The sequence below is a fragment of the Odocoileus virginianus genome, chromosome 4 (genome assembly GCF_023699985.2).
Source record: "Odocoileus virginianus isolate 20LAN1187 ecotype Illinois chromosome 4, Ovbor_1.2, whole genome shotgun sequence".
In the NCBI taxonomy this organism is placed as follows: domain Eukaryota; kingdom Metazoa; phylum Chordata; class Mammalia; order Artiodactyla; family Cervidae; genus Odocoileus; species Odocoileus virginianus.
Genome location: NC_069677.1, coordinates 93765751 through 93837839, shown reverse-complemented (window position 1 = coordinate 93837839; position 72089 = coordinate 93765751). Strand labels below are relative to the sequence as shown.

The 72089-nt window shown below is 43.1% G+C and overlaps 1 protein-coding gene and 1 long non-coding RNA gene across 14 annotated transcripts; one reads left to right on the top strand and one right to left on the bottom strand.

Annotated features, from left to right (window-relative positions):
• Positions 1-18631: 18631 nt before the first annotated feature.
• Positions 18632-45121, bottom strand: LOC110152168 (uncharacterized). Its single transcript, XR_002318283.2, has 2 exons — positions 44985-45121; positions 18632-19740 (listed from the first exon to the last, which is right to left on the bottom strand). It is a non-coding gene; the product is annotated as an uncharacterized lncRNA (long non-coding RNA).
• On the top strand, positions 44995-58929 carry ZNF596 (zinc finger protein 596). 13 transcript variants are annotated; one of them, XM_070467071.1, is made up of 10 exons: positions 44995-45019; positions 45837-45918; positions 48025-48109; positions 50083-50252; positions 50667-50801; positions 51971-52053; positions 53981-54107; positions 55013-55108; positions 55885-55976; positions 56449-58929. In XM_070467071.1, the coding sequence occupies exons 6-10, from the start codon at positions 52042-52044 to the stop codon at positions 57694-57696; spliced, it is 1575 nt and encodes a 524-aa protein (XP_070323172.1). In that variant the 5' UTR covers positions 44995-45019; positions 45837-45918; positions 48025-48109; positions 50083-50252; positions 50667-50801; positions 51971-52041; the 3' UTR covers positions 57697-58929. The 13 variants fall into 13 exon arrangements, with proteins under 13 accessions (XP_070323172.1, XP_070323180.1, XP_070323178.1 ...); XM_070467070.1 differs by lacking the exon at positions 44995-45019 and adding an exon at positions 45254-45431; XM_070467076.1 differs by lacking the exon at positions 44995-45019 and adding an exon at positions 45254-45636 and having other exon boundaries at positions 56452-58929.
• The last annotated feature ends 13160 nt before the right edge of the window (positions 58930-72089 follow it).

Genomic DNA, 72089 nt, shown 5'->3' with positions numbered 1-72089 from the left:
ATTTGCTTGGGAATCTGAGGTGTTTCTTTTATCTATGATTAGCAGCTTACTAACATGTATGAAATGCCTTGCTAAAAAATCAGCAAGGAGGCAATCTTTCTGTCCCCTTCTGATGTCTGTCAGAAACTTTCTCTATCCCTTTTGCACTTTAATTAAACTTTGCTACACAAAAGCTCTGAGTGATCAAGCTAATCTCTGTCTCCAAATCGAAATCCTCTCCTCAGGAGGTCACAAATACCGGATCTGTTCACAGCTTACTGCCCAAAGCTTTCACTACTCTTTACCACCTCATGGACTGTAGCCCACCAGGCTCCTCTCTCAATGGGATTTTCCAGGCAAGAATACTGGAATGGGTTGCCATTTCCTTCAGGGAATCTTCCCGACCCAGGGTTGAAGCTCCATCTCCTGCACTGGCAGGCGTGTTCTTTGCCACTGAACCGCCCGGGAAGTGGAAGAGAAAGTGTCTTAGAGAAAAGCAACTCAAAAAGTTGACCGAGGTATCGCCTCACACCGGTCAGAATGGCCATCTCAAAAAATCAGAAGCAATATATGCCGAGGGGTGTTGGAAGAAGTGAACCCTCCACTGTGGTGGGAATGTAAATTGGCACATTTGCTATGGAGAAGAGTAGGGAGGTTCCTTTAAAAACTAAACATAGAAGTATCAAATGACTCAGCAATCCCATGCCTGGGCATAGATTGGGAAGCAACCAGAATTTGAAGAGACAGCTGCTCCGCGATGATCATGACAGCACGGACTGACAGGGACAGAGTGGACAAAATAGTTGCTTAAATAGTTAATCCCACTAAAGGATTATAAGTGAAAAAAATATGGAAAACTCCTTTAAGTTAATGATTACTCAAGAAACCAGGCTTGTTTAGCAACAAAACCTTGCAACAGGAGCATGGGAGATGCCCCCAAACAATAAAATGATGGTGGCATGAGACCCGCATCCTGCCCAGTGAGCTCAGTAAATTAATGACCCCAAGAGAGGCACTGTGTACTCACACACACAAAAAATCAGTTATGGGAAGGTGAATTTTCAAAATGAAAAACCCTCCTTATACTGAGACCTGAAAATATTTTTCCATCTCATCCTCTGTCGTCCCCTTCTCCTCCTGCCCTCAATCTTTCCCAGCATCAGGGTCTTTTCCAGTGAGTCAGCTCTTCACATCACGAGCCAAAGTATTGGAGTTTCAGCTTCAGCATCAGTCCTTCCAGTGAACACCCAGGACTGATCTCCTTTAGGATGGACTGGTTGGATCTCCTTGCAGTCCAAGGGACTCTCAAGAGTCTTCTCCAACACCACAGTTCAAAAGCATCCATTCTTCAGCGCCCAGGCTTCTTGACCATATATGGAAGGATGAGTAAACTTCCTGCCCTATTTGGGGGAGGAACTGCGATGGGAATGTGACATCTACTCAAGAAAGACAAAGAAGGTCTTCTTCCCCTGCCCACTTTTCCTTTGATTATAAACTATAGCCTAGTTAAGTTCTCAGGGGGCAGTATTTCTCACCTGCCTGCTTGTAAAGCTTGCAAACGTCCTAGTTTAATAAATCACTTCCTATCTGCCACTTTGCTCTTGCTGAATTGTTCTCTATGTGAATATAAAGGACTATAGCACCAGAGCTCTTTGGAGCTCCCCTGAAATGACAGCTGTTTCATGGGTACATTCACTAAGACATGGTAGCAACCTAAGTGTAGAAGCACAGATGAATGGATAAAGAGGAAGGGGTACATATATACAAGGCAGTATCACGCAGCAATGATGAAATAATGCCGTGTCCAGCCACGAGGGAGAAAGTAGGGATGATCATATTAAGTGAAGGGAGAAGAGTATCATATGATATCACTTCTGGTTAAATCTAAAAATTGATACAAATGAACTTCTTTACAAAAGAGAAATGGTCTCACAGACTTGGGAAAGAAACTTAGGGTTACCAAAAGAAAGGTAGGGGCAGGGAGTACTTAGCTGCTTCGAATTAACATACACACCTTAAAACCGGTGCCAGAGGGCTCTTAGTAGTCCCAAGGTCTGTAGGGCTCTGAATGATACTAGCCCTGAAGAAATGCCCTGGGGTGTAATCCCTGGACAAGGTTTCAAAACAGGACTGACTTGCAAGAAGCCAGATTCAAGAGGTGAATTGTACTCACACTGAATAAAATATAACCACATGGAAAGATACTCAACATCACTAATTATTTTTTAATATAAATTTATTTAATTGGAGGCTAATTACTTTTCAATATTGTAGTGGTTTTGCCATACATTGACATGAATCCACCACAGGTGTACATGTGTTCCCCATCCTGAACCCCCCTCCCACCTCCCGCCCCATCCCATCCCTCTGGGTCATCCAGTGCACCAGCCCTGAGCACCCTGTCTCATGCATCCAACCTGGACTGGTGATTCGTTTCACATATGATAATATACATGTTTCAATGCCATTCTCCCAAATCATCCCACCCTCGCTCTCTCTAATTATTTTTTATAAGGTTTCCTTGGTGGCTCAGACAGTAAAGTGTCTCCTGAAATGCAGGAGACCCAGGTTCGATCCCTGGGTCAGGAAGATACCATGGAGAAAGAAATGGCAACCCATGCCAGTATTCTTGCCTGGGAAATTCCATGGATGGAGGAGCCTGGTAGGCTACAGTCCATGGGGTCGCAAAGAGTTGGACACGACTGAGTGACTTCACTAATTACTTTAAAATGCTGATAAAAATTACAGTGAAGTATCCTTTCCACTGATCAGAACTCCCATTGTCAAAAAAAATCTACAAAGAATACGTACTGGAAAGTGAGTGGAAGAAAGGGAATCCTCCTCACTGAGGTGCCACCACCATGGAGAACAGTATAGAGGTTTTTAAAAATCTAAGCATAGAGCTATGCTGTGATCAGACAATGCCAATCCTAGGGTTAGATCTGATGAACATTAAAATTTAAAACAACGTGCCCACTCTGATTTTCATGGCAGCACTCTTTACAATAGCCAAGACAGAGAATCCACCAAAATGTCCATCAGCAGAAAAATGTAGACTCTAAGGTATAAATATACCGAGAGATATTCTTCAGCCGGGAAAAAAAAAACTAATTCCATTTGCAGTAACATGGACAGACAGATTATGACAGAAAGTGAAGACAGAGAAGAAAGACAAACTCCGTAAGAGATCACTTGCAGGTGGGATCTACTGATTCATACAGATGAGAGTCTGACAGATTTAGAAAACATAGGCATGAATATTAAAAAGGAAACAGTGGGGAGGGACATATTACAAAGTTTGGATTAGCATATACAAACTAATATATGTCAAATATATTATCAAAAAGGAAGGACCTACTGAATCGCATAGGGAACACTACTGAATACACTCTAACACACGCTAATAAATCTATTCAGGAAAAGAATCCGAAAAAGAAGATACACCTTTATGAACAACTGAATCAATGTCTTGTACATCTAAAACAAACACAACACTGGAAATCAATTCTACTTTAATATAAAATAAAAATCATATTTAAAGATAAAAAAGGTGCCATGATAAATGCTGCCACCTTGTGGCTCTATCCACTAAAAGAAAATGTAAAACCTGTGCTTATGGGCAACTAACATTTACAAGGCCTGTGGGGCCATCAAGACAAAGCACCTGCTTTCAAGATATGTCCTGGGATATGTTATCAAAAAAGAATTCAAAACAGAGCAGACATTCAAGAAGCAAATCTCAAGAGCTAAGTTTTACTCACTCTGTTTAAAAAAAAAATGAAAATATGTCAACATTGCTAAATATTAGAGAAATACAAATCAAACTACGATGAAGTATTTCCTCACACCGTTAACTATGGCCATTGTCCAAAAGTCAACAAACAATAAATCCAGAAGAGGGTGTAGTCGAAAGGAAACTCTCCCTCACTGTTGGTGGGAATGTAAATTGGTAACAGCCTCTGTGGAGGACAGTGTGGAGGCGCCTTAATGAAAATGAGAAAGAGACTAGAATACTCCCTAACATCATTCGCAGAAATAAGGCCCAGATAGTACAAATATCAAAATGTAAGGATGGACACTATGAATTTCTTGAGGAAAATATAGGAAGGACATGCTTTGACATAGATCATAGAAAGATCTTTTGGATCCACCTCTTAGAATAATGACAAATAAAATAAAAATAAACAAATGGGACCTAATTCAACTTAAAAGCATTGGCACAGCAGAGGAAACCATAAATACAACAAAAAGAGATACCCCAGAATGAAACTAATATTTGTGAACAGAGACACCCCTGAGGAATTCAATTCTGAAACATACAAACAGCCCATAAACCTCGTAAAAAACAAACAACCCAATCAAATAGGGGCAAAAGATTTAAATGAACGTTTCCCCAAAGAAGACAAAGAGGTGGCCATGAAGGACATGAAAAGATGCTCACCAGCTTAATTATTGCTGTTGCTGTTAACAATAAACTTATTTATTTATTTATTTTTAATTAAATTAAAAAAAATAATAAAAGACAGCTGCACCCTAATGTTCAGGGCAACACTATGTACAGTGGCCAAGACATGGAAGCAATCTAAGTGGACAAGGACAGATGAATGGGTAAACAAGATGGGGTACATACACACGGAGAAATACTACTCAGCTATAAAAAGGACAGCATCATGTCATGTCCAGATACAAGAAAGAAAGTAAAGATGATCATACTAAGTGAAGTTAAGTGAGACAAGGAAAGACAAATATCATAGGATATCACTTACAGGTGGACTCTAAAAAAAGATACAAGCAAACTTCTTTAGCAAATAGAAATGGCTTCGCAGACATAGGAAAAGCACCTTATGGTTACTAAAAGGGAAAGATGGTAGGCAGTGAGAAACGAGCAGGTGGATATGAACATTTACACACTACTCTTTAGGAAATAATCAACCCACTGCAGGACAAAGACTCCTACTCAATGCTGTGTAATAAATTATATGGGAAGATAACCTGAAAAAGAACACATACACTGATGCAATGGACATGAACTTGGACAAACTTTGGGAGATGGTGAAGGACAGGGAGGGCTGGAGTGCTACAGTCACTGGGGTTGCAAAGAGTCGGAAATGACTGAGTGACTGAACAACACCATACATTTATGCATAAGTGAATCACGTTGCTGAACACTTCAAAAAAGAGAAACAAACAAACGTGCTGTACAACATCGTTGGTCACCTCTGTGCTGTGCTGTGCTTAGTTGCTCAGTCATGTCCAACTCTTTGTGACCCATGGCCCCCCAGGCTCCTCTGTCCATGGGGGTTCTCCAGGCAAGAATACTGGAGTGGGTTGCTATGCCCTCTTCCAGGGGATGTTCCCAACCCAGGGATCGAACCCATATCTCCTGCATTGCAGGCAGATTCTTCACCAGCTGAGCTACCAGGGAAATCCAAGTCATCTCTACACTGATATAAAATAAAAATTTTAAAAAAGAAAATGCTGACTCTATTTCCCTCAGGCCATTGTGACCTGGAGCCTGGGCAAGCCTGGGTCCCACAGATGGACTGTCTTGGCCTGATGGAGCTGGGGAGGATGCGCCAGCCAACAAAACCTCCTTTGGATCCTGAAATGCCCATTCCCCTCTGCACAGACCCACAGCCTCCAGATGCAAGGGGGCCCTTCTGACGTAAGTGCAAGCCCACCTCCAGCGTCCTTCTTAGGGTCACCACACCTACAGCTGACAGCACCCTCTGCAGAGTGGTGTTTCAAGAACTGGGATTTGTCCAGGGGATAGGGGTAAGGAAGGAAGAAGGAACGGGACACAAACCCTGGGTGTTTCTTCTGGCACATTCCTCTCTAGTTGACAATCCAGGAACAGGACTTTCCCTAAGGTTCTGGTTGCTCCTCTACACATGGACATCACCAGATAGTCAACACCGAAATCAGATTGATTATGATTTTTGCAGCCAAAAATGGAGAAGCTCTACACAGTCAGCAAAAACATGACAGGGAGCTGATGGTGGCTCAGATCACGAACTCCTTATTGCAAGACTGAGACTAAAAATGAAGAAAGTATGGAAAACCACAAGTGAAACTCAAGCCCTTTCCTGTTTGCTCAGGTACTTTCCACTCTATTTCTCAGCCCGAGAAGCCAACTTGCCCTAAGGCTCTGGTTGACCCCAGGAACCCAAGGTGGGCAAGAAAAAGTGCTGCCGCCTGCTGGACATTTCCTGTAACTGCAACTTGCCCACCATAGCTTAGTGAAGTGAAGTTGCTAGTCTTGTCCGACTCTTTGCAACCCTGTGGACTGTAGCCTACCAGGTTCCTCCGTCTATGGGATTTTTCAGGCAAGAGTATTGGAGTGTGCTGCCATTTCCTTCTCCAGGGGATGTTCCCTGCCCAGGGATCGAACCCAGGTCTCCCGCGTTGTAGGCTGACGCTTTGCCATCTGAGCCACTATTCACAAGTCCTGGGAATCTGTTAATGACAGCTGCCCTCGGGAAGTGTCCTGGGGCAGGGATTGCTAAATAAATTCCAAACACAACTATCTAAAAGCCACTTGGCACTTGTGTATTTTCCTCACACTCATAAAAAAAAACAAAAAAACCTGATACCACCGCTGCAGGACAAGATGCACAGTATTCCTAATTCCTGCAGAAATGCCGATCAAAATGACAAGGAGAAATCCAATCCCACCAGTGAGAATGGCCGTCCTCACAAGTTCACAAACAACAAACACAGCAGAGCCTGAAGGAAAGGGAACACCTCTACACTGTCAGTGGGAATGTTCATTGGCAGCAGCCTCTGTACAGTCTCCGCATGCCAGGAAAAAAATCTGTCAAGAGAGCTAAACGGAAAATCTAACATGTCCACACCTGCGACTATAATCCCAAGGAAACCGTCATTCAAAATGACATATGCACCCCAACATGCACTGCCCCATTTCTTACAATAGACGAGATAGAACCAGCAAAATCTCCACCGACAGATAAAAGCTTCAAGATGTAGTAAACATATACAATGGATTATTATTCACCCCCCCAAAAAAACAATGAAATTATAAACTTATGTCACTGGTAGCCACAAAGATGGACCTTGAAGGATCGTACATAAAGGAAAATCAGCCAGTCAGCAGAAGACAAGAGCATATGATGTCCTTTCTAGATAAATTTTAAAGAGAAAATAAAATAAATAAAAAATAAAAAAGTGATGCAAAGGAAATACTTTACAGCACAAAGAGAGACTGAGAATTCAAACAGAAGCAAAGGGCTCCACATAATAAGAGCAGCACTAACTGAACTTGGAAGTTGGCACTGACATACGTATAGAAGTCTGTATCTGTAATAGATAATCCAGAAGGACTATCTTCTTCCTTCCATGTATTAAAATATGAATATATAACCATACACATATATTCAGATATAAAATAGAGAGAAAAGTCTATTTAATATGTGAAATGCACACCTCTATATGCATATATGCGATATAGAAAATGCATCTTCATATATGAAACATGCACCCATATTTTCACAAATGAAACAGAAAATCCTAATTTCATATATAAAATATGCATCAATATTTTCATATATGAGATACTGAATACTCTATTTCCATATTTGAAATAGGCACCCATATTTTCATATATGAAATATAGAAAATTCTCTTCTCACGTGTGAAATATTTACCTGTATTTTCATATATGAAATATGGCAAATTCAATTATTTTCATATATGAACTATGCTCCTATATTTTCCTTTATGAAATACATAAATTTCTATTTTCATATATGAATCTACTTAACCATATTTTTATATATGTAACATAAAAAGATTAAAATAATTCCATTTTCTGCAACATGAGCTTAGAAGTTATATTAGTAAGTGAGGTCAGGAAGACAAAGACAAATACAATATGATTTCGATTATACTGGAATCTAAAATATGACACCAGTGAATTTATCTATGCAACAGAAAGACTCACAGATTAAGAGAACTAATAGTTACCAGCGGGGAGTGGGAGGCGGAGGGGCAAGATAAGGGTAGGGGATTAGGAGACAAGAAACACTACGTATAAAATAAATAAGCTACAAGGACAGAGTATACAGTAGAGGGAAATAGAGCCGTTATTCCTGTAGAAGGGAATGTCAGTCCACTCCAGTATCCCCGCCTGGAGAATTTCATGGACAAAGGAGCCTGGTGGGCCTCAGTCCACAGGGTTGCAAGGTGTTGTACAAAACTGAGCAACTAGCACTTTCATCTGGTAGCACCTTTAAATGGAGTATAGTCCATAAAAACGTTGAGTTACTATCTTGTACATGCAAATCAAATATAGTAATGTACTTCAACTATGTGTGTGAAGTAGCTCAGTTGAGTCCGACTCTTTGCAACCCCATGGACTGTAGCCTACCAGGCTTCCCCGTCCATGGGATTTTCCAGGCAAGACTACTGGAGTGGGGTGCCATTTCCTTCTCCAGAGGATCTTCCCCACCCAAGGATCGAAGCCAGGTCTCCTGCATTGCAGGCAGACGCTTTGCCATCTGAGCCACCAGGGAAGTCACTTACTTCAACTACACTTCGTTCTAAAGACAGCAAGAGCTGATGGCTAGCCGTGAAACCATTCACCACAGATTGGGACTTGAACCCGCAGGGCTGGGACTCAAGAACCCAGCAAAAACTCACAATACCTGGTTTCAGGGCCTAATAAAGCTCAGGTTCTTGATGTCTCATCCCAGAAAGGATTCAGTGAGAGACAAAGTGATAGGTAAGGAATGGATTTATTCAGATTCAGAGAGAAACACATTCCACAGAGTTTGGGCCATCACAGAGGTTGAGTGTAGCCTTGAAATGTGGGCTGGTTAGTTTTTATAGGCTGGGTAATTTCATATGCTAATGAGTGGGAGGACTATTCCAACTATTTTGGGAAAAGTGAAAGTGAAAGTCACTCAGTTGTGTCCGACTCTTTGCGACCCCATGGACTATAGAGTCCATGGAATTCTCCAGGCCAGAATACTAGAGTGGGTAGCCTTTCCCTTCTCCAGCGGATCTTCCCAACCCAGGGATTGAACCCAGGTCTCCCACATTGCAGGCGTATCCTTTACCAGCTGAGCCACACAAGGGAAGCATGCTTTTGGAAAGGGGCAGATATTTCCAGGATTTGGGCCAGCGCCCACTCCTTGGTCTTAGGACAGTGCCCTGGAACTGCCATGGCATCTCTGGGTGTGTCATTTCACTTGCTGATTGAAGATCAAGGTCTAGTCTTGTCTGCCATCTTGGTCCCGTTTAATTCAAATCAGTTTATGTTGTGTCCTTGGGCTATATCATTTTTTCAAAAGTTGTGCCCTGCCCCTTTCCCCCCTGTTACATTCCCCCCTCAGAGATTTTACTCCCATATTCTTATGGGAAGCAGAAGGGCAAAGGTCCATCTTCTGTAATTGCGTCGAGGCTGAAAAGGGGCATGGACCCTGCCTATCAGGGAGTGTAGGTCTCTGGATGCCTGATTTAGGGCAGGGGCAGGGCAGCGCCTTGTTTTAGTCCGCATGGGCTGAAATCCATACACAGCTGTCATCCTGATGTGGAACTGTTGTAACTGGTTCCTGAGCCTTGCTGTGTGTCTTCTTGATAATGCAGCAATTTTTGTACCACTAACAGTGTACAGAAATATCTATAAATGACAAAAGACTCAAAAGGCATGGTCAAACATCTGATTACAGTATACAATAAAGTCTGGTTACAATAGTCAGAATTACAAACGATCACATTTAACATGACATACCAAACAACCCTAGTTCAATATTTCTCCTTGAGTTACCTCAAGAGCCCTCTAAAACATCCCAAAGTTAGCTTTTTGTCAGATAAGGTCATAAGTCACTGGGAGACAATACTTATTCCCTAACCTAAAGATTTTTTTCCCTAAAGATCTCAAAAGCAAATACAAGTCACTTACAGGAAACTCATCTCTATCTGTTTGTCAAAAGCAGCATTTCGAGAATAATTTGGAGAAATCAAACTCAGTCTTGTCTTAGCCCATTCCTAACAAAAGCCATTTACCCAACTAAATTTAATCAAACCTTAGAAAGTCCTAATCATGTGTAACTCTCTGCCTGTATTAATCACACCAAAAAGCTTAAACCACTTTTAATACCAGGTATCAGTTTGCCCTGAATATTTTTCAGCTAACATGAGGCTGAAATTCATTCTGGCCTGATTATTTTGTATTTTTGAGTATTTATATGGGTATTTAATTTCCTTTAATTCAATTAAATAGAGCTCTTTTATGAATTATTTTGGCAATATCACACATCTATAACACACATATAGACACGCACGAGCACACAGACACACAGAGCTCACAGCTCCTGTTCCAGGCTTTCAGCCATGATCTCGGGATCCCAAACCATTTTCCCAAAATAATTCCTAAATCTGGGAGAGGTTCACTATCATTTTGTATATATTGAGGTAAACAGAAAGGTGGGACTGTCTTTTTAATCAAGTTATTTGTTACACCTTTTCTGTCCATATGGAAAAAGTCTCTGCACATCCAGTGTATGTGTCTACCTTTACCAATAAATATTTGTATCCTCTGGTCTTAGTCATCTGAGTAAAATCGATTTGCCAGTTCTCCATGTTATTTCCTCAGTATTGAATGGGTCTAAATAATGGAGGAGGGGGTGGCACTGTTCTAGGATTATTTTGTAAACATACGTCACATGATTTGGTAATCTGGGCCACCACCACTTTCATTCCTTTACCCACAATCTTTGTAGCAATTTCCAAAGACCTTCATATCCATAGTGGGTAGTTTCATATAAGGCCTTGATTACTTTCCATTGCTGAGCTTGTGGAATCATAATCTTTGCATCTAACATATACCATCCACTATGACTTCAGTTCAGTTCAGTTGTTCAGTCGAGACCGACTCTTTGCAACCCCATGGACTGCAGCACGCCAGGCCTCCCTGTCCACCACCAACTCCCAGAGTTTACTCAAACTCATGTCCATTGAGTTGGTGATGCCATCCAACCATCTCATCCTCTGTCATCCCCCCTCTCCTTTCACCTTCAATCATTCCCAGCATCAGGGTCTTTTCAAATGAGTCAGTTCTTCACATCAGGTGGTCAAAGTATTGGAGTTTCAGCTTCAGCTTCAGTCCCTCCAATGAATATTTAGGACTGATTTCCTTTAGGATGGACTAGTTGGATCTCCTTGCTGTCCAAGGGACTCTCAAGAGTCTTTTCCAACACCACAGTTCAAAAGCATCAATTCTTCAGCACTAGGCTTTCTTTGTACTCCAACTCTCGCATCCATACATGACCACTGGAAAAACCAAAGCTTTGACTAGACAGACCTTTGTTGGCAAAGTAATACCTCTGCTTTTTTTTTCATTTATTTTTATTAGTTGGAGGCTAATTACTTCACAACATTTCAGTGGGTTTTGTCATACATTGACATGAATCAGCCATACCTCTGTTTTTTAATATGCTGCCTAGGTTGGTCATAACTTTTCTTCCGAGGAGCAGGTGTCTTTGAATTTCATTGATGCAGTCACCATCTGCAGTGATTTTGGAACCCCCCCAAAATAAAGCCTGTAGCTGTTTCCATTGCTTCCCCATCTATTTGCCATAAAGTGATGGGACCGGGTGCCATGATCTTAGTTTTCTGAATGTTGAGTTTTAAGCCAACTTTTTCACTTTCCTCTTTCACTTTCATCAAGAGGTTCTTTAGTTCTTCTTTGCTTTCTGCCATGTGTGGTGTCATCTGCATATCTGAGGCTATTGATATTTATCCTGGCGATCTTGATTCCAGCTTCTGCTTCATCCAGTCCACCATTTCTCATGATGTACTCTGCATATACATGTTCAAGCTGGTTTTAGAAAAGGCAGAGGAACCAGAGATCAAATTGCCAACATCAGCAGGATCATCAAAAAAGCAAGAGAGTTCCAGAAAAACATCTATTTCTGCTTTACTGACTATGCTAAAGCCTTTGACTGTGTGGATCACAATAAACTGTGGAAAATTCTGAAAGAGATGGGAATACCAGATCACCTGACCTCCCTCTTGAGAAACCTGTATGCAGGTCAGGAAGCAACAGTTAGAACTGGACATGGAACAACAGACTGGTTCCAAATAAGAAAAGGAGTACGTCAAGGCTACATATTGTCATCCTGCTTATTTAACTTATATGCAGAGTACATCATGAGAAACACTGGGATGGAGGAAGCACAAGCTGGAATCAAGATGGCTGGGAGAAATATCAATAACCTCAGATATGCAGATGACACCACACATGGCAGAAAGCAAAGAAGAAGAACCTCTTGATGAAAGTGAAAGAGGAGAGTGAAAAAGTTGGCTTAAAACTCAACATTCAGAAAACTAAGATCACGGCACCCGGTCCCATCACTTTATGGCAAATAGATGGGGAAGCAATGGAAACAGTGACAGACTTTATTTTGGGCGGTTCCAAAATCACTGCAGATGGTGACTGCATCAGTGAAATTCAAAGACACCTGCTCCTTGGAAGAAAAGTTATGACCAACCTAGGCAGCATATTAAAAAGCAGAGGTATTACTTTGCCAACAAAGGTCCATCTAGTCAAAGCTATGGTCTTTCCAGTAGTCATGTATGGATGTGAGAGTTGGACTATAAAGAAAGCTGAGTGCCGAAAAATTGATGCTTTTGAACTGTGGTGTTGGATAAGACTCTTGAGAGTCCCTTGGACTGCAAGGAGATCCAACCAGTCCATCCTAAAGGAAATCAGTCCTGGGTGTTCATTGGAGGGACTGATGTTGAAGCTGAAACTCCAATACTTTGGCCACCTGATGTGGAGAGCTGACTCATTTGAAATAACCATGATGCTGGGAAAGATTGAGGGGAGGAGGAGAAGGGAACAACAGAGGATGAGATGGTTGGATGGCATCACCGACACATTGGACACGGGTTTGGGTAAACTCCGGGAGTTGGTGATGGACAGAGAGGCCTGGTGTACTGTGGTTCATGGGCTCACAAAGAGTCAGACACAACTGAGCAACTGAAATGAACTGAACTGAACTCTGCATAGAAGTTAAATAATCACAGTGACAATATACAGCCTTGACATTCTCCTTTCCCAATTTGAAACCAGTCTGTAGTTCCATGTCCAGTTCTAACTGTTGCTTCCTGATCTGCATACAGATTTCTCAGGAGGCAGGTCAGGTGGTCTGGTATGCCCATCTCTTTCAGAATTTTCCACAGTTTGTGGTGATGTGCACAGTCAAAGGCTTTGGCATTGTTAACAAAGCAGAAGTAAATATTTTTCTGGATGTTTTTCTCTCTTACTCTTTCAATGATCCAACCGATGTTGGCAATTTGATCTCTGGTTCCTCTGTCTTTTCTAAATCCAGCTTGAACATCTGGAAGTTTTTGGTTCATGTTCTGTTGAAGCCTGGCTGGAGAATTTTGAGCATTACTTTGCTAGCATGTGAGATGAGTGCAATTGTGCAGTAGTTTGAATATTCTTTGACATTGCCTTTCTTTAGGATTGGAATGAAAACTGACCTATTCCAGTCCTGCGGCCACTGCTGAGTTTTCCAAATTCTCTGGCATATTGAAAGTTACTTTGACTTATTAACCCCTTATTTTTAGCCCAACTTTCTTCCTTTGTATAGCAAGATTGTTGCATTTCCTCTGTCAAACCTAGGACTTTTAAAACTGCATGTGTTTTATCTGTTGGTATGTAAGCACTTTCTTCACTTCTTGGTCAGCTCGGTGATTTCCCTTTCCAATTTCAGACCTTGGACTCTAAGACTGATGTCCCTGACAGTGAACAACAGCTATTTCTAGAGGATATTATGTAGTAACCACTGGCTGGACATCTTTGGCCTGACCTGAAACCTTGATATTCCACATTCCAGGGCCTATTCAGTCTTCTATTTCAACTTCAGGTTCAATCTGTCCCTTCCTGTTTTCTATTAAAACCATTTGGTGATGAGGGTGGTTTCTTTGCCCCTCCAGAGACAGAGTGGCCCCTAACTTAGTTAACAAATCTCTTCCCATTAAAGGGATGGGACAATCAGGCACAAACAGAAACAAATGCAAAAACAACCGACCATCAGCATTGCACAAATGTGCTCCAGAAAAGTGTGCCCCTGTTTCTTCTGTGACAACCCCATTACATATTCCTTATGATTGCTAAGATTTCCAATCCTCTGGGTTAAGACTGAGAAGGTTGCACCAGTGTCTATAAGAAATTCTACCAAGCAGCCAGCCAGAACGTCAATGACCACCCAAGGCTGGACATGAGTTATGTAGATGGTATCTCCAGGCAGAGACGCTTCTGGCCTCGGACCCCACTGGTCTTCTGATTGCAAAGCCATCGATGACTGAGGGCCCCCCGTCACTCTCTGGCCTCTGGGGCATTCCCTGTGCCAGCGCCCTGGCGGCTTGCCAAGGGCACATCAGCCACAGTCCTTCTGCCAGCGCCTTTTTTCTACACAGGATACACTGGCCTTGTATGGGTACCCATGGGCCTTGTGGTCTTCCAGGGCCAGACTGGCCCAGAAAGGGCAGCCTCCTGGTTGGTGGTCTTTGAGCACACAAAGCCATTGCAATCATTTGGGTCTCTTGTATATCTCTCTGGGTGAGTTCGGCCTTTTCAGCCTTATCCCTATTATTGAAAACTGAATAAGCCAATTGGAGTAAATCATTCACTGGAGTCAGAGGACCAACAGTTGCTTTCTGAATTTTGTGCCTGATGTCTGGGGCAGAATGGGCTATGAAATGCACAGCCAGAAGGGACCATCCCTCAGAGGAGGAGATACCCATGTTTGTATACATCCTAATCTCCTTTGGAAGACTGCAGGGCTTTCATCCTGTCCCTGCTGGGCCTTTTTCACCTTTTCATAATTAACAGGTTTTACTGTAAGTTTCATCATACCTTCTATTAACAGTTAATCATATGATCCCATTTGTCTCTCTCAATAGACTTCAGCTGGCAATCCCATTGCAGGTTTGCCTCAGGGACAGGTTCATCCCCACCTGGTGCATGGCACGGCCCTGTGGCCTCTGGGCTGCTGGCTGGTCTGCACAGGCTCCAGCTGCCAGCGTCACACCCTGCTTTTCCTCAGGGGTGCAGCAGTAAAATCTGTAAGTCCTCCCAGGTGAGATCAAAAGATCTCAGTAGTCAGGTAAATTCTTTTGTAAAACATTCAGAATCCTCATAAAAACTTCCCAAGTTGTCCTCTGCCATACTTAGATCAAACATTGAGAAAGGTACGTAGACTCTTACTGTTCCTCAGTTTCCATCAGGAACTTCTCTTAGAGGCAAAGCAGTTGGTTGCTAACTTAAATTATTGCCAGTGCTAACCAGGCTAAGGATGGGCCCCTTGGGTAACTCAGGGTACAAAGAAGAGGTTCCTGAATATGGGTGGGGCTTCTTTTCTTCCCCAGCTATGTCTTCCCCTGAAGCAATGGTTCCTCTCAGTAGGCCAGGAGTAGCTCTGGCTCCTCCTTGCAGAGGATTTAACCCTTGAATGGCCCCATAGGGGCCATAGATCAGTTAGTCTTTTGAGTCCTTACTAGAATTATCCCTCTGAGCTACACATACCTTAAATTCCTTTTGGGTCTCATTGTCTAAATATAAGGCCATGAAAATGTGAACGTATTGAAGCTTCACTCCATGTAGATTTCCTTCTGCAATATAAATCTAACTGCAATATAGTATCATAACTCAGGGACCCATTTAGTGGCCACTTTTCTTGGCTTCCTAGCTCATATTGTGGCCAAACATCATTACATAGCCTAATAAGTTTTTTTGTTGTTAATCCCAGTAGTCAGAATCTTTCTCAATCCTGGAGGATAAGACACAGGGGGGTGTTGGTTGGGATTGATGCTGCCTGACCCATTTTAGACCTAAACCAGAGATGATGTCTCTAACTCCTGTTCTATCAAAAATTTTACCCTTAGGTAAAAATCCATCACACAATTTGGTCAAGATTTGCACTTACAATTTTAGATGCTATCCCTTCCAAAGTAGTCTCCCAACCGGTTGTTAGTACCCAAAAGTTGTCACAAAGAAATGGCACAGAGATGTCCTCAATGGTGTTGGTCTAGTTGTAAGCTGGGAATAAAGGGTCAGCATTTGTAAGGGTTAGAGGGAGGGGAATAAAAGAAATCTTCTGGGGTGAACAGAAGAAATAGAGCAGAAATGAACAAGAACACAAGAAAGTAGGAGAAAAACCTCAGAGTCATAGAGAATCTGGCCTAGATACAATTCTGTCCTAGACCTACTGCTGGATGTGCATATACGGGATTGACCTGCCAGTCACAAATAAGCAGACAATAGCAGAGCATCCTCCCCAACATACCTGGCTCGTGGTGTTCCAGGGGCCTCTTTAAGACCAAGAACTGACTCTAAACCTTTTCTTACCTTATCACTGTCCCTTCGTGGTCACCAGCTGATACCATTTACCAGAGATTCGGACTTGAACCAAGCCAAAACCCTGCTTAGGATTTGAACTCATGTGGCTGGGACTTGAACACAGCCAAAACCCATGGTACCTGGTTTCAGGGCCTAATAAACCTCAGGTTCTGGATGTCTCATTGAGAAAGAATTCAGTGAGAGGAAAACTGATAGGTAAGAAATGGATTTATTCAGATTCAGAGAGAAATACACTCCACAGAAAGAGCTTGTCCCATTGCAGAGGGCGAGTGTGGCCTCAAAAGTGTGTGGTTAGTTTTTATCGGCTGGGTCATTTCATATGCTAATGAGTGGGCAGACTATTCCAACTGTTTTTGGGAAGGGGTGGAGATTTCCAGGATTTGGGTCGAGCCCACTCCTTGGTCTTTGAATGGAGCCTTGGAACTGCCATGGCGCCTCTGGGTGTGTATTTCACTTGTTGGTTGAAGATCAAGGTCTAGTTCTGTCTGCCTTCTTGGTCCCATTTGATCCTAATGGGTTTAGGTTGTGTCCTTGGGCCATGTCACTCTTTCAAAAGTTGTACCCTGCCCCTTTCCCTCCTGTTACAGCTCCAAACACAAGAAATAATCAACAGAAAAATAATTACCAAAATAAACATAGGAAATTTTTAAAAATAGATTCCATCAAGAAACGAACTTAGATAAGATTTTTTAAAACCACATAGAGTATATTTACTCTTAATTTTGCTTCACAAAAAACTAATAGTCAAGTTTATTAGTCTAACTACAGGATAAATTTGGTTTTTTAAAGGTTATGTTGCTTAAGTGTAAATAGGTCTATTATGTGCAAAAAATAATAATAAAGTTATGTTGCTTTTGTCTGTGTTCTCTGACAAAACACTTTATTTACTGTTATTTTTGATGCTTACATTTTTATTTCAGTTCACAATGCCCTAATACAGAAGTCACTTAGCAATCTTCTTGTTTCAAATTAAGACTTTTTATGTATTAAGATGTATTATCTTAACTCTTTAAAAGTGTTACCCAAATGGCACAACGATTTTCATCCTGGTGCCTGGACTGATGTGTGAAAATCTACTAAATCAGAAGCTCTGGAACTGCAGTCTGACAATTATAGTTAATAAACCATCCAGCTCTATACAGCCAGCAAAAACAAGATCGGGAGCTGGCTGTGGCTCAGATTGAAAGGTTTCTGCTGTGAGCCATGAATGACACTGGGATTCTTGGCCTCTGGAGGAGAGGAGTTCAATCTGGGGCCAGTGGCGCAGCTTGATCGCTCAGAGCTTTTGTGTAACAAGGATTTATTAGAGAATAACAGAGATAGAGAAAGCTGACATTGACATCAGAAGGGGGCAAAAAGAGTGTCCCCTTGCTAGTTTTTGGCAAGGAGTTATATGCCCATTAGCAAGCTGCTAATTAGAGAAAAGAAATGCCAAAAACCGAGACAGTGGCGCCAGGCCCCTCACCCGCAACATGCACTTTGAGAAAGCATTGGCACCAGGTGAGTCATCCTGGACCATAATGCAATTAACATGAATCTCGAAGAAAGGTAGATTTATAAGCAAATACATGGTCTCGTTAATATAGCTTGAGAGAACATTTCCATGAATAAAACATACCAGTTTGTTGAGCCATTATCAGTTCTGAGTCTTAGGTGGAACCAACTTGAAGAAAGCCAGATTCTAAGGTAAATACATAGCTCATTAACGTAGCTTAAGAAAAACATTTACATAAGAAAAACGCGTTGGTTAGCTCAAGGTTTGAGAAAAGTTAAGTTCAGGTGGAACCAGGTGTCATCATGGCAACACAGAATTTTAAAGGAAACCTCCTTTTAATTTCGTATAGAGAAGGACAAAACAGTCTGACACTTGTAGTTTGTTTCCTCCTGCTGCTTGAGAGAGAGAAAGAAAAGTCTGATACTTGCAGTCTATTTCCTCCGCTTGGGGACCCCTGGCCTTCCTGCCTGTTACCCCCTCACTCCCAAACTTTCTTTCAGGAGAATTATGTTGCCTTGGGAAAGGGTCATCATTCTCATTCCACAACTGCTTCTGAGCTGATAAGGGGTGTCGTCCCTAGATTGGTGAGGCAACATAGTCTCTTGACCCTCATATTGAGGGTCTATGATCCAGGGGCCCCAAGTAGTAGTTGGAGGAAGCTGCCACAGTTGCAGGAGTTATGAAAGGTTGTTGCTGAACGATAAGATGCCGGAATTCTTGGCCTCTGGAGGAGACGAAATCAATCCAGGGCCAGAGACTAGGCTGGATTGTTCAGAGCTTTTATGTAATAAAGTTTTATTAAAGTATAAAGGAGATGGAGAAAGCTTCTGACATAGGCATCAGAAGGGGGCAGAAAGAGTACCCCCTGCTAGTCTTCAGCTGGATGTTATATAGTCACTAGTAGTCTGTTAATGAAAAAAGGGATGTCTTAAAACTCAGAATGGCACTAGGCCCCTCATCCATAAGATGCATTTTGGGATAATCTTGGCACCAGATGATTCATCCCGGGCCATAAAACGATTGACTTGAATCTTGTAGAAGGGCAGATTACCATACAAATAGTTTCATTTACATAGATTAGGGGAACAATATCTGAGTATAACATACTGGTTTGTCAAGTAGGTTCTGAGCCGACAGAGTCTGGGATAAATGCATAGCACATTAACATAGCTTAAGACAAACATTTCCATAAGAAAAATGTGTTGGTTAACTCAAGGTTTCAGAATAGTTGGCTTCAGGTGAAACCAGGTGTCATTATGGCAACACAGTATTTTAAGAGAAACCTCCTTTCAAATTTGTATGGAGAAGAAAAAAAAATCACTAGTTTGTTTCCTCCTGCTGCTTAAGAGAGATAAAAATGTCTAACACTTGCAGCCTGTTTCCTCCATTTGGAGACCCCTGGCCTTCCTGCCTGTTACCCTCTCAGTTAGAGCAACCCATTTGTAACTTAAAAGCCTTCATGAGGCTAGAAACAAACCCAGCTACACAGTTACAGATGTAGGGAGCAAACAGCAAAAACAGAACAATCAGCAAAGTTAAAAGTCACATTATGTCCATAGTTAAGGTACAATGTGTTGCACCAGTCCGTTTTAGGATTGTTAGATGTCATCAGATTAAGAAGAGTCATCACATACGATTGTTGTTGAAGGTATTTGAAGACTTGGAGAAAGTCCTTTCCCTGAAGTGGAGATGCCAACCAGAGGAAGCCTTCCACTGATGAAGAGGGGAGTGTTCTGCAGACTTAGCAATTAGACCGATTATGGAATGTGGTGTAGGAGTGAGCCCAGGACAGGAAGGCATTATCTTGAGGGTCAAATGGCAGACTCAGGATTTTTGGAGTCAGCAGAAGCAAGCTCACATGGTTCATCAGGCCCATCTGGAAAGTAAAAAGTAAGAGCATGAAAACATAAAATGACATCACTAGTTATGGTCAGGGTGTCACCTCTTAACTCGAGTGTGGTGCACCCACAAATCAATTCCTGCCACTTTGACAGCTGTGGGAGAAGAGAGAATAACCTGGGAAGGGCCTTCCCAGAGAAGCTTGAGAGATTGCCCCCCAGACCCCAATGTTTTTATTAGGAACTCGGTTCCTGGTTCAAACAGTGGCTTGTTTGACTCAGAGGTTGTGTCAGGAGTCACCTCCTGGAGTTTCTTTAATGCCTACTGAAAAGCTGAGAGCTGAGTTACATAATTAGTTAATCTCAAGGCGTCAGGGTCTATAACAATGTCTGTGCATAAGAAGGGTCTTCCATAAATACATTCAAGGAGGGACAATCCCTCCTTTTGGGGGGCAGTTCGAGCCCTCATTAAAGCTGTGGGTAGAACTTTAAGCCAATCATCCTGCATCTCTTGAGTTAATTTGCACAGATGTCTTTTGATAATGTGATTAGCTTTTTCAACCTTTTCTGAGGATTGAGGTATCCAGGAACAGTGTAAGTGGTAGTCTATTGAGAGGGTAACAGGCAGGAAGGCCACGGGTCTCCAAATGGAGGAAAGAGGCTGCAAGTGCCAGACATTTTTATCTCTCTTAAGCAACAGGAAGAAACAAACCAGCGATAGGTTTTTCCTTCTCCATCCAATTTTAAAAGGAGGTTTCTCTTAAAATGCTGTGTTGCCATGACACCTTGTCTCACCTAAAGCTAACTGCTCTCAAACCTTGAGTTAACCAATACATTTCTTTTTCTTATGGAAATGTTGTTTTAAGCTATGTTAATGTACCCCAGACTCTATCTTCAAGTTGGTTCCACCAAATGGCCTAACTTACTTACTCAGGTATTGTTCCCCTAATCTATGTAAACGAAACTATTTGTTGGCATTCTGCCCTTCTACAAGATTCAAGTCAATCGTTTTATGGCCAGGGATGAATTATCTGGTGCCATTCTAAATTTTATGACATTCCTTTCTTTTCATTAACAGACTGTGAGTGACTATAAAACATACAGCTAAAGACTACGAGGGGGGTACTCTTTTGCCCCCTTGTGATGCCTATGTCAGAAGCTTTCTCTATCTCCTTTATACTTTAATAAAACTTTATTACACAAAAGCTCTGAGCGATCCAGCCTCGTCTCTGGCCCCGGATTGAATTCATCTCCTCTGGAGGCCAAGAATCCCAGCGTCTTGTCGTTCAACAGCAACCTTTCACTATTCCTAGAGCTTTTGACACCCCCATGTGTTACAGCAGATTTATAGGTGGACCACTGTTGCTCGGAAGGCTCCACGGCAGCCCAAACCCGGGGATAAGTTCATGGATTAAAATTTTTATAACCTCCTTAACCTGTTCACTAAGGCAGGGAAAAGCCTCAATCCATCCAGTAAAGGTATCCACCCAAACTCGTAAGCAAAAATATCCATTTGCTTTGAGCATATGGCATATGAGTAAAATAAATTTCCCAGGCCTCGCCAGGATATTTTTCACTTTGTTGTAACCTAGATTTGTGAGACTGTCAAGACTAGCGCCATGATAGGCGCCCTGCGCTAGGAGGGGGCCTAAGAGTGGGGTGATTCTCCTCCTCCTCCAACAGGCCACCAGAGGCGAGCCAATCAGCATGCACCAAGACGCGCCCAGTAAGTAAGCCTCCTGAAGAGTCCCCTGGAAAGTCCCGCGCGCACGCGAAGTTTTAAAGTGTGTTTGACCAATGAAATTGCTTCGCAAACATGTAACCAGTTTGTGCTAACTACCCACTGCTTATGTTTGAAATCGAGCACCCTATAAATGTGCGTGGAAACTGGGGCTCGGGGCTCTCTGCCTTTGCACCACTGCGTTGGTTGCAGCAGGGGCCCTGACTCGAGTCAGCAATAAATTTCCCTTCCTTTGCGTGTTGCATTGTCGAGGAGGTCTTGTCTTTTCCTGCTGGGAAATTCGGACATCGGGCATAACAGATTTTGCTAGATTTTCAGTCTTTGGGTTATTTTTCTGACAACCCTTACATCTTTTGATAATGTTCTTTAAAGTTTTCATTACATTTTTACCTTTAAACAAACGAGAAGCCATATGGTAAGTGCTCTCAACACCTAACCCTATTGCCGTTTTAAACTGTCTTTCGCCAAAAATAAATAAATTAATAAATGAACTGTCTTTCTTTCCATATTGCAGCATGAGCATGTAAAGTCAAATAAGCATACTTAGGATCAGTGCAGATATTTACTTGCTGCCCTTTGCATAACTCTTAGCGCTCAGGTCAGAGCCACGAGTTCTGCTAGCTGAGCACTCATTCCCGGGTGGGGGCGGGGTGGGGGGCAGGTCGGGTAGAGAGACTTTGCTTCGAAAACCTGTTCAGCCAACACCACAGCGTAACCTGTTTTATGCTTCCCAATGAACTAATAAACTGCCATCTATAAATATTGCCATGTCAGGATTGTCTAATGGGGTATCCATCAGAGTTTTCCGGGCTGCATAGTGTAAAATTAGAAATTGGGAACAATCGTGATCAGATGTTTCATTTTCCTTCTCAGGAAGGAAAGTGGCAGGATTTAAGTTTCCACAAACTTTAAGCTTAGTTACTGGTCCTTCTAACAACAATGACTGATATTTAAGAAGCTGACTGTCTGTCATCCAAATATTAACTTTAGAGTTTAAGATTCCACTCACATCATGAGAAGTCAGTACAGTAAGATTTTGCCCATTAGTAAGTGTAAGAGCTTCAGGCGCCAATAAAGCAATTTCAGAAAGAACTCTTGGACAGTGTGGCCACCCGTGTGCACTGTGTCTGACTCTCTGCTCAGGTGTCCTATAGGTTGCTGGTGAGGCCCTTGGGGTTGGGTCAAAACTCCCAAGGCCATACCTTTTATTTCAGTGACAAATTAAATTCTGACCCTGTGGGCAAGCTCAAAGTGGGAGCTTGCAGGAAAGCAGTTTGAAGAGCCTTAAAAGCCTTTTGAGTATCTGAACACCAAACCAGTTTGTCAGTTTGGCCTTGTTGAGCTTCAGTTATAAGTTTAAATAAAGGCCAAGCAAGTTCCCCATAACCTGGAATCCAAATGTGGCAGTAGCCTGTGATGCTCCAAAATCCTCTCAACTGTCTCAAAGTCACAGGCAGGGGATGATTTAGTACAGGTTCAATTTTCTCGGAGCCTATGACCCTAGTCCCTTCTGATATGATTAGGCCCAGATATTTAACAGATTGTTGACAAAGATGAGCCTTTTCTCTTGATGCCTTACAACCACAGCCAGCCAAAAAGTTTAAGAAGTCTTCTAAGGCTTGAGAGAAAGCTTCCTCTGTCTCAGTACAGAGTGGAATATTATTTACATATTGTAGCACCACTGTCTCAGAGCTATTAAAGTTTTGTAGATCCTGTGACAAACTTTGCCCAAATAGGTAGGGGTTGTCACAAAATCCCTGGGGCAAAGCTTGCTGGGTGGGGTCTTCAAAGCCAAATAAAAATTGGCTTTCCTCCCCCAACAGTACAGAATAGAAGGCATCTTTTAAATCAGTTGGGCTTCCCTCATAGCTCAGTTGGTAAAGAATTCACCTGCAATGCAGGAGACCCCAGTTCAATTCCTGGGTTGGGAAGATCTGCTGGAGAAGGGGTAGGCTGCCCACTCCAGTATACTTGGGCTTCCCTTGTGGTTCAGCTGGTAAAGAATCTGCCTGCAATGCGGGAGACCTGGGTTTGAACCCTGGGTTGGGAAGATCCCCTGGAGAAGGAAAAAGCTACCCACTCCAGTATTCTGGCCTGGAGAATTCCATGGACTATACAGTTCATGGGGTCACAAAGAGTTGGACACAACTGAGTGACTTTCACTTTCACTTCTTTTAAATCAATTACTGAGAAATATTTGGCTCGTTCAGGAATTTCAGGCAATAGAGTATAAGGATTAGGCACCACGGGATGTAAATGAACTACAGTGTCATTTATTTTTCATAAATCTTGAACTAGCCTTCATTTATCGTTTGACTTCTTCACAACCAAAATAGGAGTGTTGCACAGACTGTTACAGGGAATTAACAGCCCCTGCTCCTTTAAATTCTCAATGATGGGTTTTAACCCTTCCTTAACCTCCGGTTTCAGCGGATACTGCTTTTGATGTTGAAATAGGTTCCGGTCTTTGAGCTTGACAACTACAGGAATAGTATTTTGTGTGCAACCCACAGTCTTTCCATCAGGCCACACCCTAGGATTATATTTTGTTAAATTAATGGGGGAGAAAGGAAGGGCTCCATATTCATGAAAACAGAGGCATGGACCTTTCTCAGTATATCCCTCCCCAAAAGGGGTGAGGGAGACTGGCACGATCAAAAACTTGTGTGAAAACAGCAGAGTCCCAGTTGCTGCTTAGAGGACAACTGAACTAATAACATTTGGGTTGTCCAGACAGTCCCATTATGCAAGTGGATTGGGGAGAAAGTGGGCCAGGGGCTTCAGTAAGCAAAGATTAAGTTGCCCCAGTGTCCAAAAGGAAATCGATGGATTGGCCCTCCACAGTTATTAATACCCGAGGTTCCTCAGGTGTAATTAGGACAGGAGCTTGCGGGGGAACCCCCGAGCATCTTCAGTCCTGATTGTCTTGAGAATCCAACCCCTGGGACCTATGCCTCTGGGGGCAGTCTCTCCTCCAGTGTGGCCCCATGCAGACTGGACATGGAGCCGGGGGCGGCCGAGAGGCCTGAGGGCAATCCCGCTTGAGATGCCCCTCCTTTCCACCGTAATGGCAAGCCCATCCCTCTCACCCGGGCCCCCTGGGCATTTTTCTCAGGCTGTTTAAGAACGGTTCTGACAGCCATAACAAGGGCTTCTGCCTGTTCCTTGGTCTTCCTCTTCCTTTCTTTCTTCTCATATTCCCTGCCATAATAGACTGTCTGAGCGAGTTGCAACAGATTATCTAAAGACTGATTTGGTCCAAACACCTGTTTCAGTAGCTTACGGTGGATATCTGGAGCCAACTGAGTGAGAAATTGATCTTTCAAAATCACTCTTCCCTCTTCACTTTTAGGACCAATCTCAGTGTATCTGGGAACAGCTGCCCTCAGTCTATCTAGGAACTTACCAAGAGCTTCCTTCTCCTCCTGTTCTATGTTTGCAATTTGCCCTAGTTTAAAGGCTTAGCACATGCTTGCCTGAGTCCCTCAAGAACACATCTGACAAAATGACTCTGATCCCATATTCCTTTCGCTATGCTGTAGTCCCAGTCTGGTTCTGTAGTTGGGACTGCCTGATTCCCAGTGGGGAGGGCAGTTATCTCATCCTCCCTCTTCCTGACTGATTCATTACCAAGCCATTCGTCTCCATAAGCAACTGCTTTCCCCAAAACTCGACTTTTTGAGTCGGGAGTCAGCGTTTGTCCCAAGATATACATTACATCCTTCCAAGTAAGGTCATAAAGCAGAGTAACACCCTTAAAGGCTCTAATATATTTTTCTGGGTCCTCCAAATAGTCTCTCAGATCCTCCTGTATTATTCTGTATTTCTTGATAAGAAAAGGGCTTATTAACTCTCATAAACTGATTATTTCTCCCGGTGGGTGCTTCATGAAGAGGCAACAGCTTGTGCGGTCATTCCTCAGCCTCTCTGGCTGCTCTGTGCATATGATCCCAGGGAAAGATTGGAGAAGTCTATTTTTCTTTATTTCTTTGTCTCCTGTCCTCCATTTCATCCTGTATTTCACCCTTAGTTTTAGTTGTCTAAGTGTCTCTCACTTCAATTGTCTCAGTTTCTATTGAAACCAGAGTAGCCTGAGGTCATATTGAGACAGGGGTTGTTTGGACCTCTACTTGGGCAGTTTGAATCTCAATTTGGATTTTTTTATTGAGACCAAGGCAACTTGAATTTTGGTTTGAGTTTCTACCAAGACCAAGGTAACCCTTTCTGGAGGGGTTCCCTGACTTTCAGTTTGTTTAGTTTGGAGCCCCGGGTATGGGGGTAAAGTGGGAGGACAGGAGGCAGCTGAAGGTTTCATACCCAAATCTGTGCCCTTAGAAATCTATGTCATGTCTTGCAGAGAAAAAAAAAGGCAATATGCTGCTTCTACCCATTTCCCTTGTTCTCTAGAGAACCTAATTGTAAAACAGTATTATAATTAAGTGACTCTCCAACCAGCCACTGTTTGCTGTCCTCCAAGGGATACCGTGGCCATGCAGTATCACATAGGAAGATCAGGAGTGTCTGCTTTAAGCTCTGGGGATCAGATCTATCCCAGTTTTTCAGGATACAGTTCAAAGGAGTGAGGCTGGAATTGTTAGCTCCCATCTGTAAGACAAAAAGCAGCAACCAGTGCCATTTTTCTACCGAGGCATCCTTCCCTGTTCTAGATGGGGGTGGAGACATCTAGCTTCTACCTAAGCTTCCTTCCCTGGCAGGAGTTAACCTGTCCCTTACCAACACAGGCATTCCATTACCGTCCCTCCCCGTTCTACCATCAGGGTGGGGTGGAGATGCATCAGGGGTAGACCTAATGGCATCCCAGACTAATGTCCAGTTCCTCAGCATTAAAACCTTTGCCTGCTTCTAATGCCAGCTGAAGTGTCATCAGAATAATCTTCCAGAATGCTCCCAAGCTAAGACGATTAGGGGAAACGTTTGTCTCCTGGGTGCATGTGCACAACCCTGAGGATATTCCTGACCACAATAAGACTGGTAACTCATAAAGAGACAGACATAAAACCAAGATGGTCCTTCCAAGCATCGCCACACCAGTATACGTGATAGCAAAAGAGACGGTGCAGGGCTGGCCAGTGAGGAAAAAGTGATTTTTGTCCTCGAGTTGTTAGGACCAATTCTTCCAGTTCATTCCCACAGACTCCACAGAAAGAATGTCTAAGGAGTTGAGACCAGTTCATTCCCACAGACTCCACAGAAAGAATGTCTAAGGAGTTGAGGCGAAAGCCACTGGATAGCCTCCTCTGATCCATTAAGCCCTGGCATCACCAAAGGAAGAAGCCCACTGTGCTTCCCATCTGAGTAACGTTTAACCTGAGTGACGCGCTTGAAACTAGAGCTCCACATAGCTTGTGAATATGCTCCTGTTGTAACTTTTGACTCCTGGCAAGGCTAGGCACTTCCTGACTACCAATCCAAGTTTGGGACCTAAGTAACATTACATAGTAACAGCAGAGAGCACAAGTCTCTTGAAAGTCTATGATCCAACAGATTAGGTTAGTAGTTCTAATTCCCAGGAAGTTATGAAATGGTCAAAGAGACCGGAGAGTTTTGACCGAGAAAGGAGAGTTCAGACTGCATGCTCCGTCCATCTCTGGCCACTTCCCCAGAGGAGACACTGGGTGCCTCTTGACATCACCAGGTCAGTATAATTCCCCAACAGGGTTTCTTCCATAAGCCATATGAGGTCACCAGATTAGGACACAGCTCTTGTTTCACACATGTGCATCTCTTTCAATCAGCCACAAACACAAGCACAGAGTTAAGCTAGTAAAGTACAGCAGAATACATGTTTGCTAGGAGAACGAAGAACTAGAGCTCCAAGTGTCCTTACCTTGTCCTGAAGAATCCTGGACAAGCTCCCAAGATGAAAGGTTGCTTCTACCAGCCATGAATGACGCCCGGATTCCAGGTCATAAATGAAATTTATTCAAGCAGGCCAGACCTGATGGACACTCCCCTCCAGAACCCAGAACTGGAGCAGTTTCATCCAGGATGGACAATGCAAGGCAGGCTATGCAACAGTGACAACAGATGAGACTGTTACACAAGCGTGGTCGGCACTACAGGCTGAGTTGTGGGCACTCAACCAGGTGCTAACGGACGCCCAAAGAAAGCGAATTAACATCTACACTGACTCAAGCTATGCCTTTGCTACTTTACATGATCATGGAGCATTTATAAAGAACGGGGACTGCTGACAGCAGGGGGAAAGGAGATCAAAAACAAAGAAGAACTCCTTCAGCTATTAGAGGCAGTCTGGAAGCCTTTCAAAATGGCAGTCATCCATTGCAAAGGCCATCAAAGAGAAATCGATCCAGTCGGCAGAGGGAATCAGTTTGCCAACCAGGCAGTGAGGGAGATGGTAACCCAGCCAAGTCCCACAAGGGGCCCTGAGCCAATCTCTAAGGTCCTCTTGGCATCAGAACTGCCTCCATCCCTGAGTTGTACCAAGGAAGAAGATCAAGGGGCTTTAGATGAGGGAGGAACAAAAGGAAAAAAGGGCTGGTGGAAGCTTCCAGACCAAAGACTCTTTGTCCCCAGCAACATAGCAGTCCAGCTGGTGAACAGCACCATGAGACAACTCTCTTAGGGAAAACTGTGCTGGAAAGTTTACTGAGCTGTTACTATTTTGTTCCTAAGCTCCCAACCCTGTGCCCAGATCAGTGCTAGATGTGTGTCTTGTGCACGAAACAATGCCAGCCAAAGAGCAAGACCCAGCCCGGGGTGCAGACAACTGGGACACTGCCCTTTGAAGTTCTAGAAGTGGACTTTACTGAAGCTAAGCCCTACAGGGGCTAAAAGTATTTCCTTGTGGTAGTCTGCACATACTTGGGAGGGGCTGAAGCCAACCCCACACACACTGAACAGGCACAAGAGGGGGCCAAGGCCCTGTTACGGGACATGATCCCAAGATATGGGCTGCCTCTCTCCACAGGGTCTGACAAGGGCCAGGCTTTGTGTCAGAGATAATCCAGACTTTGTCCAAGACACTGGGAGTCAAATGGAAGTTCCACATTGCTTACAGGCCACAAAGCTCTGGGCAAGTTGAGTGCATGAATCAGACCCTCAAGACTACATTAGCTAAAACCTCGAATAGCCAAAGTAATCTTGAGAAAGAAGAATGGAACTGGAGGAATCAACCTGCCTGACTTCAGACTATACTACAAAGCCACAGTCATCAAGACAGTATGGTACTGGCACAAAGACAGAAATATAGATCAATGGAACAGAATAGAAAGCCCAGAGATAAATCCATGAACCTATGGTCACCTTATCTTCGACAAAGGAGGCAAGGATATACAATGGAAAAAAGACAGCCTCTTTAACAAGTGGTGCTAGGAAAACTGGTCAACCACCTGTAAAAGAATGAAACTAGAACACTTTCTAACACCATACACAAAAATAAACTCAAAATGGATTAAAGATCTAAATGTAAGACCAGAAACTATAAAACTCCTAGAGGAGAACATAGGCAAAACACTCTCCGACATAAATCACAGCAGGATCCTCTATGACCCACATCCCAGAATATTAGAAACAAAAGCAAAAATAAACAAATGGGACCTAATGAAACTTAAAAGCTTTTGCACAACAAAGGAAACTATAAGCAAGGTGAAAAGACAGCCCTCAGATTGGGAGAAAATAATAGCAAACGAAGCAACAGACAAAGGATTAATCTCAAAAATATACAAGCAACTCCTCCAGCTCAACTCCAGAAAAATAAATGACCCAATCAAAAAATGGGCCAAAGAACTAAACAGACATTTCTCCAAGGAAGACATACAGATGGCTAAAAAAACACATGAAAAGATGCTCAACATCACTCATTATCAGAGAAATGCAAATCAAAACCACAATGAGGTACCATTACATGCCAGTCAGGATGGCTGCTATCCAAAAGCCTACAAGCAATAAATGCTGGAGAGGGTGTGGAGAAAAGGGAACCCTCTTACACTGTTGGTGGGAATGCAAACTAGTACAGCCACTATGGAAAACAGTGTGGAAATTTCTTTAAAAAGCTGGAAATAGAACTGCCATATGACCCAGCAATCCCACTTCTGGGCATACACACCGAGGAAACCAGATCTGAAAGAGACACGTGCCCCCCAATGTTCATCGCAGCACTGTTTATAATAGCCAGGACATGGAAGCAACCCAGATGCCCATCAGCAGACGAATGGATAAGGAAGCTGTGGTACGTATACACCATGGAATATTACTCAGCCATTAAAAAGAATTCATTTGAATCAGTTCTAATGAGATGGATCAAATTGGAGCCCATTATACAGAGCGAAGTAAGCCAGAAAGATAAAGACCATTACAGTATACTAACACATATAAATGGAATTTAGAAAGATAGTAATGATAACCCTACATGCAAAACAGACACAAATGTACAGAACAGACTTTTGGACTCTGTGGGAGAAGGCGAGGGTGGGATGTTTCAAGAGAACAGCATCGAAACATGTATATTATCTAGGGTGAAACAGATCACCAGCCCAGGTTGGATGCATGAGACAAGTGCTCGGACCTGGTGCACTGGGAAGACCCAGAGGGATCGGGTGGAGAGGGAGGTGGGCGGGGGGGGGGGGGACCGGGATGGGGAATACATGTAAATCCATGGCTAATTCATTTCAATGTATGACAAAAACCACTGAAATGTTGTAAAGTAATTAGCCTCCAACTAAAAAAAAAAAAAAAAAAAAGACTACGTTAGCTAAGCTCTGTCAGGAGACCCAGTTGCCTTGGATCGACACGCTACTCCTAGCCTTGCTCCAAGTCTGATGCACCCCAAGGCCCTCAAGCTATTCTCCCTTTGAGATCTTATATGGGAGACCAAGCTTGACCAACAACTAGCTGAGCTGGAGATGTCCCAATACCTCCAGACCCTGGGAGAAGGATAACCCAAGAAACCTTAAAAAGGATTCTCATTCCTTTGGGCAATTGGGTCCGTCCTTATCAGCCAGGAGATGAGGTTGGGGTTAAAGATTGGAAAAAGGAACCACTTCAGCCAGTTTGGACAGGCCCCCATACGGTCGTCCTTGCAACCCCTACTGCTGTTAAAGTTACAGGTGTCACCCCCTGGATTCGCCACACCAGGATCAAGAGAGCAGCGGCTCCCCTCGACAAGGACATCTGGAAAGCAGTTCAAGACCCTGAGAACCCACTCAAGGTCCAGATCCAAAGGTGACAGCCCTCACCCACGAAGGACACCAAGCCCTGCCCGAGTCACTCTGGGAGCTGACTAGTCAACGTTCGGCAGGAGCTCGAGGATTCTTCAGCCCTGCTCTAGCCACATCCTGGCAGCTGGTTGGTCAACACATGGCGGAAGCTTGAGAATCCAGTTATTGAGACATAAATGGGCTTCCATTGTCACCCCGGTCCCTTTCCCTGATCAGCATTACTGCCGTGCTCTTTGCTACAGGACTATCTTCAGCCGCTCCCCAGGACTGGAATTCGGCTCAGAAGCTGCTATTAGCTGTCTGCTATCTCATCATAGTGGGGAGTATCATCCTTATTAGGTACCTCTTGTAATCACTCCCCAGTCAGACAACCCCCTTTTTTCAATGAGAGCCATCAGAGAGTTAGGGTTATGATGACACCCTGCTCAATGGGGACTGGTTCCTCCACTGGCCTTGATGCTTTCTGTGGGTCAGATACAAGAGTATCTCTACTACAATCTACCTAAAGGTAGTGGGACTGTTAAGTAGAATCAAATGTTTTGGGTAATAGTGGTTTATATCCTGCTGAGCTGTAGTGTATTAGAAAGTAAAACAGACTCCGCATGTATTTCATGCATTCACATGACTAGATCAGGTCAGGGAGTCACTTGGACCTTGCTTTACCATACTCATTTCTCTTGCCAAGGAGAGGCCAAGAAAACTTATGTACATAACAGAACAATCTATTCTATTTGTCAACAATAATGCCATTATATCAGTTTTGACCCCAGTCCCCAACCCCCACCCCCACCCCAGTGAAGACTGGTTAGAGGTTCGCCACTTAGAAGGAGGGCTCCGGATGAACCAGACAGATTACGGATACAGAAAGCCCAGTGCTGGAGCACTTTGATGAGCGTGCTGCTCACAAAACCCCCAGTAACCCCAGTACTCTGAATTGTGGAGGCTTGTCATGGGAACAGGAATACATGTTCAACGACAAAGACATGTGTAACCCAGTATCCCATAACATCGGGTGTTATGAAGGCCCCTTTCTTCACAAGATTGACCTGGGCCTGTGTCAGATGAGCAACCTAGGAAAATATAGAGGTGACCTGGGAGAATAAGGACAAAGCAACACTCCTCCAAAAGGGAACTGTTAATCCCAAATGTAAAGTGGGGACATGTAACCCAGTCAATTTCACTGTCTTCAACCCTGGGGACTCAAGATGGGAAAGGGGTTACCAGATCAGCATTTGTATTAATGGGAGAGGTCTTGACCCAGAAACTGTATTGATATTCCAGAGCATTTCTGTTCCTCTCTGGGTTTCCACACACAGGCTCTTCCATTCTTTTTATGAAGAGATTGAAAGTGGTCCTCCTCCTATTCCAGCTGAAACTGAAAATCTGTTTTTAGCCCTGGCAGAGACCATAGCCCAGATATTAATGGTTACTTCCTGCTATGGGTGTGGGGGAACTAACAAGGGAGACCAATGGCCCTGGGAAGTTAAAGAATTAGATCACTAGAGACCCTTCAACAACTCAGGGGAAGTCAAGAAGACCAGGCTTGGGATTTGGCATTTAAAGACTTCCTTAATCAACAAAAACTGTCTGACATGGTGGGGCCAATTATTCAATGTTCCAGTAGGAAAACTCACTTGTCTTGGTCACAAATATTATAATACTTATGCTTCTGGTTGGTGGGGAAGCCCAAACTATGCAGAGTCTAATCCTCACTCTCTAGCAAGCTTCCCCCATTTAAAGACCCAATGGGATGACCTGTCCACTGAAGGCCATTGGCCCGCTCCAGAAGGATTATACTGGATTTGTGGGACTAACGCATGTTCAATTTTGCCAACCAACTGGCCAGGGTCATGTGTATTGGGGACTATCTGTCCCTCCTTTTTCCTACTCTCCCCTGCCTAAGGTGAATCACTGCAAGTCCCAGTTTATAAAGACAGCTGCTGCTGCTGATACAGAGGCCCCACCAAAAAGCACAGGTCTTTACAGGTTGGAGACTGGAAAGATGACGAGTGGTCTCCTGAATGCATAATCCAATACTACAGGCTAGCTACATGGGCAGAAGATGGGTCCTGGGGCTACCAAACCCCAATTTACATGATTAACAGAATTATCCAGCTCCAGGCAGTAATTGAAATCATTACTAATGAAACGGCCAAGGCTCTTAATTTATTGGCAGAACAACAAACCAGGATGCATAATGCTATTTATCAAAATTGCCTGGCCCTGGATTACTTACTGGCTGAAAAGGGGGTTGTCTGTGGAAAGTTCAATCTTAGCAACAGTTGCCTACAGATAGATGATAGTGGCAAAGTTATAGAAGAAATAACCAGAAAGATGACTAACATAGCTCATGTCCCAGTCCAGACTTGGAAGGGATGGAATCCCAGAGAGCTATTTGGGGAATGGTTTTCTTATCCAGGAGAATTTAAAACTGTAATGGAAATAGTCCTACTCCTCCTTGGGACTTGCCTCCTCTTATCTTGCTCTTGCCATTATTCATGAGGACAATTTCCAGCCTAGCTGAGGCCATCACAGACAGAAGGGCCACCACACACCTCCTAGCCCTGAAAGGTTATCAGCCCCTGAGCCAAGAAGATCAAGAGGTTGATGCCTTATAAGATTTTAGGGACATCAAGAGGGGGGATTGAAAAGGAAAATTTAAAACTTAAACCCAGCTAGAAATAACTTCATGCTGGGTCTGCTTCTGTAACTCAGCTTGTTCCTTGCAAAGTCATGTAAGTTACATAGTTTTGGGGTGGGGGGTGCACAAAATGGAAACTTACAACAATGCTAGGAGCTGAAATTTAGCTCACTCACCCTTGTCAATTACCCAGCCCCTGTAATCCTGCTTAACCATGTTTGTATAAAGGTCAGGCCTCCCCACTGCTGTGTCCTAACATGTTTGAAACCCCTAGTTTAACCTAGCCTATTAATAGTCAGCACTGCCCACTAAAGTCTGGTGTCATGCACTGCCTATAGAGATTTTGTAACCCCGCTGTTCAGGGTTCAGAGCTGGAAGTGTTAACTCCTGTGGCCTCACCAGCATAATAAACCCAAGTTCTCCAACTCTGAGTGTGGTGCTTGGTTTCTCGATGGTCCAAATCCTGCAGCACGTGCAGCCAGCACCAGAGAAATGAATTCCAAACACAGTCGACTTACAGAAAGCCAACTGCCATGGGTAAATGGTCCTCACATGCTTTAAAGAAAAAAAAGAAAGAAAAGAATAAACATACCCAAACCTCCACCACAAAACAATATGCTCAGAATCTCTAATTGCTGCACAAATGCCAATCAAAAGGACAATGGGAAATCAAATCGCAACACTCACACTTGCCAATATCACCAGTCTAAGGCAATAAATGTGGGAGAGAATCCGGAGGGAAAAATTTCCCCTGAGGCTGTCAGTGGGAACACACATTGGAAGGACAGTCTCTGAATGCCTGAAAACAATTGTCAAATTGGGCTAAGCCTAGGATCTGACATTCCCACACATTGGCCTATATCCTGAGAACACCATCAATCAAAAGGCACATGCACCCCAACAAACCTCCAACACTTTTCCTTCTAGGAGCCAAGACACACAGCCTGCAAAGACCCCAACGAGAGAGTAAAGTTTAAACAAGATGTGGCACATATATCCAGCAGACTATTTCTCACTCATAAAAACAGACACTGAAGTTAGGGAACTATGACACTAAGAGACACTGGGATGTACCTTGAAGGATGATAGGTAAAGTGAAGTCAGTCAGGCAGAGGAAAATCCTGATATATGAGGTCTCATCTAGGAGGGCTTCCCTCATAGCTCAGTTGGTAAAGAATCTGCCTGCAGTGCAGGAGACCCCAGCTCAATTCCTGGGTCAGGAAGATCTGCTGGAGAAGCTACCCACTCCAGTACTCTTGGACTTCTCTTGTGGCTCAGCTGGTAAAGAATCTGCCTGTAACGTGGGAGGCCTGGGTTCGATTCATGGGTTGTGAAGATTCCTGGAGAAGGGAAAGGCTGCCTACTCCAGTATTCTGGCCTGGAGAATTCCATGGACTATATAGTTCATTGGGTTGCAAAGAATTGGACATGACTGAGCAACTTTCACTTTTTTTCACTAGGTCAAATAAGAACAGATGTAAAAATTAACAAATTCATATCCCAGAGACTCTGAGAATCCAAAGTCAAACCGTTTCAGAATAAATAAATAAGGTGAAAGGCCTGGAAAAATTAAGGGGGAAGTACCTAAAGCAACAACAAATCTGTACCTGTAATAAACCATCCACATGCATTATCTTCCTCTTTCCTTCCTTTCATCCAAATAGACTCAGAAATCCATAGCTCTAAAAGATAATCCATAATAATTATCTCCCATCTTCCTGCATTCTTTTCACAGAAAAGTGTTTCTGAGGTAGAAAACGCACAACGACCTGATGCTCACCACTCTGCTCGAGCTCCTAAGGCAAAAAGTCCCAAAAAACTATGAGATACTCCATAGATGACTTAATACCTAAATCAGGTGGTTGTTCAGTGACAATAATCATAGTATAGCAAGTGGAATTCTGTGCTGCAGGGAGTACTGGCAGGATATTAAAGAAAAGCAGTGTCTACTGTATCAGGTCTGATCTCCCTGACTTGGGATGCTATCCCATCCCTGGAAGGTGAACAGGCTGGGATCCCACTGTTGAACGGGGGTGGGGTTGACACAGCCTGGCAGGGTGACCTACGTTGAACACTTTTTAAAGGTCTGGTGAGTGCTGCGTCTGGCTGGGACAAGAGTTTCCCATGGCATCAAGGCCCTGAGAAATTTCAAGGCAAAATTCAGTTAGCCTCAACCTCTCCTGATGCTTGGGATCTCAGCACACGCCTCCTTCCTGAGAGTGCAGCCTCCTAGCACCTTAGCACCCTCAGCAGTGTACTGTGGACCCTGCAGGGATTCGTCTGGACGGGGTGTTTGTGAGATGGGGCTCAGCTGGTAAAGAATCCACCTGCAATGCGGGAGACCTGGGTTCAGTCCCTGGGTTGGGAAGATCCCGTGGAGAGGGGAAACGCTACTCACTCCAGTGTCCTGGTCTGGAGAATTCCAAGGACCATATAGTCCATGGGGTTGCAGAGTCGTACACGACTGAGCGACTTTCACTTTCACTTATATTGGGGGGGGGGTGGTTAAAACTAGTGAGACTGAGCCCTCGGCTGTCTCTTCGGGATATTCCACTCTATTTAAGCCCAGGAAGCCAACTGCCCCTAAGGCTCCGGTTGCCCCGAGGAACCAAAGGTGTGCATGAAGAGTGCTGTCGCCTTAAGGACATTTTCTTAACTACAACACGATCACCCTTGCTAACGGGCACCTCAATTCACAGGGTCTGGGGTTACCTTAATGACAGTGCCCTTGGGAAATGTCCTGCGGCTGATTCCAAAGAAATAAATTCCAAACACAGCCAACTTTCAGGAAAGCAACTGCCAAAGATAAACTGTCGTCTCATCATTTAAGGGGAAAAAAAGAAGGTATAATCACACCAAGTCTGCCCCACCAAACAAGATGCTCAGCATTCCTAATTGCTGCTGGAGTGCCAATGAAAAGGAGAGTGGGAAATCAAATCCCGACACTCACAATGGCCAGCGTCACAAGTCTACAGGCAATAAATGCAGGAGAAGATCCAGAGGAAAAGAATCCCTCTAGACTGCCAGTGGGAATACACATTGGCAGCAGGCACAAGAATGGACAGTCTCTGAATGCTTGGAAAAAGTCATCAAGTTGGGCTAAGCCTTGGACCTGCCATTCCCTCACCTTGGCCTATATCCTGAGAACACCATCGGCCAAAAGGCACAGGCACCCCATCATATCTCCAGTCCTACTTCCTTCCAACAGCCAAGACACGGAGTCTGCAAAATCCCCAATGAGAGGTTAAAGATTAAACAAGATGTGGTACATATATCTGGTAGACTCTTTTTTACTCATAAAAAATGGACACTGAAATTAGGAAATCATAACACTGGGAGACACAAGTATGGACCTTGAAGGATCAGAGACAAAAGGAAGCCATCAGACAGAGGAAGACCCTGGTACACGAGGCCTCAGCTGGGCCAGATGAGAGCAGACACACAAGTCAACAAACTGACGACCCAAAAGACACTCCCAGAATTCAAAACCAAACAAATGGTATCGGGAAAAAAGTAAATTAAGTGAAGGGTCTGGATGAATGAGCGCATAAGTACCCAAAGCAACAACGAATCTGTACCTTTAATAAATAATCCACATGGGCTATCCTCCTCCTTCCTTCCTTCCATCCACAAATGCACAGAAATCTGTAGTCCTAAGAGATGATCCTTAAAAATTTTCTCCTCTCATCCTGCTTTATAGCACAGAAAAGTGTGTCTGAGGTAGAAAAGGCATGAGGATCTGATGCTCAACACTCTGCTCCACCTTTAAAGGCAAAAAGCCCTCCCACCCAAAACCATAGGATGCCCCATAGAAGACTTAATACCTGAATCAGGCAGTGGTCCAGTAACAATAATCACAGTATGGCAAATGGATTGCAGGGAGTATTGGCAAGGTGCTAAACAAAAGGGAAGGAAAGCAGGGCCTACTGGACTATGTCCAACCTCCCTGACATAGGGTGCTATCCCATCCCTAGATGCTGAGCAGGCTTGGGCCCCACTGTCGAACTGGGCTGGGGTCGAGACAGCCTAGCAAGGTGTTCCTCATTGAACACTATTTAAAGGCCTACTGTGTGCTACGTCTGGCTGGGACAAGTGTCCCGCATGGCATCAAGGCCCTGAGGAATTTCAAGGCAAAATTCAGCTAGCCTCAACCTCTCCTGGTGCTGGGATCCCAGCTCAAGCCTCCTTCCTGAGAGGGTAGCCTCCTAACACCTCAGCACCCTCAGCAGTGTACAGTCAACCCTGAAGGGATTAGTTTGGACAGGCTATTAGTGAGATGCTTTAGGGGGAATAGGTAGTGAGACTCAAGCCCTTTCCTGTCTCATCAGGCACATTCCACTCTATTTCATAGTCCAGGAGGCCAGCTTGTCCTAAGGCTCTGCTTGCCCCCAGGAACCAAAGGTGGGCATGAAAAACTGCTGCTGCCTTGTGGACATTTTCTTTAATCACAACATGATCACTGCTGCTAACAGGCACCTCAATTCACGTGGCCTGGGTTCCATTAATGACAGCTGCCCTCAGGAAATGACCTGTGGCCAGCACGGGAGGAAAACGTTCCAAAACAGTCAACGATCAGGAAGTCAACAATCTCTGAATGTCTGAAAAAATCTCTCAAGGGAGGCTAAGCCTAGAAACTGACATTCCCACAGCTGAGTTTATATCCCAAAAAAATTATCAATAAAAGGTACATGAACCCAAATGAGCACTGCAGCATTAGAGTCAATAGGTAAGAAAAAGAACCAGCAAAAATTCTGACAGATGAATGGTGAAACAAGTTGTGGTACATATATATGATGGACAGTTACATAGCCATGAAAAACCGACACCAAAATTAAGAAATTTTGACACTGGGAGCCACAGGGATGGACTTTAAATAATCATACACTAAGGGAAGTCAGTCAGACAGAGGAAGCAATAATATATCATGTCCTTTCTAGGCAATATTTTAAAAAAGAGAGAGAGAGATACAAAAGAATGAATGTACAACTCAACAAGAGACTCAGAATTCAAAGTCAAACAAAAGGATCCATGAAAAAAAATAAAACACAGTCAACAGCTGGGAATGAATTAGGAGTCCGGGACGAACACGGACACAGAAAGCTGCATCTGTAGTTTATCGTCAGTAAGTCGTGTCTGACTCTTGCAACCCCATGGGCCTGTCAGGCTCCTCTGTCCATGGGCTCCTTCAGGCAAGAACACTGCGTGGGTTGCCACTTACAAGGATTATCCACTTGGGTCCTTCCGGCCTCCCTGCTCGCCTGCCTTTCTCATATACACAGATACCTGTATCTCTAAGAGGTCACGCACAAGGATTATCTCCTTCCTTCCTCACTTCCTCGTATACACAGAAAACTGTATTTGAGATTAGATAATCCAGAAGGGCCTGATGCTCAACACTCTGGCTCCACCTTCTATGGGAAACCCCCCTCCCCCCCCAAAAAAAGCCTAGCGATGCCTCATGGACATGTGACACCTGAACTGGGTGGCCACACACCAAGAAGAAGCAGCAAGACTCCAACTGAGCACTGGCATGACGTGAAAGGAAAGGACAGAAAAACAGTTCCTCCTTGACTCCCTCCGGCCTCCCTGACTGGGGCTGCTATCCCATCCCTGGAGCCGGAACAGGCTTGGGTCCCACTGCTGGACTGGGGTGGGGTCCAGACTGCCTGGCAGGGTGTCCTTCACTGAGCCCTTTTTAAACCTCTGCTGTCTGCTTGGTTCTGCCTGGAACCAGAGTCCAGAGGTGGATCAAGTCCTCGAGGATACTGGAGGCAGTGGTCACCAAGCTTCCATTTTTCCTGGAGCTGGCATCCCCAGCTCAAACCCCCTTACTCACAATGTAAACTCCTAGGCACCTTAGCCCCCTCAGCTGGGAGCTGTGCCCCCCCCCCCACTGGGATTAATCTGGGGGTTAAGGGTGTGAAGCTTTAGAGGGAAGGAGTACTGGGACCCAAGCCTTTCACGTTTGCCCAGGCACATTCCACCCTGTTTCACAGTCCCGGAAGCCAGCTTTTCCTCAGGCTCTGTCTACTGCAGGAACGGAGAGCAGGTTGGAGAAGTGCTGCTCTTTGTGGACACTTCCCGTAACTGCAGCGTGACCACCAGTGCTTCCTGGCATCTACCTCCCGAGGCCTGGGGGACAGCTGTGACAGCTGCCCTCGGCAAATGTCCTGCGGCAGGGATTGCCAAAATAAATTCCAAACATGCCTGACTGTCTAAAAGTCACTTGTCACTGGTAAATTTTCCTCACACTCTTTAAAAAGAAATTTAAGTAAAATACCACACAGCCTCATGGGACAAGATGGTCAGCATTGCTAATTCCTGCAGGAACGCCAAACAAAATGACAACTAGAAATCAAATCCCACCATTCAGAATGGGCATCCTCATAAGTTCACAAACAATAAAGGCAGGAAAGAGCCTGGAGGAAAGGGAACACACCCACACTGTCAGTGGGAATGTACATTGGCAACAGACTCTGTAAGGGACAGAATCTGCAGGACAAAAAAAACTATCGAGAGGGCTAAATCTAAAATCTGAGCTCCTATTTTCATAAAGGAAATATAGAAAATTAGATTTCCACTTATGGAAATACACACCCATATTTCACACAGAAAATACAAAAATCTGATTTTCTTAAATGGAAATATACACCCATAGGAAACATAGAAAATTTGATTTTCATATATGGAAATAGTTAGTTAGTTCAGTCAGTCATGTCCAACTCTTTGCGACCCCATGAAATGCAGCATGCCAGGCCTCCCTGTCCATCACCATCTCCCAGAGCTTGCTCAAACTCAAGTTCACTGAGTCAGTGATGTTATCCAACCATCTCATCCTGTCATCCCCTTCTCCTCCCGCCTTCAATCTTTCCTAGCATCAGGGTCTTTTCAAATGAGTCAGCTCTTCACATCAGGTGGTCAAAGTATTGGAGTTTCAGCTTCAACATCAGTGCTTCCAATGAATATTCAGGACTGATTTCCTTTAGGATTGGTTGGATCTCCTTACAGTCCAAGGGACTCTCAAGAGTCTTCACCAACACCACAGTTCAAAAGCATCAATTCTTCTGCACTCAGCTTTCTTTATAGTCCAACTCTCACATCCATACATGACTACTGGAAGAACCATAGCCTTGACGAGATGGACCTTTGTTGGCAAAGTAATGTCTCTGCTTTTTAATATGCTATCTAGATTGTTCACAAACTTTTCTTCCAAGGAGTAAGTGTCTTTTTATTTCATGGCTGCAGTCACCATCTGCTGTGAATTTGGAGCCCCCCAAAATAAAGTCTGTCACTATTTCCATTGTTTCGTCATCTATTTGCCATGAAGTGATGAGACCAGATGCCATGATCTTTGTTTTCTGGATATTGACCTTTAAGCCAACTTTTTCACTCTCCTGTTTCACTTTCATCAAGAGTTTCCTTAGTTCTTCTTCACCTTCTGCAATAAGGGTGGTGTCATCTGCATATCTGAGGTTATTGATATTTCTCCCTGCAATCTTGATTCCAGCTTGTGCTTCCTCCAGCCCAGCGTTTCTCATGATGTACTCTGCATATAAATTAAATAAGCACGGTGACAATATAAAGCCTTGATGTACTTCTTTTTCTATTTGGAACCAGTCTGTTGTTGCATATCCAGTTCTAACTGTTGTTTCCTGACCTGCATACAGATTTCTCAAGAGGAAGGTCAGGTGCTCTGGTATTCCCATCTCTTGAAGAATTTTCCACAGTTTATTGTGATCCACACAGTCAAAGGCTTTGGCATAGTCAATAAAGCAAAAATAGATGTTTCTCTGGAACTCTCTTGCTTTTCGATGATCCATCGGATGTTGACAATTTGATCTCTGGTTCCTCTGCCTTTTCTAAAACAAGCTTGAACATCTGGAAGTTCATGGTTCATGTATTGTTGAAGCCTGGCTTGGAGAATTTTGAGCATTATTTTGCTAGCATGTGAGATGAGTGCAATTGTGCATTAGTTTGAGCATTCTTTGGCATTGCCTTTCTTTGGGATTGTAATGAAAACTGACCTTTTCCAGTCCCGTGGCCACTGCTGAGTTTTCCTAATTTGCTGGCATATTGAGTGCAGCACTTTCACAACATCATCTTTTAGGATTTGAAATAGCTCAACTGGAAAAAAAAAAAAAAGAAATAGCTCAACTGGAATTCCATCACCTCCACTAGCTTTGTTCATAGTGATGCTTCCTAAGGCCCACTTGACTTCACATTCCAGGATGTCTGGCTTTAGGTGAGTGATCATACCATCGTGATTATCTAGGTCAAGAAGATCTTTTTTTGTACAGTTCTTCCATGTATTCTTGCCATCTCTTCTTCATATCTTCTGCTTCTGTTAGATCCCTACCATTTCTGTCCTTTATTGTGCTCATCTTTGCATGAAATATTCCCTTGGTATCTCTGATTTTCTTGCAGAGATCTATAATCTTTCCCATCCTATTGTTTTCCTCTATTTTTTTTTACTGTTTTTATTTATATATTTTTTCATTTATTTTTATTAGTTGGAGGCTAATTACTTTACAATATTGTACTGGTTTTTGTCATACATTGACATGAATCAGCCATGGATTTACATGTATTCCCCATCCCGGTCCCCCCTCCCACCTCCCTCTCCACCCGATCCCTCTGGGTCTTCCCAGTGCACCAGGCCCGAACACTTGTCTCATGCACCCAACCTGGGCTGGTGATCTGTTTCACTCTAGATAATATACATGTTTCGATGCTGTTCTCTCGAAATATCCCACCCTCGCCTTCTCCCACAGAGTCCAAAAGTCTGTTCTGTACATCTGTGTCTCTTTTTCTATTTTGCATATAGGGTTATCATTATCATCTTTCTAAATTCCATAAATATGTGTTAGTATACTGTAATGGTCTTTATCTTTCTGGCTTACTTCACTCTGTATAATGGGCTCCAGTTTCATCCATCTCATTAGAACTGGATCATTTCTTCGCAATGATCACTGAGGAAGGCTTTCTTATCTCTCCTTGGTATTCTTTGGAACTCTGCATTTAAATGAGTATACCTTTCCTTTTCTCCTTTGCCTTTTGCTTTTCTTCTTTTCACAGCTATTTGTAAGGCCTCCTCATACAACCATTTTGCTTTTTTGCATTTCTTTTTCTTGAGGATGGTCTTGATCCCTGCCTCCTGTACAAAATCACAAACTTCCATCCGTAGTTCTTCAGGCACTCAGTCTATCAGATCTAATCCTTAGAATTTATTTGTCACTTCCACTGTATAATCATAAAGGATTTGATTTAGGTCATACCTGAATGGTCTAGTGGTTTTCCCTACTTTCTTCAATTTAAGTCTGAATTTTGCTATAAGGAGTTCATGATCTGACCCACAGTCAGCTACCAGTCTTTCCCATTCTATTCAGCCTAAACTCTCTCACCCAATAAAAAATCCCACTATACTGGTTCCTTTACCAGTGTTGACATAGCCAACCCCGGAATAAAATCTTCCTTATTTTGCTTTTTTGAGGAAAATTCAATTAAGAAGAAAAGAGGGAATTTTTATTGGAGCCATACTGAGGATTATAAACTTGGAAGCAGATTCTCAGAAAGCTCTGAGTCTGTTCTGCCTGTTAAAAATTGAGGGCATGGTCATATACATTTTTGAGACAAAGGATCATGCCTCAAAGTGATACGCTGATATTTTACAGAAAGTTCACCAAAGATACATAGCCAGGTAAACTCAAACATAGCAAGCAGCAAGTCACCACTGCCCCCTACAGAGCCAGAAAAGAACACTATTCTTTTAACAAGTTAAATCTACCCTGAATGTTCATTGGAAGGACTGATGCTGAAGCTGAAGCTCCAATACTTTGGCCATCTGATTCCAAGAGCTGACTCCTTGGAGAAGACCCTGATGCTGGGAAACATTGAGGGCAGAGGGAGAAGCAGGTATCAGAGGACTAGATGGTTGGATGGCATCACTGACTCAATGAACATGAGTTTGAGCAAACTCAGGGAGATAGTGAAGGACAAGGAAGCCTGGGGTGCTGCAGTCCATGGGATCACAAACAGTCAGACATAACTTAGTGACTGAAAGTGAAAGTGAAGCCGCTCAGTCGTGTCCTACTCTTTGCAACCCCAAGGACTGTAGCCTACCAGGTTCCTCCATCCATGGGATTTCCAGGCAAGAATACTGGAGTGGGTCGCCATTTCCTGCTCCAGGGGATCTTCCTGACCCAGGGATACAAGTCTCCCACATTGTAGGCAGACTCTTTACCGTCTGAGCCACCAGTGAAGTCCAGCTTAGGGACTAAATAACAACAATTGCTAGCTTCAAAAGAAAAGGGAAAAAAATGCAATATTGTGGTTGAGCAGGCAATCCCATCTTTGAGGAGCTCTGGTTAATGTGCATGCAAACTCACACGCACATTATGGAGGGAGAAGGCCCAAACAAACACAGAGAATTTTATGTTTACAAATTTTATTTTACCAGCTTTAACAAATGTCACTGATGTTTCTTCTTTAACACTATTTCCTGACATTTTCTGACAACATTATTTTCCGACAACGTTCCCAACAAAGGTCCATCTAATCAAAGCTGTGGTTTATCCAATAGTCATGTATGGATGTGAGATAGACCATAAAGAAAGCTGAGTGCCAAAGAATTGATATTTTTGAACTGTGGTGTTGGAGAAGACTCTTGAGAGTCTCTTGGACAGCAAGGAGATCCAACCACTCAATCCTAAAGGAAAGCAGCCCTGAATATTCATTGGAAAGACTGATGCTGAAGCTCCAATACTTTGGTCACCAGATTCAAAGAACTGACTCATTGGAAAAGACTCTGATGCTGGGAAAGACTGAAGGCAGGAGGAGAAGGGGACGACAGACGATGAGATGGTTGATGGCATCACCGACTCAATGAACATGAGTTTGAGCAAGCTCCCAGAGTTGATGATGGACAGGGAGGCCTGGCGTGCTGCAGTCCATGGGGTCGCAAAGAGTCGGACACGACTGAGCGACTGAACTGAACTGAACACAATTTCAGATAGCCGTGGGAATATAGATAAGGTCAATGGGAAAATACCGTATATTTAGAAATTAATGACTTGAATTGGGAGATTGCCCACACTATCATGGACACGATATGAAGTCCCCGGTGGTGAGCCCAGGGCTCGTGCTGCCTCCTTGGTGAGTGGGGACAGAAAGGGAAACCCTGTTCCTTTTGGTTTCCATCGCCAGCTCAGACCATTTCAAGCGCAGGGAGGGCAGGAACCGCAGGACCCAGCTGGGCCCAGCCAGCTCCCCGCCTGAGGCCAGTCCTCACAGGAGTCTCCAGGAGCGAGAGGAGATTTCAACGTAACCCGTTTTCCACACGGTAACAGGGAAACATCCCAGCATTCACTAGGAAAGGCCTCACAACTGTCAGCTCCGACCTGGAGTAGCTCGAAACACTTATCCCGAAGCCAGGAGGAAGCAGCCCCACCGCCCGCACATCCAAAGGCAGAAGACTGAGGTGTGTCAGCCCGCACCGGCGGATCAGGAACCTGCGGAGGGCAGGACGGGAGGGCTCCGGCCCCTCCCATAATGTTCACCGCGAAGACACGCCCCACGCCGCTCCAGCCTCCCTCCGCGCTCAGGACACGCCCATCCTGGGCGAGGCCTTTCGAGGCTCCGCCCCACGCCGGCCCCACCGACCCCTGACTAAGGCCACGCCCCCTTACGTATTTGCCCACGGACCCGGAAGCGGATGTCGGGAGCGCAGGGCCTCTCCGGTGAGTGTGGTCCTCGGCACTTCTCGCGCTCCTCGGCCCCGCCCCGCCCCGCCCCTTCCTTCACACCAGGGCCCGAGTCCCTGACGACGTCACAGACCAGCTCTCGCGCCGCTGGCCCGGTGACCCCTGAGACTCGCGATGCCGGGAGCTCCGCTGCCGGGTTCGAGTCGCATCCGTTTCCGGATCCGGGGCCATTTCGGTCCGGCCTTCCGGCCTGCGGTCTCTTCGCGGGGTCCCTTCCCGAACCGCGCCGTGTCAGGTCCCCACTTGCAACGTGCGCTCTCGCTCTCTGCGCCCCTCGGGGCCGCCCGGGACTCCGCGCCCTTCCGCGGCCCCGCGAATCCGCAGCCCCCCGTCTTCTCCAGAAGCGGCCGGGTCCCGCCACTCGCTCCCCTCCGCGGTCACCGCCTCAGTAAGGCCCCTGAGCCCCCTTGGGGAGGGCATCGGCCCTGTCCAGTGACGCCCCGTGACCTTCCGTCCCAAGTCCTATCTGCCGGCACGGGTGTCGCTCCCTCGCGGGACAGTGTCTCCCTCACGGGAGCAGAGCATCTTTGCTCCATTCCATGGGTGTCGAGTGGGGCGGGGAGGCCGAGACTGAACCAGGAGACGGAGTAAAGGTGAGTGAGGACTTGAAAAGTAAAATAGAGGAGGGAGAGAGGTGGGTGCAGTGGAACTGGAGACAAAATACCGGTAAGAAAGGAAAGTGACTGAATAAGAAGCAATGTGTGTGAAGTGAGAAAGTTGCTCAGTGAGTCCTACTCTTTGCGACCCCATGGACTGTACAGATTCTCCCATGGGTAACCTTTCCCTTCTCCAGGTGATCTTCCCAACCCAGGGATCGAACCCAGGTCTCCCGCATTGCAAGCGGATTCTTTACCAGCTGGCCCACCACGGAAGCGGTAAGAGGCATTAATGGCACATGAAAACAGACAAAAAGGAGATCAGTACGGAAATGGCCAAGGACAGAATGGAGGAGGGGACTTTCACCAGCAGTAGCTGTTGGGAAAAGTAGAAGGATAGATTCCAAATTCATTCAGTTCAGTGCAGTCGCTCAGTCGTCTCTGACTCTTTGCGACCCCATGGACTGTAGCACGCCAGGCCTCCCTGTCCATCACCAACTCCCGGAGTTTACTCAAACTCATGTCCATGGAGTCGGTGATGCCATCCAACCATCTCATCCTCTTAAAATTTTCCAAATTACTTTAAGTGTATTGTGTCAGATTCAGGTCATGAGACCTCGGTCCTTTTCTTGTCATTATTATGTACTAAAAGTATTCTCTGGTGCTTAGTAAATAATTTGTACACTATTTCGGTGTGCACTTGGTAGGGATATTAATGATTTTTGTCTTAAAAGTCAATACTAGGTAGTTTAAGCAAGTGGTCCAGTGTTCAACAGCATTCTTCCTTCTGTATGTGAGTTTTTAATTTATTGGTCTGTGAGCTACAGTTTTCAACTACGCATATGCTCTCTTCAAATTTCCTTACTTTTTTTGTTTGTTTGGCAAATATTGAACGATAGACTGAATGATTCTAGAACTTTGTTCTCACAGATCTCATTTGTTCATGATGAGTACATTACTCAGAGCTATTTTCATACCTGAACTTTTGTGTTTCCCAGTGCCATTACTTAAAAGTGTTCTTAATGTTATACTTTTTATATATTCATAGAATTGTATATTTTAATATCTATTGTGGAAAATAGAAATTAAATGGTTTTAATCAAGATGATTACAACCATGAAAGGCAACTTGCCCTTGCTCAGGAAAATGAAATGAGATCTGGAATCTTTAGGGGCAGGGGTGAGAATGATCCCCGACCACCCCATGCCTGTGAGGCCAGTAACGGTTCCTCTTTCCTGTTCATTTGTCTTTCCATGTGCCTCAGGACACATTCTCGCATAATCAAAAGGCAACTGGTAGGGAAAGATCAAGATTTTTTAAACTAAGCACAGAACAGAGGTATTTCTCCAAGGAGGAGGTGGCACTTGGTTCAGGAAAGGGAACTTGGAGGAGAAAGGGTGATGTACTTTGGGTGTTAGAGAGTGAAAAAGAGCCTGGGAAGCTCGGCAGCAGGAGAGAAGGAGAGCTCTGCCCATCCTTACCTGGTGGTGCTGTGCTCGGCAGGTGCTGGAAGACACTGTGGGGATTGACTTGAAAGGGAGGGTTGCACCAACTCGCCTTCCCATATCTGCTGTGTGATGTGTGGGCTTTACAGCATAGAGGGGCAGAGAAACTTAGCTGTTGATGCCCATGTAGGAGTTTATTGGCCCTGTTCCGTAATAGTTCAGCAGACGCAGAGGACCATTTTTTCTAAATGTTGAATTTCTCCCCTACATGTGTGGTTGTGGCCAGAAAGGGGAGAAGCTATTTGAAGACATGAATGGCACATTGCCAACACTGAGGAGTGACTTCTGGCCTGAGCAAGACACTCAGAGGAGGGAAAAGATGAGAAGTCAGGAGTAAAGCTTTATCTGGGAAAGCTCATATTATCTGTTGGTTGATCTGCCCTCTCTTTCCTGTAATGCTGTTCTTAGGACACGCTGACTCTCAGGTGTCCTGCCTAAGACGTTTCCTCACTCATCTGTGGCCTCTCCCATCTCCGGACCAATTCTATCTCACTTTCAGCCAGTGACATGGGACTTGGGACATGGTTCCATTTGGGGGCCATCATGAGCAATGCTGCGTGCCCAGACATTGACTGGAGACGGGAACTGAACACTATGTAGTCAATAAGATTGCCAGTGGGGACTGCATAGGCACAAGAGGTGGAGGTAGACGAAGATGAAAGAAAATTGTGGAGGGGGGGGAGTGTTTTACCTGGTTGTACAATGCAGCTGAAGCTTAACAACATAAATCTTTGTATTTGGCCTGTAATTAGAGACTTAGCCATGACAAATTAAGGTGGCATTTCATCCACATCATGCAGTATATTTTAATCTGTAGTTGTTTAAAAACAGAATCAACCCAAAATGTCTAATAGTAAGAGGATTTTAACATTGTTCACAGCACACCTATCCCAGAGAGATGTTGGTGTTCATGAATTTGAAAAGAATTAACTTGTCTACAGATACTGAGTGTTCCTCCTTTTTGGGTAAGTTGGGGTTTCGTTGCTGAGCCAAAAGATGGTACGTTTCATTTTGTAACAGGTTTTGGCACCATGCTCCCTACACACAATACACAGCTCATCTCTCTGTCCCCTCGTACCTTAACCAGGATTCATTTTAAATATATGTGTATAATTGTAGATTTGGATAAAATGACAACTCTCTGTTCCTAATTTCCATTTTACTAATTACTTAAGAGACTGAGTAAAGGTTATTCTTTATAGACATGTATATATAGAATGAATTTTCCTACTTATTTTTCTAGTTTATGGTTTAGTTACATACACACAGACACTTTGGTCTGATAATGTTGATGCAATGAAACCAAAATTATGACCTTTGCTTTTTTTCCCTTCATAAGGTGTCACCTGTTTCATAGTATAAAATATTATGTTCATTTAGTCCTAATATATTGTTTAATACTGTTCATTTCAACTATTTAATTTGAACTGTTCTAAAAGTTTCAAATAAATATAGGTTCAGATGTAACTTGACTAGTCTCCAGGTTTTTTTTTCCCTTTTCACAGTTATTTTGGCCATATCCTCATCCCCAATCAAAACTGAGACAAAAATCAACTTTGAGGATGTTTCTCATTTTTTATGTGAAATATCACATATGATTTTTGGGGGGTATACTGGATTTACAATGTTGTTTTAGATGTACAGCAAATTGGTTCAGTTATACATACATATATGTATATACGTTCTTTTTCAGATTCTGCATATGACTTTTAAATTTGAGTTGCATCAAATCTCGGCAGTCACAGATTTTTTTATCACCATGTACTCTAGTCTAAGAATTTGGTTTGGCAGACTTTGTTCATGTTACATTTATGTCCTCAAAAAGTGTTAAAATTTCTTTGCATGGGTTTGCAAATTTATTTGAAGTTAGAGTCATAATATTTTGCTGTAATACATAGAGACTGGCTTTCATATGTTTACTTAGTTTTTAAACTATTGTTACTAAATAGGAAACATTGATTTCAGTACATTAAGGTTGGATTTGTCTACTTTAAAAAGTATTATTAGGTGTGATAGTTAAAATGGATTCTTATATGGCTTTTTTTTTTTTGAGTTTGAAATCATATCTTCCAAAAATCATTACAATTTCAGCTCTTTGATACCATTTTTGAATTTCATCTTTTTTCCTCTCTTTGCTGGGTTCTGACTCAAACACCTGCACTGATTTCTAGGATACTTCCTACTTCTATTCTGGCACAGCCTAAAAAAAACAAAAGTCCTACTTAGAGACAGAAAGTAGAATGGTGGTTTCCAGGCATTGGGAGGAGAGGGGAATGGGGAGTGGTTGTTTAGTGGGTGCAGAGTTTCAGTTTTACAAGATGAACAGCATTGAAGATGGTTGCACAACACTATGAATGTATTTGACACCACTGAACTATACATGTAAAAATGGCTTAAGATGATAAATATTATGTGTATGTTTTATTTTACAATTAAAAAATTTAAACAAATTCTGTGTACAATAAAAATCAGTCCTGAAACTAATCATTTATTCTGGAAATCCTTAAATTTTGTGGATTGCAGAGTTTTTCAGTTATTAGGATAATAACTAGATCTGACTTGAAGAGACGTACACAGGATGAGCTTTTTCTTAATTGGTAGTGAAAATGAAAGATATTTTCTTTGGATAGATGTTTACTCAGCATAAATATTTACACTAATGTAGAGTCACCACTCTTCTGTCCACAGTCTGTGAATATTGTTGTTAGATTACAGATCCTCTTACAAATAAAACTAAAGAGGAGGAAGGATTCATTTGCTGCAGATTCTCAGTGCTGTCCAGAACAACCAAAATCATAAAACACTGAAGTCTGAGAAAAGGCATGAAGTTTGCTTTTGAGGAGGAAGCAAGAACTAAAGAATACAATTTGTTGTCCTTAATTTCATCTACACGGTCTGCCTAATTTTCTGATTTTATCTTGATTGGGACCCATGTTAGATACTGTCCTTTGGATTAAAACGCTGATGAGATTGTCAACAGCATTAAAAGAGAATTCATCAAAATGATGCATTTTCTGGAAAGAGAAAGATGCTCTGAACTCTGGAGTGTTGTGGCAGTGTCCTCAGTGAATATTTGGCTTCACTGGGTTTTCCATCTATTTGGTTCTGGTGAGTATTGGAGACCATGTTCACCATGAGTGAAGTATTCATTTTCGTAGGAATTCAGTGAAGGAATCTCTGAGAAACTGACACTCAAACAGATTGAAGGAAATAAGTATGGGGGTAGCAAGTTGTGTTTATGGATTTGAGTAGAAATGAAGGATGCTAGTGACCAGTGTGGAAGTAATAGCAATGCTAAACTGTATTTGTGATGTTTTGAGAGAGCATCTAAAATGTCAACCCTTGGATCTCTGGTGGAGACATTGAAAAGATTAGAGACTAGGTAAAGAGTAATATTTGGGAAGAGTGGGAGATGATGTCCTGAGATATATTTCATTTCTAGTGTATGTTAGTTTGGGGGGGGGGGGAGGGGGGAAGCTCAGAAATGGAATTCAAACATGAGTTTTGTCACTTTCAATTTAGAAAAAGTAATGGAAGAAATCGAAGCAACTGTGTAAATAAGTGGGCATACGTGGGCAATGCACATAAACAGAGAAAGATGAAGGAGATAGGATGGAGTCTTGAGATCTTCCAACAGTATCATTTGAGAAGTCCTTGGTAAGTGATACGGAGTTAGAGTGACAAGATTACTTTGAAGACTGTAGACTAAGCTGTTAGAGAAAGTTAGGGAAAGTATGTTCCCCAAAAGAGCTTGGCTTCCCATGTGGCACAGTGGTAAAGAACCCACCTGCCAAGGCAGAAGACACAACAGATTCAGGTTCAATCCCTGGGTCAGGAAGGTCCCGTGGAGAAGGAAGTGGTAACCCACTCCAATATTCTTGCCTGGAGAATCCCATGGACAGAGGAGCCTGGCAGACTTCAGTCCATGGAGTCACAAAGAGTTGGACATGACTGAGTGCACACACACATTGCAAGTAGGTACCATTGTTTCCTCCAAATGAAATAAGTATCTAAAATAATTAACCCTGTCATAAAATATATTTTTAATTCTCTTAGTTCACAACTAAGTGCAGAAGAAATCTAAAAGTGAGTGTTACAGTGGTGACATTGCTGGAAATTCTTGGAAGAGACAGAGTGATTCAGGATGAGTGTATGAGGGGCTGAAAAAAGTAAGGATGTTTCAAGGTACTAGAGGGCTGGAATATAGCTGGAGAAACTGCTAATGCACAAAGTAAGAGTAATTAAACCTGAGAAGTTCATGGTGGTTACTCAAGATGGAGACACACGTAGCATGAGTCACTGATCCCTGTGATTTGGAATTAGGAGGTAACTGGACATTTCTGAATATCCTGAGTGAATTAGCATACCAAACTCAGTGGTTGTCCACATTCTGCTGTAAACTGAAGATGTTTATACCTTCTTTGGGCTTCCCTGATAGCTCAGTTGTTAAAGAGTGCGCCTGTAATGCAGAAGACTCCGGTTTGATTCCTAGGTCAGGGAGGTCTGCTGGAGAAGGGCTAGGCTACCCACTCCAGTATTCTGGCCTGGAGAATTCCATGGACTGTATAGTCCATGGAGTCACAAAGAGTCGGACACGACTGAGCGACTTTCACTTCTATGCCTTCTTTACTAAGAACAATAGCCATGCCTTCTTACTTTTGATCCTGGTAGAGAAGAGCTCTACTTGTACTTCTCATGGAGCACACTGCATGTTTCTTTTGGTTGTCCTGGGAGCTACCTCCAGGTGAAGGGTTGGGGCTTCATGACAAGTGAATATGGAGATTGCGGACAGCTAAGAGTCTCATGACTTTTTTCTTCTTCCTCAGCTCTGCTTCCTGTTGCTTGGACTGTGTATAAGTGAAAACCCAGACTACAGTTGGCAGCTGAACTAATTACAATGGAATCTCGGGTGGGTAGGAAATTACTCTTTCTACTGAAATTGGCAGTAGAAATTGTTTTCTAATCTCTATTGCCAGTGCTGGTGGTGGGGTATATGCTCAGTTTTGTCCTGCTCTTTGGAACCCCATGGGCTGTAGCCCGCCAGGCTCCTCTGTCCGTGGGATTTCCCAGGCAAAAATTCTGGAGTGGGTTGCCATTTCCTTCTCCAGGGGATCCTCCTGACCCAGGGGTCCAACCCGAGTTTCCTGTGTTAGCAAACGGATTCTTCACCACTGAGCCTTCTGGGAAGCCCTATTGCCAGTGTATGGATGTAATTCTCCTACAGGCACACATGTTCTAAGTGCACTTGAGAGGTTGTTCAAGGATCTGAGCTTCAGTTAAGTTCCCCAGAATTCTGGAATGGTCATGTTGGGTCAAGGACTCATCAAATGGTCATTCCTACCCAACATTATAATAAGATGTTCCAGTCTTTATTAATGCCATGTATGCAAGAAGAGATAAGAGAGGTTTTCTTTTCTTCATGCAGCCCATGGCCCACTTGGCAAAAAAAAAAAAAAGATAGTCATTAACCATTTTATTAACTGTGATGGGCTTAGGATTGAGGTGAATACAGATGATGGAGATGAGTAAGGAGGAAAACATTGCAACCCACCCACTGGAGAGGCAGATGTTTCCACAGATGACATTGATGAGTCCAGTGTTACAGGTGCTGAGAGAGTGCTGACTAGTGCTGAGAGAAAACAAATGATTATGCAGGAGAAGGCAATGAGGAGTCATTCACTTACATTTTTTCAAATTTAAACTTCTTAAATTTTGATAAAATATATTTGTGCTTTTCAAAATCTTCTAAAAAAGAAAACTAAATTTTCATTATTACCAATGTCCCAAGTCATAAATTTTTCCCTCTTTGTAATTTCTGCTTTTTAACATTTCATAACTGGAAACAGTGTGTAGAGAGTAGTGTTTTCTTATTTTGAGCTGTGATTCAGAAGAAAGAATATAGGAGGTAGAGTACTACTTTAAGCCCTGAGGAAGTTTTCCATGAACGAAAGAGGCCAGAGCAATCAGATAGCTTCAGATGTGCTTGAATACAGAGACAAGACAAAGAAACAAAAGGGACAATAATAACTGATACTTGGAGGTCCCAGGATAATTGAGAAAGGGAGGCTTCAGACATAGGAAGGGTCAGGATAAGACTGTCCTTCTGTGCAGAAGTCTCAGACCTGTGGTGTGAGCTGCTGACTCACTTACCCTTTATAGCAAACACCTCAGCTTTGTAAGATGAAAGCTTGTGCCTGCTGATCCCAAGACCTGTATGAATGTTAGTCAGTTAGGCAGAATTCTGGATGTTCCTTCAATATTCTCTACCGTTTCCTGAATATTAAACCTAAAAGTTATATTTAAGAAATGGCTGCTAGATAGTTAGCGCTTCACATATTAAGTCATTAGATCTTTCAGAACTCATGACAGATTGTTAAAAAACCATTTCACTGATGAAGAAACTGAGGCCATATAGAGGAATAATCTAACCACAGTCTTGTTTTAAAAGGGGCATATCATGGATACGTCATCCCTTGTGATGAGTCTTAGATTTACTTGAAATTGAATTGAAGACTGTTCAGTTTTTCAAGTGGAAATTTTATAATCATGATTTGGAAGTTGTAATTACAAATCTATTGGGAAATCTCCACAGTTTGTTAAATCACGCCTTGTATTGTCTTTTTATAATGAAGTTTTCTGTATTTAGAGTGTGTGTGTCTTCGTAGGTTTATCTGAAAGTCAGAGGCTCATGTCAACAATGAGAATGATATGATTGGACCCAAAATACTGTTTGAGATTCTGTACACTCAGTTGCTACTTCCTTAGTGCCTTATACCTGTAACTGTCCTCCCCTGGCAGCGATGGCCGTGTCTAAAACAATGTCTGTGATGTTTTAGGAATCAGTGACCTTCGAGGATATAGCTGTGGACTTCACCCAGGAAGAGTGGGCCCTCCTGGACACCTCCCAGAGAAAGCTGTTCAGAGATGTGATGCTGGAGAACATCAGTCATCTGGTCTCAGTTGGTTAGTCTGTTACTCTTTAATGATGTGTGTATGTATTCATTCAACAAAGATGGAGGAAAACTTTCACATTTCTCACTCCAGATTCTGTTTTGACTCTTTATTATAACTCTTGCAACTACCTTATCAAAACTTTCTTTAGATCTTATATTTTTGGGGGCTTCCCTGGTGGCTCCCCTAGTAAAGAATCCGCCTGCAATGCAGGAGACCTGGGTTGATCCCTGAGTTCAGAAGATCCCCTGGAGAAGGGAAAGGCTACCCACTCCAGTATTCTGGCCTGGAGAATTCCATGGACTGTATAGTCCATGGGGTCACAAAGAGTCATATATGACTGAGTGACTTTCACTCATTTCACTACTTATATTTAGTTTGTCAATCCCACTGCAATGTAATCTTGCTTACACAACTTTGAGTCTTTGTTGCTACTCAGTCTCTGATGCTCAAGCAGTGGTGGGAACTCACTATTTTTGTATGGATAAATAAATGTATTGATTTCTTAAAATTATTTTACAGCAAGGACTGTGGTTTGATCAGATCACCGTGTTAAAAATAACATATATTGTTTTCCACATAGAACTTAGATTTTTCTGGTGGAAGTTGTATGTATTGGATTCTTTTTGGAATATAGTATTAAAGCACTATGAAATGAAAATATTGCAGATTCCATAGTCTGTCTTTGAGCTTGGGCATGGGCATTAGCAGTGATAGGTCCTTAATGTCTTTGGAAACAAGTTGAAGAGTTATCATTTTGCTAGACAAAGGCTATATGTGTTGTTTTCAACATACTCTTCTCTGTGCTGACCTTTAGCAGTTATTGTATTCTTCCTCATTAGTCTGCTCTGTACTGATGATCATGCACTGTTATGAGCATAGAACTCAAAATCCACATATCTTTCTCCTACAAACAGGTAATCAGCTTTACAAATCAGATGTGATTTCCCATTTGGAGCAAGGAGAGCAACTTTCAAGAGAAGAGTTAGGCTTCCTGCAAGGTCAGAGTCCAGGTGAGCTCCGAGAACCTGTACTTCAGTAGGAGGAGGAGCCTGGTCAGTGAGTGAATAGGCCCTAAGAAATCAAGTGAAAGTTGCTCAGTCGTGTCTGACTCTTTGTGGCCCCATGGACTGTAGCCTGCCAAGCTCCTCTGTTCATGGAATTCTCCAGGCAAGAATACTGGAGTGGGTAGCCGATCCCTTCTCCAGGGAATCTTCCCAACCCAGGGAAGGAACCCAGGTCTCCCACATTGCAGGTGGATTCTTTACTGTCTGGGCCACCAGGGAAGCCCAAGAAAACTACTGGTTAGCCTGTTCCTTCTCCAGGAATCTTTCTGACCCAGGGATCAGCTGGGGTCTCCTGCGTTGTAGGCTGTTTTTAAAATTTAGACAGTGTCATGGGGAAACACTTTTCAGATGTTGTCATACCTTGAAGCTATCAATTTTCTATTCACAAGGCTTTCTGCCATTGTCCTTGGCTTTACACAAAGTGAAATTTGTGTACCCACTGGAATTAATAAACATTCACAAAACGTCCCTTTTCATGGTCCTGTGCTATGAATACGATATTCTCTTTTCTTCCCCAACATGCTGTATTCATTTTATCTTCCTCATAATTCAGTCCTGAGAATGACAGTTGTTATATGTGTTTCTTCTCTCTTTAGAGTATTCCCTAATTTGACATTCTTTCCCATCTGTGTGTCAGTACTTGAGACAGACACAAATGAGCATTGAGTCACTTCAACATTTTACTTCCACTGATACCACTATAGTAATTTATTTTTTTCTAGTCATTTCAGATAGAGAAGATGATCTGAAAAAACAAGAAATGTTACCTATGCAGCATATCTGCAAGAAGAACACACCTCTAATTAGTGCAATGGTAAGCTTCACAAGTATAAACATGTTCCTCCAGATGAAGACCTGGGACTTGAATAAGTTGGGAATTTGGCATATATACCTGATTTAATTAAAGTTGAGATCATGGAATTCCACAGGAGAAAATTTTAGTTAGTATGGTTTTAAGGAAGAAAAGATTAACCCATAGTCAGAACTATAGACAGTTTATAGTCTTATAAATAGACAGTTATGTAATTGTAGATTATATTCCTAAACACTTAAACATCATAACATCTTTAAAATTAAATAGGTATCTCTGCAGTTGGGATATTACAAAAGGTAAATCTAGGCTTGCAAGAGAGTAATACCTCATGTTTATGTAAATATTAAAAATATAGAAGCAGTTTTAACTGGAGTCTGTCACTGAATGATTACCCTAGAATTTATATGTAGAGAACAGAAGGAATGAATAAATTGGGCAAACTTGTAACAATCTCTCATTTCATTTCAAAAAGCAGAGTTCTCACAGTCAAGACGATCCTTTGGAATGCAACAGTTTCAGAGAAAAATTTGCTGAAATCTTACCATTGACTCAGTATGTAATACCTCAAGTGGGAAAGAAACCCATTATTAGCCAAGATGTTGGAAAAGCCATCAGTTACTTGCCATCCTTTAATATACAGAAACAGATTCGTTCCAGAAGTAAATCATATGAATGTCATCAACGAAGGAATGCCTTTATTCAAAGTCCTGCCCATAGACAACACAGTAATACTCAGACTGGAGAGAAAACATTTGAATGTCATGTATGTAGGAAAGCCTTCTGTAAAAGTTCTAACCTTAGACGACATGAGATGATTCACACTGGAGTGAAACCACATGGATGTCATCTTTGTGGAAAATCCTTCACTCATTGTTCTGACCTTAGAAAACATGAAAGAGTTCACACTGGAGAGAAATTATATGGATGTCATCTGTGTGGCAAAGCCTTCAGTAAAAGTTATAATCTTAGGCGACATGAGGTGATTCACACCAGAGAGAAACCAAATGAATGTTATCTGTGTGGGAAGGCATTTGCTCATTGTTCTGACCTTAGAAAACATGAGAGAACTCACTTTGGGGAGAAACCATATGGATGCCACCTCTGTGGGAAGACTTTCAGTAAAACTTCTTACCTTAGACAACATGAGAGAACTCACAACGGAGAGAAACCATATGGATGTCATCTATGTGGGAAGGCCTTCACTCATTGTTCTCACCTTAGAAAACATGAGAGAACTCACACTGGAGAGAAGCCGTATGAATGCCATCTATGTGGAAAAGCCTTCACTGAGTCTTCTGTCCTTAGACGACATGAGAGAACTCACACTGGAGAGAAGCCATATGAATGTCACCTGTGTTGGAAAGCCTTCACCGATTCTTCTGTCCTTAAGCGACATGAAAGAACTCACACTGGAGAGAAACCATATGAATGTCACCTATGTGGGAAAGCCTTCAATCACTCTTCTGTCCTTAGACGACATGAAAGAACTCACACGGGTGAGAAACCATATGAATGCAATATATGTGGTAAAGCCTTCAATAGAAGTTATAACTTTAGATTGCATAAGAGAATTCACACTGGAGAGAAACCATATAAATGTTACCTATGTGGAAAAGCCTTCAGTAAATATTTTAACCTCAGACAACATGAGAGAACTCATGCTGTAAAGTTAATAAATGAAGATTCACCACCCATACCTTCAAAGTATAAACACTCTTGAGGACTCACAGTGAAGAAATACTGTGTTTATTTTCAATGTATAAGAGCCTTTATTCATCCTTATTAATTAACTAACGTTAATTCACAGTAGATGGAATCCATATATATGTCACCCGTGTAGCAAAACCTTTAGCAGTGGACTCATGGGAGAACAAACTAAATGCAATGAATGTGGAGGAATCTTAATCCTCAGCTGTAACTGTTAAGCAGATAAATCACATGTCAGAGGAATTCCAATATATATCTGTAATTAGTGTAGAAATACCTTCAGTTATAAGTTATCCTTTAAATAAGTAAACCACAGAGGAGAGAAACTCTAGACCTGTAATCGCTGTGCACGTGTCTAACTTAGCACCACTCTTGGCACGCATCTGAAGATTCAGTGTCAGGTAACTGCTAGTGGAAACAAACTAGAACATGAAGAAGATGGAAGGCATTTGGAGTATCCCCTTCTAGAATGCCTGACATACATACACTAATTCATGTGATGACAAAAGTGCTGCCCCTCATAGTGGTGCATGAAACACCCAGAAAGCAGGGGGAGCAGAAGCAGCCATGGTCTCCTGACCTTGCCCATATTGCCCTGTCAGCACCCGTGAATCCACAAATCCCCAACTGGGAGTGAGACCCAGGAGTCCCAGCCCCTACCATACGTGAACACAGGAGGCTGAGAGAGGGGAAGGTGGAGCTTCCTTCCACCAGGGTAACAAGAAGGCCTGGGCCTTGGTGCCCATTTGAACATGACTAGTAACCATGTTTCACAGGTGGCAAAATGGAGAACACAGATGTTTGTAGTTAATTTATCCCATGTTTTTCTGGGATATACATATGGACTCAAAGGGATGGAAAACATACTCCACATAAATGGAAGTAATGAGAGCAGAGGTAGCCATGTTTACATCAGACAGGGACTAATTCAAAACTGAGTTCATCAGGATATGTAACATTTGTAAATATGTCATACAATATAACACCCAGACTAAAGTGCAGAAAATACCTTATGGTGATCAAATAGAGGAAGCATTCCAAAATAAAGGGAGATAAGATGAAAGATTTCTATTTTATTTTATTGTATAAAAAATATAAGAAATGAATCAGAGTGCACGTGTTCATGTATGTCTATATGTGTGTGTGCACAATAAAACTACAGAATATAAAACAGTATGTGAAGTTACATGAAAAATTGGTCAATTGTATTTTACATGTACATGTCAAATAAAATGCATTAATTTTATTCAGTCCTCAGTGACATGGAGAGAAGAAAACCATATTCATCTTTTCACATGCATAAAAAGTAATGTAGTGTAAAGTCCTGTTTAAAGCTGAGTGAAAACCCCACCTCCTGGTTGTGGGTGAGAATAGCTTTAGGCAGGGGGTAGCTTACCGATTCCATGGGCATGAACTTGGGCCAACTCCAGGAGATGGTGAAGGGACAGAAACCTGGCAAGCTGCAGTCCTTGGGGTCCCAAAGAGTTTTGACACAACTTGGCAACTAACAACAAAGCTTGCCAAACTATCAAAATATGAATACACCCTAATTTGAATCAGCAAACGAACTCCAACTTGCCCAAAGCAGAGGAAAACTTGGACATCTGCAGATAAATCATACTGCTTGGAAATGGCCACTAAGAATTCCTTATGAATCCAGGAACATCAAGGCCTCCTTTGGATGGATGTAGTGTGAACAATTTAAGACACTGAGATTGATTGACTTTTTAAAAAGCAATTAGGAAATGAAACCCACCCCATCATGTGTATAAAATGCAGTCAATTTTCACTGTTACCGGTTTCTGAATCCTGCACTTAATAACAAGCAGGTTATCTGTGCAGTTTCTTTAATATGTTATCCATAAAGAATTGATGGCACAGCATATGAGACCCTGCTGTGCTGTCTCATTAAAACTACAATGCATGTTCCCCTAAACCTGTTTGTGTCTGAATCGCAAGTCCTGCCCAGATTTACCCCCTATGTGGAGCCAGTTCACAAGTCACAGAAAGATAGAGTGTATCTTGAGATGGAAGAGGGCTCAGGGAAGGCCATGAGTGACTGAGCAGGTGTGTTAGGCAAGATACAGGAGAGAGATTAGCAGGCCCTGGGGAAGAAGGACACTAGGGAGAGAACACACCTAGGGAGAGAACACACCAACCAACAGAGAGCAGGGAGACCACTCTCCCCTACAAATTCATCGAAAGAACGTTTGAACGCTGAGCAAATTTCACAAAACAACTTCTGATCGCTAGCAGAGGACATCAGGCGCCCAGAAAAGCAGCCCATTGTCTTTGAAGGGAGGTAAGACAAAATATAAAAGATAAAAAGGGAGTCAAAAGGGCTACGGACGGAGACCCGTCCCGGGAAGGGAGTCTTAACAGAGGAAGTTTCCAATCACCAGGAAACCCTCGCACTGGCGGGATTGGGGGAAGTTTTTGGCAATCTAACTGGGAGGGAAAATTAAACAAGGCCCACAGATTACGTGCCTAAAAGCAACTCCCAGCAGAAAAGTACCCCAGACGCCCGTACTCGCCAGCAACAAGCGGGGCGGAACGGAGAGGAGCGGACGGCATTGCTTAGGGTAAGGACCGGCCCGAAGACCCTGAGAGCAATCAGAGGGAGCTTTTTTAAACTGTGGGATTGCAAGGGTCAAAATTAACCAGCCTGAACACACTGCTGGCGGTTCGCAAAACAAAGGGACTGAGAAACCAGAGAAGAGCTGGCCCATCCCTGCTGGAGGTAGGAGGCAGGGGGGTGGGGAAAAGGGCAAACTCAGCCCCTGAGAAGCCACCCCCTCCCACACTGCAAACAGGCCCCCGGTTCCTATCTAAAGACTTCCTGAGACCCGACTGGCGGCGCGTGCTGGGGCCACGGAGGGAAGAAGCGCACCGTACCGGGGAGATTGCGCCCAAGCCTCTGGCTGCCTGGGCCGCTCGCCGCGGAGGGAAAAGGCGTGCTGCACCCGGGAGAGTACGCCCAAGCCTCTGGCTGCCTGGGCCGCTCACCGCGGAGGGAAAAGGCGTGCTGCACCCGGGAGAGTACGCCCAAGCCTCTGGCTGCCTGGGCTGCTCGCCGCGGAGGGAAAAGGCGCGCCGTACCGGGGAGATTGCACCCAAGCCTCTGGCTGCCTGAACCGCTCAGGCCGGGAAGGGCACAAAACACAGGCGTAACCGAATCTGCGCTTTTGTGGAGCACCCGAAAACTGGAACCACACTCAACGCAGGGCCCGCTCCATATAGAGCAGCCGGGAGCCTGAGCAGTGTAGACGGCGAAAGCACAGACACCCGTGAGCGGGGCAAACCCAGTGTGGCCGGGGCAAACCCAGTGTGGCCGGAACACGGTGAGCGCTATCCACACAGAGCGGTATCTGTCTGCAGCGCCCGCCCTCCCCGTACAGGACTGAACTGAACTAGAGAACCTAAATAAGAGATCACCTCCGCCCGCCTGTGTCAGGGCGGAAATTAGACACCGAAGAATTAGACTCCGAAGAGACAGCAAACAGAAGCCAAATAAACAAGAAAGGACCGGTGCAACAGATTAAAATCCCTGAAGGTAACAGCCGACTACACCGGAAGGGGCCTATAGATATCGAGAAGTGTAAGCTGGAAAGAGGAGCTATCTGAAATTGAACTGAACCTACACTGACCGCAACAACTCCAGAGAAATTCCTAGATATATATGTATATATTTTTTTTTAATTAAAAAAAAATTTCTCTTTCCTTTTTTTTCTTTTTTATTTTTTCTCTTTTATTTTCTTTTAAAATTCCCTATTACTCCCCCATTACTCCTCAACTTTCATTTTCATATATTTTACGATTTTTTTAATTAGGGAAAAAAAAATTTTTTTTCTTTTTTTTTTCTTGTTTTTCTCTCCTATTTCCTTTTAAAGTCCTCTAATACTCCTCTATTATTCCTTAATTTTCATTTTCATTTCACTATAACCTTGCCAAAAAAAAAAGAGAGAAACCCTATTTTTAAACCAAACTTCATATCCATTTCTAAATTTTTTTGTGTGTTTTTGTTTTTAAATATTGTATTTCAAAGAGTGTAACCTCTACACTAGGTTTTTAATCTTTGTTTTTCAGTATGTGATATAAATGTTGGACATTTAAAAATCCAATATTCAGTGCCCATTCCTATTCAGGAGTGTGGTGATTACTCTCCCACTTTCGACTCTCCGTTTTCTACCTCAGAACACCTCTATTTCCTCCTTTCCCCTTCTCTTTCCAATCCAACTCTGTGAATCTTTGTGGGTGTCTGGGCTACAGAGAACACTTTGGGAACAGATAACTGTGTAGATCTGTCTCTCTCCTCTTGAGTCCCCTTTTTCTCCTCCTGCTCACCTCTATCTCCCTCCTCCCTCTCCTATTCTTCATGTAACTCTGAGAACCTCTCTGGTTGTCTCTCACGGTGGAGAATCTTTTCACCATTAACCTAGAAGTTTTATTATCAGTGCTGTATAGTTGGAGAAGTCTTGAGACTATTGGAAGAATAAAACTGAAATCCAGAGGCTGGAGACTTAAGCCCAAAACCTGAGAAAACCAGAAAACTCCTGACTACACGGAACATTAAGGAATAAGAGACCATACAAAAGCCTCCATACCTACACCAAAACCAACCACCACCCAAGAGCCAATAAGCTCCAGTACAAGACATACCACGCAAATTCTTTAGCAATGCAGGAACATAGACCTGAGTGTCAACATACAGGCTCTCCAAAGTCACACCTAACACATAGACCCATCGCAAAACTCATTACTGGACATTCCATTGCACTCCGGAGAGAAGAAATCCAATTCCAGGCACCAGAACGCTGACACAAGCTTCCCTAACCAGGAAACCTTGACAAACCAATCGTTCAACCCCACCCACTGGGTGAAACCTCCACAATAAAAAGGAACCACAGACCACAAGAATACAGAAAGCCCACTCCAGACACAGCAATCTAAACAAGATGAAAAGGCAGAGAAATACCCAACAGGTAAAGGAACATGCAAAAAGCCCACCAAGTCAAACAAAAGAGGAGGAAATAGGGAATCTACCTGAAAAAGAATTTAGAATAATGATAATAAAAATGATCCAAAATCTTGAAAACAAAATGGAGTTACAAATAAATAGCCTGGAGACAAAGATTGAGAAAATGCAAGAAATGTTTAACAAGGACCTAGAAGAAATTTTAAAAAGTCAATTAAAAATTAATAATGAAATAAATGAGATAAAAAACACTCTGGAGGGAACCATGAGTAGAATAACAGAGACAGAAGATAGGATAAGTGAGTTAGAAGACAAAATGGTGGAAATAAATGAAGCAGAGAGGAAAAAAGAAAAAAAGAATCAAAAGAAATGAGGACAACCTCAGGGACCTCTGGGACAATGTGAAACGCCCCAATATTCGAATCATAGGAGTCCCAGAAGAAGAAGACAAAAAGAAAGGTCATGAGAAGTTACTCGAGGAGATAATAGCTGAAAACTTCCCTAAAATGGGGAAGGAAATAGCCACCCAAGTCCAAGAAACCCAGAGAGTTCCAAACAGGATAAACCCAAGGCGAAACACCTAAAGACACATATTAATCAAATTAACAAAGATCAAACACAAAGAACAAATATTAAAAACAGCAAGGGAGAAACAACAAATAACACACAAAGGGATTCCCATAAGGATAACAGCTGATCTATCAATAGAAACCCTTCAGGCGAGAAGGGAATGGCAGGACATACTTAAAGCAATGAAAGAGAATAACCTACAACCTAGACTACTCTACCCAGCAAGGATCTCATTCAGATATGAAGGAGAACTCAAAAGCTTTACAGACAAGCAAAAGCTGAGAGAATTCAGCACCACCAAACCAGCTCTTCAACAAATACTAAAGGATCTTCTCTAGACAGGAAACACAGAAAGGTGGTATAAATGTGAACCCCAAACAACAAAATAAATGGCAACGGGACCACACCTATCAATAATTACCTTAAATGTAAATGGGTTGAATGCCCCAACCAAAAGACAAAGGCTGGCTGAATGGATACAAAAGCAAGACCCCTATATATGCTGTCTACAAGAGACCACCTCAAAACAAGGGACACATACAGACCAAAAGTGAAGGGCTGGAAAAATTCCACGCAAACGGAGACCAAAAGAAAGCAGGAGTTGCAATACTCATATCAGATAAAATAGACTTTCAAATAAAGGCTGTGAAAAGAGACAAAGATGGACACTACATAATGATCAAAGGATCAATCCAAGAAGAAGATATAACAATTATAAATATATATGCACCCAACACAGGAGCACTGCAATATGTAAGGCAAACGCTAACGAGTATGAAAGAGGAAATTAATAGTAACACAATAATAGTAGGACTCACAACTATGGATAGATCAACTAAACAGAAAATGAACAAGGAAACACAAACTTTAAAGGACACAATGGACCAGCTAGACCTAATTGACATCTATAGGACGTTTCACCCCAAAACAATCAACTTCACCTTTTTCTCAAGTGCACACGGAACCTTCTCCAGAATAGATCACATCCTGGGCCATAAATCTAGTCTTGGTAAATTCAAAAAAACTGAAATCATTCCAGTCATCTTTTCTGACCACAGTGCAATAAGATTAGATCTCAATGACAGGAAAAAAATTATTAAAAATTCAAACATATGGAGGCTAAACAACACGCTTCTGAATAACCAACAAATCATAGAAGAAATCAAAAAAGAAATCAAAATATGCATAGAAATGAATGAAAATGAAAACACTACAACACAAAATCTATGGGACACTGTAAAAGCAGTGCTAAGGGGAGGATTCATAGCATTACAGGCCTACCTCAAGAAACAAGAAAAAAGTCAAATAAATAACCTAACTCTATACCTAAAGCAACTAGAGAAGGAAGAAATGAAGAACCCCAGGGTTAGTAGAAGGAAAGAAATCTTAAAAATTAGGGCAGAAATAAATGCAAAAGAAACTAAAGAGACCATAGCAAAAATCAACAAAGCTAAAAGCTGGTTTTTAAAAAAAAAATAAACAAAATTGACAAACCATTAGCAAGACTCATTAAGAAACAAAGGGAGAAGAACCAAATTAACAAAATTAGAAACGAAAATGGAGAGATCACAACAGACAACAATGAAATACAAAGGATCATAAGAGACTACTACCAGCAGCTCTATGCCAATAAAATGGACAACTTGGAAGAAACGGACAAGTTCTTAGAGAAGTATAACTTTCCAAAACTGAACCAGGAAGAAATAGAAGATCTTAACAGACCCATCACAAGCAAGGAAATCGAAACTGTAATCAGAAATCTTCCAGCAAACAAAAGCCCAGGACCAGATGGCTTCACAGCTGAATTCTACCAAAAATTTAGAGAAGAGCTAACACCTATCTTACTCAAACTCTTCCAGAAAATTGCAGAAGAAGGTAAACTTCCAAACTCATTCTATGAGGCCACCATCACCCTAATTCCAAGACCAGACAAAGATGCCACAAAAAAAGAAAACTACAGGCCAATATCACTGATGAACATAGATGCAAAAATCCTTAACAAAATTCTAGCAAACAGAATCCAACAACATATTAAAAAAATCATACACCATGACCAAGTGGGCTTTATCCAAGGAATGCAAGGATTCTTTAATATCCACAAATCAATCAATGTAATACATCACATTAACAAATTGAAAGATAAAAACCATATGGTTATCTCAATAGATGCAGAAAAAGCCTTTGACAAAATTCAACATCCATTTATGATTAAAACTCTTATGTTGAGGAACATACCTCAACATAATAAAAGCTATATATGACAAACCCACAGCAAGCATCACCCTCAATGGTGAAAAATTGAAAGCATTTCCCCTGAAATCAGGAACAAGACAAGGGTGCCCACTCTCACCACTACTATTCAACATAGTTTTGGAAGTGTTGGCCACAGCAATCAGGGCAGAAAAAGAAGTAAAAGGAATCCAGATAGGAAAAGAAGAAGTGAAACTCTCTCTGTTTGCAGATGACATGATCCTCTACATAGAAAACCCTAAAGACTCTACCAGAAAATTACTAGAGCTAATCAACGAATACAGTAAAGTTGCAGGATATAAAATTAACACACAGAAATCTCTTGCATTCCTATACACTAACAATGAGAAAACAGAAAGAGAAATTAAGGAAACGATACCATTCACCATTGCAACAAAAAGAATAAAATACTTAGGAGTATATCTACCTAAAGAAACAAAAGACCTATACATAGAAAACTATAAAACACTGATGAAAGAAATCAAAGAGGACACAAACAGATGGAGAAATATACTGTGTTCATGGATTGGAAGAATCAATATTGTCAAAATGGCTATACTACCCAAAGTAATCTATAGATTCAATGCAATCCCTATCAAACTACCAACGGTATTTTTCACAGAACTAGAACAAATAATTTCACAATTTGTATGGAAATACAAAAAACCTCGAATAGCCAAAGTAATCTTGAGAAAGAAGAATGGAACTGGAGGAATCAACCTGCCTGACTTCAGACTATACTACAAAGCCACAGTCATCAAGACAGTATGGTATTGGCACAAAGACAGAAATATAGATCAATGGAACAGAATAGAAAGCCCAGAGATAAATCCACAAACCTATGGTCACCTTATCTTCGACAAAGGAGGCAAGGATATACAATGGAAAAAAGACAACCTCTTTAACAAGTGGTGCTGGGAAAACTGGTCAACCACCTGTAAAAGAATGAAACTAGAACACTTTCTAACACCATACACAAAAATAAACTCAAAATGGATTAAAGATCTAAATGTAAGACCAGAAACTATAAAACTCCTAGAGGAGAACATAGGCAAAACACTCTCCGACATAAATCACAGAAGGATTCTCTATGACCCACATCCCAGAATTTTAGAAACAAAAGCAAAAATAAACAAATGGGACCTAGTGAAACTTAAAAGCTTTTGCACAACAAAGGAAACTATAAGCAAGGTGAAAAGACAGCCCTCAGATTGGGAGAAAATAATAGCAAACGAAGCAACAGACAAAGGATTAATCTCAAAAATATACAAGCAACTCCTCCAGCTCAACTCCAGAAAAATAAATGACCCAATCAAAAAATGGGCCAAAGAACTAAACAGACATTTCTCCAAGGAAGACATACAGATGGCTAAAAAAACACATGAAAAGATGCTCAACATCACTCATTATCAGAGAAATGCAAATCAAAACCACAATGAGGTACCATTACATGCCAGTCAGGATGGCTGCTATCCAAAAGTCTACAAGCAATAAATGCTGGAGAGGGTGTGGAGAAAAGGGAACCCTCTTACACTGTTGGTAGGAATGCAAATTAGTACAGCCACTATGGAAAACAGTGTGGAGATTTCTTAAAAAGCTGGAAATAGAACTGCCATATGACCCAGCAATCCCACTTCTGGGCATACACACCAAGGAAACCAGATCTGAAAGAGACACGTGCACCCCAATGTTCATCGCAGCACTGTTTATAATAGCCAGGACATGGAAGCAACCTAGATGCCCATCAGCAGATGAATGGATGAGGAAGCTGTGGTACATATACACCATGGAATATTACTCAGCCATTAAAAAGAATTCATTTGAATCAGTTCTAATGAGATGGATGAAACTGGAGCCCATTATACAGAGCGAAGTAAGCCAGAAAGATAAAGACCATTACAGTATACTAACACATATATATGGAATTTAGAAAGATGGTAATGGTAACCCTATATGCAAAACAGAAAAAGAGACTCAGATGTATAGAACAGACTTGTGGACTCTGGGAGAAGGCGAGGGTGGGATGTTTCAAGAAAACAGCATCGAAACATGTATATTATCTAGGGTGAAACAGATCACCAGCCCAGGTTGGGTGCATGAGACAAGTGCTCGGGCCTGGTACACTGGGAAGACCCAGAGGGATGGGGTGGAGAAGGAGGTGGGAGGGGGGACCGGGATGGGGAATACATGTAAATCCATGGCTAATTCATTTCAATGTATGACAAAAACCACTGCAATGATGTAAAGTAATTAGCCTCCAACTAATAAAAATAAATGGGAAAAAAAAAAGATCAGTCTTAACTGGTGACTCTTGGGAATTTAAAATACATCTTTCAATATACCTCTTTCTTGTGACACAACCATATACATAAGGACAGATTCACCATGTGGGTGTGATGGTCATCTGCTGTCCAGTAAAACACTGGGAACTCAAGGTCTATAAGCATGGAACACATAGACTGATTTTTCTGTCCTTCAGAATTTCCCTTTGCTATTGAAACCCACATGTTCCTTGGCAGCAGTGGGTATGAGGGAGGGACTGACCTACCATGAAATAGAGACACTGAAGATGCTTCTAGTCTCTGATGAACAAGATATCCAGGAAAGGATGGGCAAAAATTTTCATTTGCCCTAATTCTCCCACCCAATCCTAGCTCCTTAATCGTCTACAGTGTTTTTTTTCATTCTCCAAGCCCAGTTCACATAGCCATGTGGCCCCTCCAAATGGGAAAGGTAGTTTTGTTCTATGCTTAGTTTTAGAAGTCTTGGTCCAGATGACGCCCACACTGAGCATGTGCCTTGAAGCAGCTGAGGCATGCTCTAGATAAAAGCAATTCATCCTCAGGCAGCACCCTTTAATAACTAAATGGCATCTCCCTTTGCAGGCACACTGTGAGAGTGCTCTTTCATAAGTGAGGAGGAGGATAAGGGAGAACCCAGACCCCGGGGTCAGAACCCGGATCCACACCCTGGGCATCTCTCTTGCAGTGAAATTTTGCTAGTTTGGACTCTTCCTCTGAGGTCACATTTGCAGGACAGAGAAACATTGGTACTTCATGGGAGGTTGTCGTGGGGAATTATGGTTACTGTGCCACCAGACAATTGTTTGTTTCGTAAATAAAGACCTTCCCTTCTGGACAGGCCAAGCTCTGCCTTCACATCTGCAGTGGTGATGTCACCGAGCCTCCGCTGTGAGCGAGCTCCTGCATGGACGCTCTGCCCACTCTCGCTCTGACTGTCCTGGCCCTGCTCTCCTCAGGCACGCTGACCTCCCAGCTCCTCATTAGCTGTCTGCCTGACTTATTGGGCTCCTGTTGTTGCCACATAATTAAACTACGATTTCCTTTTCCACTTCCATCTGTTTAAACTTGCTCCCCCACATCTCTGAGCTGTGGGTCAGAGCGAGCTTGGACTGGCAAACAGGGCTCCTGGGCTCAGAGGTCTGACCTGGGCTCCAAACCTGTAAGTGGCTTCTGGCCAGCCCTTTGTGCTCTGGAACTGTGCTCCTTCTCACCTCTCATGAGAGCAGAAATGGGCACCTGGGAGTGTCCCAGCTCCACACATTCTGAGGTGCTGAGTGGGAGAGAAAGGGCCTCAGCCTTCAACCCCTGCCAAGGGGTTTCCTCGGACTCCAGGGGGCCCTACAGCTAGAGGAGGCTGCTTATTGAAACCTGAATGGATACGCTGGAGAAGGGGCTGGGTGTGTCCCTGTGGTTGGTGGGGTGAAGGGGGTGGTCCTGACACTGTTAAAGAGCAGGCAGCCTGGTCCTCTTTGCACTGTGTGTTTCCTGGGGATGGGACCCAACCAGGCTGCAAGCCCCTCCCAGCACCCCCGTGGGGTCAGTACAAGGTTCTCTAGCCAGTTCTCTGAGGGGCAGAGAAGACCGAGGAAGACAGCAGGGTGTGGGGGTGCTTGAACTCTAAACAGTTCCCAACCCCCAAACTCTGGAGGACTAAAGGCAGGTAGAAGAATTTCTAGAAGGATTGGCGGGAGTGGGGAGGACTGGGTCTAGGGAATGAAGGAGGAGGGAGATGGGGGGAGGAACTTGAGGGCCACAGGGAGGATGGGAACTTGATGGGCCCTGTTTGTGATTGATCACCAGAGTGGACACAGGCCACGAGGTCCACAAGAGGACTTGCCCCCCTGGCCCTCCAGCTGGTGGCCTCAGCAGTCACCAGGGTCAGGGCAGGAGCCCTGGTGCAGACCCCCCTCCCCTGGGGAGAAGTCTCCCTCCCGGGGCCCCCACCCCCACCCCCATCACCCAGCACTGCTCTGACCAGGCACTGACATGCTGCAGGTAACGCTTCCCCAGACAGGCTTCCCTGTGCTGGCCCAAACCCTAACCAGGCAAAGAATTTAGTTCTCTTTGAAAATGTTGTAATTTAGGCTAACATACTAATGTAATTTGTCATTTAATAACAGTTTATTTAGATTTTAAATACATCAGAGGTTAAAAACTACAACTTTTCCACCACTGCATACCCAGCACCCACAGCAATGCCTGGCACTGCTTCATTCATGGTCAGTAATATCAGAAAAAAAAAATCGCCTTGTCAGTTCTATTTTCCTCTTTCTCATCGATCCACTGCCTCCCTAATATTATCTGTCATATGTTTCTTAAAATTCAATAATACCCTGTTGATTTAATTCACAATTAATTACACTCATCTCACACACTAGCAAAGTAATGCTCAAAATTCGCCAAGCGAGGCTTCAACAATACATGAACCAAGAACTTACAGATTTAGCTGGATTTAGAAAAGGCAGAGGAACCAGACATCAAGTTGCCAATATCTGTTGGATCATCAAAAAAGAAAGAGATTTCCAGAAAAACGTCTACTTCTGCTTTATTGACTACACCAAAGCCTTTGACTGTGTGGATCACAACAAACTGTAGAAAATTCTTCAAGAGACGGGAATACCAGACCACCTGAGCTGCCTCCTGAGAAACCTGTATGCAGGTCAGGAAGCAACAGTTAGAACTGGACATGGAGTAACAGACTAGTTCCAAATTTGGAACGGAGTACATCAAGGCTGTATATTGTCACCCTGCTTATTTAACTTATATGCAGAGTACATCATGAGAAATACTGGCCTGGATGAATCACAAGCTGGAATCAAGATTGCTGGGAAAAATACCAATAACCTCAGATATGCAGATGAGACTGCCCTTATGGCAGAAAGTGAAGAACTAAAGAGCCTCTTGTTGAAAGTGAAAGAGGAAGTGAAAAAGCTGGCTTAAAACTCAAAATTCAAAAAACGAAGATCATGGCATCTGGCCTCATCACTTCATGGCAAACAGATGGTCAATGGAAACAATGGAAACAGTGAGACTGTTTTCTTGGCCTCCAAAATCACTGCAGATGGTGACTGCAGCCATGAAATAAAAAGATGCTTGCTCCTTGGAGGAAAAGCTATGACCAACCTAGACAGCATATTAAAAAGCAGAAGCATTACTCTGCCAACAAAGATCCGTATAGTCAAAGCTATGTTTTTTCCAGTGGTCATGTATGGATGTGAGAGTTGGGCTATAAAGAAAGCTGAGCGCTGAAGAATTGATGTTTTTGAACTGTGGTGTTGGAGAAGACTCTTGAGAGTCCCTTGGACTGCAAGGAGATCAAGTCAGTCAATCCCAAAGGAAATCAGTCCTGAATATTCATTGGATGGACTGACATTGAAGCTGAAACTCCAATACTTTGACCATCTGATGTGAAGAACTGAGTCATTTGGAAAAGACCCTGATGCTGGGGAAGATTGAAGATGGGAGGAGAAGGGGATGACAGAGGATGAGATGGTTGGATGGCATCACCAACTCAATGGACATGAGTTTGAACAAGCTCAGGGAGTTGGTGATGGACAGGGAAGCCTAGCATGCTGCAGTCCATGGGGTTGCAAAGAGTCAGACATGACTGAGCAACTGAACTGAACTGAATTGAAATAATTCACTCCATTCCAAAGGGAAAATCTCATTCACAAAACCAAATGCAGTTATATCATTAATTCACTCAGTGGTTTCCACATGCCTTTGATGGAGAACCTTTGACCTGTCATGACTCTGGGGCCCAGAATCCAGTCCTGCTGCCCTGCCCAGTCCAGCACCCCCACCTCTGCCCCACAGCCCCACCCCCAGCCTGCCCTCAGCTCCCAGGCACAGTTGTTCTGCTCACTGCTGCCACTTTACCCAAGTTCTGACACCATGCGGGGAAGAAACTGTAAAACTTTAGTCCTATTTCCAGCTGCTGAAATAAAATTTTACTAATTTTACTACTATGTGTTTATTATTTTATTTCCCCAGCTCCATGAATGTTTTCCTTCAGAATTATGTCTAGAGGATATTTTTGTTTCCTTAAATTTTCTCTTTTAAACTAGCCTTTAAACTCCAAAGTAATTGAAAATCTGTCCTTCCTATATTTCAGGCTAATTCTCCCTAAATGGCACTGGCCTTGTTCAGAGTCTTCTGGCTTATATATAAATTTCTGGGGGGAAAAAAAATCACTTGCCTCACGAATGCTACAGCTTAAGTCAGGCTGTAAAGACACAGGAACATAAAAGTAAACCATGTTTGTTGAGCACAGATGACATAAAATGGTTGTTATGAATATAATACACC

What these genes read in the sequence shown, in the direction of transcription:
- ZNF596 (XM_070467071.1), top strand. An exon ending in CAGTCATCTGGTCTCAGTTG is followed by an intron (nt 54,108 to 55,012) that starts GTTAGTCTGTTA and finishes TCCTACAAACAG; the next exon opens with GTAATCAGCTTTACAAATCA. An exon ending in CCTGCAAGGTCAGAGTCCAG is followed by an intron (nt 55,109 to 55,884) that starts GTGAGCTCCGAG and finishes ATTTTTTTCTAG; the next exon opens with TCATTTCAGATAGAGAAGAT.